Consider the following 64,441-nt stretch of genomic DNA (forward strand, 5'->3'; position numbering starts at 1 on the left):
TCAGTCTACTGACCCTGACTTTAGTTTAAATGTATTTTCTTTGTTTTTTGTTTTTTCTTAATACAGAAGGCTTCTTTTCTCTCTCTCTCTCTCTCTCTCTCTCTCTCTCTCTCTCTCTCTCTCTCTCGTTTTTTACAATTTATTTTTTGGTCATGTAGCATGTGGGATCTTAGTCCCCTGATCCAGGATCAAACTCATGCCCCTGCAGTGGAAGCATGGAGTCTTAACCACTGGACCACCAGCGAAGTCCCTCTTTTTTTTTTTTTTGAAACAAAAACAGGATCAGTCATAGTGCTGTAATGAGCCAAAGGAAAAATCAGTAATTCTGATTCTATTTAAAATGTTGACCTTTTTGTTCATCATGGATTTTTTTCAGCATTATTTTTAGTTTTTGAAAACTATTATATTAAAATATTCTCTATTTTTCTCTATCCTTAAAGTTTGCTCCTCAGTAGAGGTCACCCTCATAGCAAGCATAAGAGGTGGGTAATGTTACTATACCTACTTTACAGAGGGGGAAACTGAGGCCCAGAGAGGTCAAGTCACTTGGGCAAGGTCACACACTGAGACTGCTGGGATATGAACCCACATGCTTCCCACAGTCCCACAGCATCTTCCCCATGTTTTAGACAGCCAAGCTCCAATTTCCTTATTTGCCAAGTTAGGACTAAAGAGGGTGAAGCCCCTGGCATGGATTCAGTGATGCTAATAGGTGAGGCTCAGCATAAAACCAGGAGCACCTTTAGCATTCAATAAATGGCTGTTACCCTGCCTGATACCAGCAGCCACCCCAAGACAGGATTGAGGGAGGAGCAGAACCTGGGTAAGGGATCCAGTGTCCTCCTAGAACACCCCACCCCTTGACCCTGCACCCCTGGTTCTCAGCTCAGCCTGGGGCTGAGCTGGTGGTGCTGGGCTGGAGACAGGCTCTGTCTCCATGGAGACAGGATGCTGAAGCCCTGTGGCCCTCTGATATGCTGGGAGAGTCATTTAAAAGAATAAAAATAAAACCCCACCAGCTCTCTTGTGAGTCAAAGAGGCATTTTCCTCAGCCTCTTTCTCCCACTGGGGATAAGGAGTGGGGAAGAGCCCAGTATAACTTGAGTCTGAACTCCATGATCTAAAATTCAGTAACTGTGTGTGATCAGTCGTGTCCAACTCTTAGTGACCCCCATGGACTGTAGCCCACCAGGTTCCTCTGTCCATGGAATTCTCCAGGCAACATTAGTGGAGTGGGTTGCCATTTCCTTTTCCAGGGGAATCTTCCTGATCCAGGGATCAAACGCTCATCTATTGCATCTCCCACACTGGCAGGAGAATTCTTTACCACTAGCATCCCACCTCCTGAGCAATCTTCACCCCTGGCGTTTATTCCCTGACACACATCAGCCATATCAGGGAACAGGTCATGGCAGAGAAAACCAAGACTGTGTAGCTGAGGGCACCTAGAACACTTGAGGCTGACTTTGATTTTATTATCAGCAGAGGAAAGCTGGTCACACCGGCTTCGTGGCAGGAGGTCCTTGGTCTGGGCTGTTACTTAAAAGACAGTGAGGGTGGGAACAGAGCCTGATGGGGAATCTGGGGCTGAGTTACTTCCCAGCCGGTTGACTGGCTCTCAGGATCTGCTGTCAAAAACCTGCCCGAGGACCTTTGCACAGTCTCCCAGAATAGAGTTTCTCAAAATAATTAAACAGACTTAATTTATCTTAAAGGAAAACTCCCTACAGTTGGGATCAGGTCATTCTCTGTGCAGGGGAGGTGGGGGGTGCTGTTGAGCAGCTTCCCTGCCCCACCCTCTTGGTGCCAAGGGCACCCCCAGTTGTGACAGTTGTCCCTAGATGTGGCCCAGGGTCCAAGGTGAGAACTGCTGATGTGAATGGGTAAGGTGCTTACTTTGGCTTACCTTGGCAGAGGGGCCAGACTGGGATCAGGGGGGCAGTGTCCAGGCGGCACTGCCCCTCAGATGTGCAGGAGACCACCTGGGCAGGCATTCCCTTGAAAACACAGAACCGCCCCCAACCCCATGGGTATGATGAGGGGCATGGGACTCTATTTCAAACCAGTCTCCAAGTGAGGGGCAGCAAAGGTGTGAGGAGACAGCCACTGTGTCCCCGTCTCGACGTTTACAGGCAAGACTCTCATTTCACGGGGTGTGGGTTCATTTCACAGGGCGTGGGTGTGATGACGACTGAGCCCATGAAGGGAAATGTCCTTTCTGGGTCCTGGTCTTGCCATCCTTGGTTTGGGGGTTCATCCGGTGGTGGTGGGAGGGTCAGCCAGTGGGACTGGGGGCCCAGCCTGGAGCACCAGTGCCAGTGGTCTCTGCACTGCCAGCCCAAGTGTCATCCTGGGTAAAGGTCAGCCATGCCCCGTCCCCTTGGACCCTGTGTCCTTCGGCCTCATCCCTTCAGTGCCCCCAAGACCCTCATTGTCCAGGCTGTGTACACCTCCTCTGGCACATCCCCAGAGATGTGCCCATCCGACAGGGCTTAGGGGCTCAGGGTTTGTCCCCCAGAAACACTGTACCACAGTCCCCACCCGCCCGAGATGCCTCCTGCCTTCACACATTTAAGGATACAAGGCACCCGGGGCTGTCCAGGGCTCAGTGCCCCCAGCCCCTCTGCCCTCCCTCTGCTGGGATGGAACTGCCCAGATCCTCTCTGACCCTCGCCATTTGGCTTCAGGGATGGGAAAAGGTTTTTCATCGAGCCAACCCCTTGCTGCCCCCTGTCTCAGCAAACCGCACTCCCTGGACACAGCCAGGGGGTGGGGGTGGGGGGAATCTGAAACACAACTCTGTCACCCCCTGAGCAAATCTCTCTCCCGTGCGGAGGTGGGGGAAGAAAAGGAGGGGCTGGAAATAGGAGTAGGGACCCAGCCATGCACCCCTCAGTGATCATGGTCTCTTCCCCCCATCCCTCCTCTGCTGTGGCTCTGCCCCTTTGGCCCTAGGAGTGGACACCTGCCCCTCAGGGCTTCTTCCTTCCTCTTCTGAGCCTGGGAACAAGAGGGCCTGGGTGTTGAACTAGGGAGTTTGTCAGAGGATCTTCCCCCTCCCCAAGTTAGAATGAGAAAGAGATGAATAAATGCTCTTTTCTGAATGAGCTAGCCTTACTGTGTTTCTGTAACTCGCCATCAAAACGGCATGAGAGTCTGTATTGCAGGATTCCATTTCTGTGAAATGTTCAGAACAGGCAGAATCCAGAGACATACAGTGCGTTTGTGGTTACCAGGGGCTGGGACAGAGGCTGGGGAGGTGACTGCTCATGAGAGCAGGGTTTCCTTTCAGGAGTGGGATAGGACGTTCTGGAATTAGATGGAGCTGACAGATACACAGCTCTGTGAATGGACTAAAACCCACTGAACTATACACATTGAAATGGCAAATGTTATGGTGTGTAAATGTATCTCAATAAGACTTAAAAAAAGAAAAATAAAAAAGGTGGGAGACTTCCCTGGTGGTCCAGGGGTTAAGATTCTGCACTCCCACCTGGGGGACACGGGTTCAATCCCCAGCTGGGGAACTAGGATCCCACATGCTGCAGGACGCAGCCAAATAATAAAAAAATATATATTTTTAAAAGTGACTGCCAGCAGCGTCCTGTTGCCAAGGGACCTTAAGGCAAGATACTTCTCCTGCCCAGAAACCCTTTTGTCCTCTGCAAACTGGACATAGATGCAAGTATGTGATCCTGACCCGTGCCTTTAGCAGAGGAATGGAAGGAGGGTCCCCGCTGGGCACCAGGTCCCGGTGGTTTCAAGCAGGAGCTGTCAGTGGTTGCCGACCCTTGGACTAAAGGATCAACCTTCAACTTGCTCATTAATCACAAAGGGGGAACAGTGACTCTCTTGTGGGACACCCAGCAGACACATCGCCCTGAGCTTGGCAATGACACCCCCACTTCATTCCTGGTTCCTGTACCAGCGCCCCCTGTACCCCTGCTCCTCCTCTCCCTTAATTTTTTTCTGGACCTTCTGTAGGTCAAATATGATTAAAATTATCAATAACTCTCAGAACTGAGGCTGAAATGTCAAAAGAAGCCAAGGATGTGTGTGTGTGTGTGTGTGTGTGTGTGTGTGTTAGTCACTCAGTTGTGTCCAACTCTTTGCAGCCCCATGGACTGTAGCCCGCCAATGGAATTCTCCAGGCAAGACTACTGGAGTGGGTAGCCACTTCCATTCTCCAGGGGATCTTCCCGAACCAGGGATCGAACCTGGGTCTCCTACATTGCAGTCAGACTCTTTACTGTCTGAGCCACTTGGGAAGCTCCTGAACTGAGGCTGAAATGTCCAAAGCAGCCCAGGACGTGTGTCCCCTGCAAAAGGACTGTACCACCAGTCTGTTCTGGTAGCTGCCAGATGTGTCCTATGGTGAGAAAGGGGAGAAACCAGAGGGCAGTGGACCCCCCACAGTGGGGGCCTGTGGACTTCTGGGGGGCTGGAACAGTAAGCATTTGAGGGTTTGTGGCCCCTGCAGTGAGAAAACAGCTGAGGGTGATTCACAGCTGGGTGAGTCTGGTTGTGGCCATGTGCCAATAAAGCTTTATTTACAAAGATGGGCAGTGGGCCAGACACAGTCAAGGGCCACAGTTCTCTGGCATCTGGTTAAACACACTCCCTCCTGAGAAGCACCTATGAAGGCTTGTGATGGTATGAACATCAGCAGGGCGCCAGTAGATAAGCCATTGTCCCTTCTGAGTTCAGAATACTACACAGCAGGGAAAAGGAGCATGGAGTGTAAGTGAGAGATACCAAAACAAGAGTTAATGCAAGAGAAGGACAGTACAATGTGACTCACAGATGTGTAGGCCACACACAAGCAAAGCTGAATATTGTGTACATATCCATAAACAAGACGCTTGTTTCTTGTAAGGAAAGCTATGACAAACCTAGACAGCATATTAAAAAGCAGAGGCATCACTTTGCCAATAAAGGTCTGTCTAATCAAAGCTATGATTTTTCCAGTAGTCATGTACAGGTGTGAGAGCTGGACCATAAAGAAGGCTGAATGCCGAAGAATTGATGCTTTCAAACTGTGGTGCTGGAGAAGACTTTTGAGAGTCCTTTGGACTGCAAGGAGATCAAACCAGCCAATCCAAAAGGAAATCAACCCTGAATATTCATTGGAAGGACTGATGCTGAAGCTGAAGCTCCAATAGTTTAGCCACCTGATAAGAAGGGCCAACTCATTGGAAAAGACCCTGATACTGAGAAAGGTTAAAGGCAGAAGAAGGGGACAACAGAGGATGAGATGGTTAGATAGCATCATTGATTCAATTCAATGGACATGAGTTTGAGCAAACTCTGGGAGATAGTGGAGGACAGAGGAGGCTGGTGTGCTGCAGTCCACGGGATTGCAGACTTGGACATGACTGAGTGGCTGAACAACAACATAACCTTAAACACACACATAAACATTTTTAAGAGTGAGAAAGTTACAGTGGGAGATGCCTCTGTGCAGAAAGAGGAGAGACCAAGGTGGTTTCACCAGATGCTCTTCCTGCTTTATAGCCTTAAAACACAGACCCTGGAAAGAGATCGATGCCACTGGGGTCCCAGTAGGGGACTGCACTTTTGCCCAAATCATTTGCTGCTGCCCAGGGTTGATGGAGACCTGCGGTCATGTTCACTGATGCTCAGGGAGCCCACAGAACAGGGTCATCTTCCCAACTGTCCCCTGGGAGTCAGTGGCCTTGCCGCAGCCCTCCTCTCCTCTGCCCTTCCTTCCCCACAGCTTCCCATCACTCTCACAGCATGCAGCAAATGCCCACCAACTCCCCAGGGGCCTCTTGTGCCCCACCTCCTTCCTCTCTCCCCCTCCATCACTGCCCCACCCACACAGGCCCCCTCCTCACTGCTCCTGCAACTCGCCAGGCCTGGTCCTGCCCCAGGGCCTTTGCACGGGCTGTGCACTCTGCTTGGACCACTGTCCTGAATTTCCATATGGCTTAGTCCCTCCTGTCACCCTGATTTCACTCAAAAGCCCGCTCATATCCACCTGGGAGGTTTATTTTTACTCCAGTGGACCGCAGGCCCCAGGGTCTCTGCTTGGCAGCTGCATCTGTATGCCCAGCAGGGCACCTGGCACATGCTGGGGAAATACAGGCTGACTCCACAGTTGAATGAGACTGATCTGCAGTGGCGGGACCAGAGGGCACCTGGGGACAAGGAGGCCACAGGGAGGGGTCATGGATGGAAGCCAGGAGCGCTGAGGGCGATGCATACACCATGCCTTCCATGTGGCAATGGTTCCATGGGTGTAACATGTGTGCACCTCTCACCGCCTAACATGCCTACGGACAGAAATACTGTTTTCACACGTGGATCTCATTTCCAGAATGTGACTTGGTGTACACCCATGTACACACACCACATACCCAGGGTGGACATGACGGGGAAACACCAGCACATACATAACGGCAGCTGTGTCTGCCTGCCGGTGTTGTTGTGGTTTTCATGTTTTTGGTTATAATGGGCAGAGTTTCGTGGAAAAGGAAGAGGAAGTTAACAGCCTGTGTTGAAATAAGGGAAGGGGCTGGCTTTTCCCCTGAAACGTGGGGAGTTTTACCTGAGTTCGAGCTGGAGCCAGAGCCACCTTCCAGCCTCGGGGTAGTGGTGTGGGGGACATGAGGGTCTGAGAAGAGGCGGCAGTGACATTGACCCTGAAGATGGGAGTCACTATGAAGACTTGAGCAACTGTGGTCAGGCCCACAGAGGTCCAGCCCCTCCTCTGGGTCCAGGGAACCCAGCCCCCTTCTCCCCTCATGTGTTCCCCACCTGGACAAGCATAGCCCCCTGACCTGCTGGGGGTACCCACTCCCAGTCTGCCTTCCCCAAAGCTGCCACCAGAGGGCGCCCGTGAGCACCTGAGTCCAAGCCCTCCTCTGCCCACAGCTCCCCCGAGGCTCCCACCTCCTGGGGTCAAGGATCTCACAGCCCTCTTTCTTGGCTGAAGCCGTGGAGTTCAAGCCACACCCCCTGTACTGCCTACCTCCCCCCCCCCCACCGGCTTCCTCTCCCCGTTGCACACGTCTCTGTACTCTGCTCTCTGCTCCCCAAAACCAAAGCCCCTGAGGCAGGAACCCTGACACAAAGGCACAGAACGGTGTGGACAGGCAGAAGCCAACAGGGACAGGCCCCAGATCAGGGGTCCCCCCCAGTGGAGCTCAGGAAGCAGGCAGACCCCTCGGGAGCTCCCAGGCCCAGAGCACGGAGCCCGCTGCTGGAACCCCAGTGTGGAGCTGCACCAGGCACCCCGATGACTGGCCAGGGCCTCCCCAAAGCCTGGGCTGGGGCTGGGGCTGGCCAGTGGGCTTGACCTTCATACAGCCATCACCCTTCCCCCCATATCAGGTTGAATGGTGTCCTTCCAAATTCACAACCATGCAGAACTCCAGAACGTGTCCTTATGTGGAAATGGCATCTGCAGGTGGAGTGAGTTGGCACACTGGCTGGAGCAGGATGCGCCCTAAACCCAAAGACGGACGCGTGCTTATGAGACGTCAGAAGAGATGGCCACGCGACCCTGAGGCCAGGAGCCGGGGGACACACAGGACACACGCTGCCTCCAGGGCTGGGGGGTAATGGATCCCAGCTGTATTGTGGTACGCCACCCCCACCATGGTCTATCGGCTCTGAGCTGGCTGCCACCTTCATGTTGCCATGGGGCGGGTGACGGTCCCAGCTACGGGCAGGAGGCACACCGACTCTGCTCTTTATACAGACATGAGGCTCTGCCCCCAACCCTCCCCCAAGAAATGCATATGACCCTCAGGGGGTCTGTCCAGATCCTGAGGCCCCAGCCCCGACAGGACACGCGATGCTGTGGTTTGTTATGGCTTTATTTCTCATCGTCTGGCCGCATCCCACAAGCAGCCTGAGCTCCACCTAGTCAGTGGCCCTGACCATGCCCCCCGGGGAGGAAGGACACTCACTCGGCATCCCCAGCCGGTCCCTGGCTCACACATTCACACCCGTGGAAGGGTGGGCCACCAGCCCCGCATCGCCCTAGAGGGGGCCGGGCACTGGGTAAACAGTCGGGCAGACAGGCCACTGGACAAGGAGGGTCAAGGAACCTGCAGTCCCAACGGCTGCCCCTCCCAGGCCTGCCAAATAGTCACCTGTTCCCTCCAGTGGGTGGTAGGTGGCTTCGGGGGGGAGCCAGTCCCCAGCCCCTCGGAATCGGAAGGCTAGTGAGCGTTCCCTGGTGGCCAGTAGGCCCCTGGAGTCCCTCCTCCTGGACCCTGAGTCCCTCCTCCTGGACCCTGAGTCCCCAGCACTGGACAAGTCACTGATTATATTGCTAATGAATGGTTACACCTGGGTCTCCCTGAGGTCACTCCCAGCCCTGCTCGCCTCCCCCATCTCACCCCTTCCCAGGGGCTCAGGCCTGGACCTGGCCCCTACAGGTCCCAGGAAGAGCTCCCCTGTGGTCACGTCCCCTCCGGGGATATGGGGGAACATGCTTCCCCTGAATGCGACCTCCTCCTTGCAGATGAGGAAACCGAGGCCCCGGGACAGGGGCAGAGGGGCTGCCTCCGCCCCCAGGGCTCCTCAGGAGAACAGGCTGAGCAGGAGCTCCAAGGACTAGGAGAGGTGGGCGGGGCCGGGTGGGCGGGGCTCCCGGGCAGGGGACGGGGCAGAGGAACCCAGAGGCAGGGTGAGAGGGCCGACAGAGAGGGTGCCGGGTGTCCAGGGCGCCAGCTCCCCAGGGGCTTCAGGGAGTCCGGAGGCGGCCCCTTGAGCTGGCTCCCCTCAGCCAGGCTGGGGGGTGTGGAGGCGGTGCACAAGGCTGCGACGGAGGGGCTGGAACCGGAGACCCAGAGGCCCTGCGGCGCACTCTCCAGACAGGAAAGAAGGGAGAGCCCCGGGGGTGGGGTGGTTGGGAAATGCGAGGGCAGCCTCGAGGTCAGAACAGAGCCAGCATGGTGGAGGGCTAGGGGTTTGGGGGGTGGCCTGGCCCGACTTCCTTGGCCTGCAACTGCCAGGTCCAGGATCAGCGTTTTGGGCGGGGGTGATGCCCAAGGCCACACTGGGTGCGTTTCCTCTTTCCTGGCCATGGCTTATGCCCCAGGGTCATGGGGCCGACTCCAGGGTGGGGGGCTCATCCACACATTTGTCCCCGAGTCTGTGGCCTGGCCCCAGACCTCCACCGAGCTCCTCCAGGGGAGCGCAAAGGACAAAAAAGAGAAAGAAGCCCCCAAGTCCTCAAGAGCAACACAGAAAAGCTCTGTAATTCAGGGTTTCGGCCACCGAGGGGGAGGCCCTGCCCTCCAGGTGAGGCGGGGATGGCAGCCTGGTCACTGCGTCTTGGCCTTCAGCAGTCTCTGAACTGTTTTGTATAAGAGGTCGAAGTGCTGGGGGGCGGTGGGAGGACTCCAATGAGACCAGGGAAAAAGGGCCACCCGTTGGGCTCCCACAAGGACCCACCTCCCACCGCCCCCTGCTTACCTGGACTGCCGTGTAGGCCATCCCGAGGTAGGCACCAATGCAGACGGCTAGGAGCAGGTCGAAGATGGCTGGCTTGACCCTGGGGATGGGAGGGGGCGGTGGAGGCGGTCAGCCAGCTGCTCCCAGCTGTCCCGAGGACCCAGGCCCCTGGGCGGTGACAGGGCGCTCACCTGTAGGCATTCATCACCTGCTTCAGCTGGTCGTAGAAGACAAACTCGGGGTCCCTGGCAAGAGAGCACTTGCTCAGCGGGCTCACCCTGACATCAGAGCCACCCGAAGTCCCACTAGCCCAGGAACACAGCAGCGGGGAGGACCCTGGGTATGTGTCTACAGGGGGTTGCCACTGTCTGTCCTAGGGAAGGACGTCCTTTATTCTGAACTAACATCTTTTCTATGGTTTTCTGGGCCAACAATTCTCTAAGAACAAAGTGTGGTGACTGTGGAAATTCTCTGGTCTCGTTTCTATAGAGGGAGAATGATCACAGCTGAGGACTCGCAAGCCCCAGCTCCACAGCTGTGGGTCCACTGTGACCCTCAGTTTCTTCTTCTGTTCAAGAGCTCTGTCTCCCTGGAGTGCCACAAATTGGGAGCAAGATGGAAAGCCAGTGAGTGGCACTGACCTGTCTGTGGAGGAAGAGGGGTGTCTCCTGCTGAGGGTCCCCCAACACCCTTCCTCAGTCCTCATTCATCCCAACCAGGGTACATGGGAGCATCAAACAGAAAGACAAAACCCAGGAGGCCTGCAGTGGGCAGGAGCATTCTGAGGGCAGGAGGGGGCCAGGGGTATGAGTCGCCTGAGGCCCAGGGCACAAGAGGGTGGGCAGGGGTACAGGGCTGCCAGATAAAACACGGGGCTTCAGTTCTGTGAGGACTGAAGATAGAGACGACACGGGCTTTCAGGGTAAGTGTGTCCCAGACCACATGAGAGGTACTTATGCTGGGATAATTCGTCGTTCACCTGGAGCTCAGATTTAATAGGGCGCCTGCACTGCTCACTCATCCTGTTACATTTCGCCCTGAGTTTCCATTTGCTCCGTCTGGTTCCAGGGTGGGCAGGGAGACCCTGGAAGGGCCCTCTGCCAGCTGGGGGCAGGGGCTGCGCCTGGTCTCACCGCTTGTCAGCCTTGACGTGGTGCGGCTTGACCTCCTTCAGGTAGCGACTGAGGTAGTGCTCCAGCGTGCTGAGGAACGTGCCGTCCTTGTCCACTAGCTGGGCGGCCCGTGGCTGGGTGGTCAGCCAGTCCATCACTGAGTCCAGCTGCTCCTGCTGGATCTGCTGTGGGGACGCGGCGGTGGTCACAGGACCCCCCACACACTCCCACCAGGCGCCTGAGCCCACCCACCCGCCGGCCAGGCCATTACCATCTGCTCCGTGAAGACTGGCATGTCCGGGGGCGTTCCCTGCAGAGAGAGGCGGGGCGGGGCTGAGTTCAGACCCACTGGGGGACTCAGGGGGGCGGAGAGGGCGGCTAGCGGGTGGCCGGGGGCTCACCTTCTCTGTCAGGTTGTAGATGACACGGGTCAGGGCCTCAGCGATGAGCCTCGTGTTTCGGGTAAGGGTTTTCGAGTCAACCCGGGACCTTCGAGGACAGGTTTTTTTAATTTATTTTTACTTTATTTATTTAATTAGAGGCTAATTACTTTACAACAACATGAATCAGCCACAGCTGTACATGTGTCCCCTCCACCGCCCCATCCTGAACTCCCCTCCCACCTCCCTTAGAGGGCAGATTTTAAAAACATACATATTTGGAAGTGACATCAATCACCCAAAACTAAAAATGATCACATATGTATCTGATGATGAAAAGACAGAAAAAACAACAGCTTTCCCAGCGGATGGTCCCCCACCCCACACCTCGGTCAGGCCCACCCACCAAGGGGCTGCCCCGGGTGCCCAGCTGAGCCCTGAGGATGCTGTGGGCCTCAGTGACCAGACGGCTCTGGGCCCGTGTGCTCCTCCAGAACCTGGGGGTATGGGGGGACTGGTCAGGACATCTGCCTCCGCCGGCTGCTGAGGGCAGAGCTGAGGTAACGCCCCATGGAGGGGCTACGGTGTCCCCCACACCCACGGCCACCCAAACCCCGGGACGGGACCCGAGCTGGCAGCAGGCTGTCCGCAGACATGACTGGTTAACACGCGGTCACAGTGGAGCAGGGGGTCCCGAAGTCCACGGCTCTGTCCTCATAAGGAAGGAAGCCTGGACACAGGCATGGGGAGGGGACCCATGACAAGGGAGACAAGGGCAGCAGCTCAGCCACAAGCCCAGGGTCAGCAAGGGCTGAGGCCACACAGGACCGGGAGCCTCAGAGGCGACACATCCTGACCTGAGTGGGCGTGGGGTGCAGGCTGCCATGGAGGCAGGGTGAGGTGGCGGCCGCTGGCTCTCCCAGCACCCTGCCCAATCAATTCTTCCCTCTCTTCTGCTGGCTCATGCCCTCGGTTCTGGTGCCCCCTCCTCCAGGAAGCCTGACGGGCCCCGGCTGGCTCAGTCTGATGGGGGGGGGGCTCACCTCACGTCCATAATGCTGCTGCGCTGGCCGTCGCGGTGGCTCTGCAGGTGGGACAGGGTGAAGGCGGGCAGCCGGCGGACGGCAAAGCGCTCGTGTTCCCAGGCCAGCATGTCCTCGGCCAGGTTAATCTTCTTGTGCACCATGGAGAACCGCACCTCGGGGAACTGGTGGGCGGCCACCTGCGAGCGGAGCCATGAGGCTCTGCCCGGTGCCCGTGCGCCACACCCTGGCTTCACTGGCCTCTGCAGAGGTGGCCCCTGCCGCCCCACGGATCCCCAGTCCCTCCCCAACCTCCTGCTTCTGGAGCCTGAGGATAAGCCCACCTGCCCGCTGGAAACCCAACTGAGGCCCCAGGGCTCACACAGTTTGGGGGGCGCAGCCCTCACGGGGCGCCTACCGTTTCGAGCTCCCGCAGGAAGGCATGCTGCAGCGTCCCCTCCCTGGGCGGCTTGGACACATGCAGGTGGAGGCTGTCACCCCGGCCCACAGTGTCCAGGCAGAGGACGAAGGCCACGTTGTCCTGGAGCAGGCTGGAATCTGCAGACAGTGAGGGCTGGTGGGCAGGGGGTGTGGGGGAGTACCGGGGTCCCGAGGCCACCCTGGCCGCGGGGGACGCTCACCTGTGTGGTCCAGGTTGTCTTCCAGCCAGCGCTTGGTGCCCTGGTAGTTAAACTTTCCTCCTCCGGAAGCAAAGAACAGGAGGTTGTACCTGGCAGGGAGGAGTGGGGCCAAAGAGTTGACAGGTGGGAGTCCAGGCTCCCAAAAAGGAGGGGTGGTCTCCCCGCTGAGTACCCAATTCCACCCTGTCCTGGCACTGATGACATCGGGGCATCCTGAGTGCTGCAGGCGCTGGACACATCCCTGGCCCCCACAAGTGAGTGCCAGGAGCCCCCTAGTCCTGACAACCACAGACATCCCAACTTCACCCAGTGTCTCCAGGGTGAGAAGGGAGGCTCCAGAGACCTCTCAGAGTAGAGAGGTGGGCTACTCAGAGTGGTCCACCCACTCAGACTGGGTGGACCAACCAGGAAACAGAAGTGATGGGAACTCAGCACCACCTCCCTGAGCAGGAGTGAAGCCAGCGGGGTGGTGAAGGACCAGGTAACTGGGCCCCGCCCCAGCTGTATCCACCTCACCACAACCACAGCAGTCCTTATAAAAGAGGCACAGCAAGTGTGGCCCTGCCAACACCTTGATCTCAATGCCCACCGCGCCCCCCCCCCCCCCCCCCCCCCCCCGCCACCCACTGGACTGTGAGCACAGTGCTTCTCAAGCCATCTGCCTGACAGCAGGCGTGGGGCCTGGAGTGTGAAGTTTGGGGAGACCCGCTGGCTACTAGGGCCCTGCTCTCCCAGGGCACCGTGCTGTGTGGACAAGTGCCCCTGCGAGAGACCGCAGTGTCCGGCACTAAGATGGGGAGATGCTCGTCTAAGTGATGACGATTTTGCAGGGGTTTCTGTTTCTTGCATCTGGAAGCAGCCCCCTGGTGGGATTTCCGGGGAGGGGGTAGGTGAATGGACCTGGAGGGGCGGGGCCTGACTGAACCAACTCTGAGATCACGGGTCGGGCCCGCCCCCAGCCCCGGGCCCTGTCACTCACGCTGCGTGCGTGCGCTTGTAGGTGTACAGCCTGGAGAAGAGGCGGGCGAGCTCCAACAGCACCGAGATACCACTCCCGTTGGAGTCCGCACCGTGCGACAGCCACTGCAGGCAGGGACAAAGGGCACGCTCACCCCACCTCAGCATGCACCACCACCCACCTCCACCCCGGCCTGTGGCCCACTCTGAACCCCACCCCCACAATCTTACCTTAGGTCCTCGTTTCCAGTCCAGCTGGGATTGCTTCCTCTCCCCGCTAACCCCCAGCTCTGCCCAAACCTGACTGATGCACCCTTGGCGTGGCCCAATCCCTGCACACGTGGGAAGCTCCCCCAACCCTGCTACCCTGCAGCCTGAAGCCAGACTCCCCAGCTGGGCAGGAGGGGCATGGACATACCGGGGCCACCCCGAAGGCATCGTAGTGGGCCACGATGACAATGGTGGGCAGGTCCTCTCCACCCAGCCCAGTCAGCCGCCCCTGTAGAGACATGGATGTGAAGGGCCCCCCCATAGGAAGCAACAGCCACCCTCACCTCAGGGGGCAGGGTTCTAGGCTCTGCCGGCTACACCGTGGGCACCAGTGGACCAGTGGGCATGGTCACTTTCCAGTAAAACTTTATTTACAGAAACAGGCTGGCCAGACTCTGCTGGGGGCCAAGGTGCCAGCTGTTTCTCCACCTGGAAACCAGGCCTACCCTTTACAGGCTGAGCTCCACTGATGGAGACCCCACCCGTCCGTAAGACCCTGGCCGTAAGGACAGCACAGGAAGAGCCCAAGAGTCAGGGTCCTCTTGTGTAAACCGGCCCTCCGTCAAATCCAACGAGGAGCAGTTGGGAAGACAGCCTGTCCAGAGCACTGCCTAAGGGCATCAGGTGCTAAGGCCCTGCAGCCTTTACTCTCTGGATGGAGAGCTGCCCTGCAAGGAGACAGCGGAGGCCTCCTGGTGCGGGGAGTGGGAACAAAACTGCTCAGAGCTTTTTGCTGGGGGGAGCAGTGATAAAACCCCATGTTTGCCCGTGGAGAGAATGGAAGTGGGGGAGGACTTGGGAGCTTGCTCTGGCCTGGACGCCTCCTGATGGGAGATGGGTGTCTGGATTTTTCTGCACTCTGCTTTAATTGCTGCCCTGAGCTCTCCTCTCTACCAGCTTAGTGAATGTTCCATGAAGGGAAAGGGGTGGCCATTCCAGGAGGCAGGGGTCGGGGAAGCAGGAGGAGCTGGAGGAGCCCCACCTCCTCAGAGGCAGGGACTTGATCCCCTCACCCAAGAAGCAGCCCCTCCAGTGGGGACAGGCAGGTGCCAGGCACTTACCTCCACGCTGGTGATGAGCCAGTCGCTCACGGCCTTGCTCTGGACCCCGCTGGTGACCATCTGGAAGCCGTTGGCAGTGGCAGTGTGGAGCAGCACTGGATACAGGGCCAGGGAGGGTCAGCCTGAGCCCCGTGACTGCCCTGCAGCAGCTGGGGGGGTAAGGGGGGGGTCCCAGACCAGAACCTGGGTCCTCGTCACCCCAGACTCTAAGCATTCAGTCTGAGTAAAAACGGGACTGTTCATATGGACAGAACACAATGTGATAACTGGACATGGGAGCAAACCTGGGCATCCAGGACAAGGGCTGGTGAAGGTCTCTGGTTCCGACACGGAGCCCATGTGCGCCCTCGCTCTGCTCTGTAGGGCCATCAGGGCCCCTTCCTAAATCACAGAGGGGTGCACACTGCCTCTGACCCAGCTTCCCAAGGATCACTTGAGCAGGGATGCCAAAACATGAGTTTCCCATCAGACAGCTCATGACCCTCCAGCCCATCCCCCAAAGTGGAGATGGTATGAGAACCCAGAGATTCATAAAAATTAAAGTTTTGTTCTCTCCAGAATCAGGAGAGGGTGTGCCCACCTCCCACAGTGTGAGCTAATGGTCCACTTCACCTGGGGGCAGGGGCTGCCTTAAAACGCCCAGGAACTCACCCTGCCTCAAATCCTTCTGTTCTTTACACATCTAAAAACACAACTGTAGGGATTCCCTGGTGGCTCACTGGTAATGAATACACCCGCCAGTGCAAAGGACGAGGGTTCAATCCCTGGTCCGTGAAGATTCCTCCCTGCGGGTGGCGGCTGCAAGATGTGATCTGTGATGCCCGGTGCCCCCACGGTTAAGCATATGTTGGCTTGGAAAGGGAAGCCCCTGAAACAGCACAGCGCAGCCCATCCACGCACCCTCCGCCCTGCAGCAACCCTCACCAGCCCACCTTCGGCGGCGGAGGCGGAGCCCTGGGAGGCGGAGGCAGCCTGTGTCTGCTCATAGATGGACAGCAAGGCATCGTCCTCTACGGCAAAGTACACGGGAACGATGGTCTCCATGGCCAGCATCTCAGGCTCAATCTCCATGAATTGCTGCGAGAGAGGCACGCGTTCGGTTTGCGGTGTGTGTGGGCGAAGGGGACCCGGAGGGAGAGAGGGGACCCCGGGGCGAGGCAGAGCTCACCCGGATGACGTCCTGCGGCACAGCGGCCATGGTCCGCGGCAGGATGATGACCACAGCGCCGGCAGACTGGCGCAGGGCGCGCTGGTAGCGCTCATACGAGAAGTCCAGCAGCCGCACGAGCACGCAGCGCCGGCTCAGCACGTCCGCGTCGATGGTGCGCGCCTCTGTGTTGAGCACCGCGTTCCGCGTGCCTGTGGGGACGGGATCCTGAGTGGGGTTCCGGACCCCCACCGGCCTCCAGCCCGCCGCACACCCACCCCAACCCCGGGGACTCGCGGGGCCTTCCAAGAACCGTCTCCCTGGGCCAACCTCCCCTCCACACCCACATTCCTAGACCACGGCCCTAGCGGCCTTCGCTGCTCTCGCACTCGCCTCTCCGAACTACACCCCTGCTGCAGTCATCCCCCAGAAAGCGATGTCCCTGTCCACTCAGCCACCCTGTGACCACGTGCGGGCTGCCCGCTGGGCCGGGCAACGTGTCCCCACCCCACCCCGTGTCCCTGAAGCAGCTCAGGGGGCTGGTGCCCTCAACCCACCCGACAGAGGCAGCCACCCCCGCCCCCACCCCCAGGCAAGACCCCCAGCCAGAGCACTAGGACCGGAACTCAGTGGTCTTGCTCCCCGAGTCCTTCACCACTGGCTTCCCCAGGGCTCCAGGACCCGCAGGGCTGACAGGCGCCAGCTGAGCAAACCCAACCCCTAGCCCCCTGCCCTGCCCAGATTGTTCTGAGATGCCCAGCAGTTTCCCCAGCCCCCACACCACTCCAGGGTCCAGACACCAGCAGAGGGAGCCCCCAAGCTAGGAGGCTGCACCTCCCCACCTCCAGGTTGCCAATGTCCTGGGGAAAACCCAAACCCTGCCCTCTTCAGGCCAACCCCCCGCCCCAGCCCCCAGGCAACTAGCCTGGGGTTCCAGGGGCACAAACCTTGTTCATTGCAGTGTGAACCCAGCATCACCTAGCAACTACCAGCGTAGTGCGCTCAGGACATGGAATGAATGAACAAATGTTTGGTCTCCCCAAGGCCCCTCAGGAGGGCAAGCACCAGGGTTTGTGCACCTTCTTCCACAGTCAGGGCCACACTGTAGCCTGTGGGCCATCCTGAGCGCTGTAGGGTATAGGGCAGCCTCCCTGGCCCCCACACCCTTGTTGCCAGGACCCCCCTAGACGTGGTAATCACAGACGACCCCAGACATGGCCCTGTGTCCCCTGGGAGCAGGGCCACCCAGATTTTTCTCAAGAAAGATCCAGAGAATCAGGTAGGAAGTGAGAAGCTGCTTCCTGGAGTGGACCCTGCCTTGCTCATAAGCTTATTCCAGGCAACTGACTCCTTCCCACCAGAGTGGAAGGGGCAGGTTGTAACCAGGATTGTGCAGCCAAAGTGAAAGTCGCTCAGTTGTATTTGACTCTTTTGCGACCCCATGGACTGTAGCCCACCAGGCTCCTCTGTCCATGGGATTTCCCAGGCAAGAATACTGGAGTGGGTTGCCATTTTCTCCTCCAGGGGATCTTCCCAAACCAGGGATTGAACCCAGGTCTCCTGCATCACAGGGAGATTCTTTACTGTCTGAGCCACCAGGGAAGCCCACTGTTCTAAGGCTGGTGGGTCCCCACACACACAGAGCACCGCTGCCCTGAGAGCTGAAGGGGCAAGAAGCAGTGCAGACATTTGATGCAGCACGTGGACTCCCGTGGTTGCACTGCCTGGGTGCACGGCCCCCAGCAGCCAGCCCTCGGGGCCCTCTATCCTCCCTGGACAGAGTGGGTGGGGAGGTGGGGCTCAGGCAGGCCTCCTCAACTGCCAGGGCCACTAGCACTCAGCAGGATGCTGCCGAAACTCCAGATTCTTAGGTCAGACCTCCCAGATGACAAAGGCACACAGTCCCCAAAACGTCTCAGGCCCCGGCTGAGCTGGGATGAACAAAGCAAGCACACGAATCCTCCTACTCTGGGGGCAGATGTGGCCCCAGGGCCTCCACCCTGAGCCCCTCACAGCAAATGTCAAGACAACAATGCAGACAAACAGGTCTGTTTCCACACAGGAGCTGGACCATGCTGCCCGGAGGATGAGGCGGCCGGGCGAGGGGACACTGGTGTCCTTGAGGGACATACCAAGCCCCATGAAGCCTCAGGCTCAGACCGGGGGCAGGGTCCCCCCCACTGCTCTGCAGGAATGCACTGGCCAGCAGGAGAAGGGTCGCTTCCTACAGCCTGTCCTGAGGGCCCGTCCGGGGGAGGGGACCAGCAGGTCACAGAAGGGACAGTGTCCCAGGTGAGAAAGGGCAGGGCCGTCTTGGGGCAGGGGCCAGTGACCAAGGGGGCCGGGCAGTGCACCCCAGGCAGGGGCCTCCATGCCTCTCCCCACCCCTCTGGGCCCCCACTTCTGCTTTAGGGTGACAGGGGAGCCCCCAAGGGCCTGGTAGGAGAGGGCAGCAGAGACCTTCAGGAGCCCTTGAAACCCTGAAAAGGCGGGTGGGCCCTTCCCCTGTGCCCCACCTGTCCCAGCTGCAGCCTCCCGGGGGTGGCTCAGATGTCACCTCGGGGTGGGGACACACAGGGCCACCTGTGGAGCCTACTGTGACCCACTTTCCAGAAGGAGGACGGCCAGAGAGAGGAAGGAGGGGGTAAGAGCAGAGTCAGGCTAACGCCAGACCCCCAAGTGCCCCCTCAGAGGCTAAGCACCCCAAGAGCAGAGACTGCCTTGGTTGGTGCGAGGCTGAAGTCTGCAAGGCCTGTTGCCCCTGCGTCATGACGGGCTCTGGACACCTGGACAGCAAGTTGCAGGTCCCCACGGCGGGACCAGATCTGAACGGAGGTCGCAGACTTTTCAATCGAAGGCCAGTCCTCTCTCCCTGCAGTGGCACTAGTCTTTACGCAGTGCAAAGCCACTGACTAGGTGTGGCAGAGTGCCAATAAAACTTTATTTACAACCAGGGGTGGAGAGCCCGTCCCGGTGCCCGGCATTGGTGCCCACATCCCCGCCTGCCAGAGCTGTTTCTGCAGGGGACCAAGTGGGATGGGCATGAGCGGCCCAGCCCAGGGAGGCCGGAGTCCGTTGTGGGAGGGCAGGGAGGCAGGCCACACCCAGGGCCCAGCTCACACCCCAGCTCAAAGAGCACACGCCTCTCCTGCCGATTTCTCAAGAGGTGTGGAGAGAGGACAGGAAGTTGGGAAATGAGGCTCAAAGCAAGGGCATGTGCGATGCTGGGGACACTGCAATCAGCGATGACCCAGCAGAGCAGCTCTCAGATGCTCCACCACTGGGAGGGAGCTGGGGTTCCCTGCTCCACCAAACTATCCCACAGCATCTCCCCAGGCAGTGGCAGGCACCCCACATCCCTGCCAATGTGGACACTAACAGGTGGGACCAGGGTGGGGGTGCAGATGTGTAAGTCGAGATGGGTGGGTGCCCCGCCAGGCCCCTCTGTTCATCCCTGAGCCCACTCAGTGTCTGGCAAAGATGGGGGCCGGGAAGGAGGGCGTGTGGGGTGAGGGAGTCACGGGGTCAGAAAAAAGAATAGGAAGGAATCAAGGACTGGGGGCAAAGGACTCAGAGAGAGGAGGTGGGGAGGACAGGGAGAAAGTATTGAAGGTTCCGAGGGCCCACGTGGAGGACGAGGCAGACATGGCTCTGTGATCAGGGTCGGAGTGTCAAGAAGCGCCCGTCTGGGCAAGGACAGGGGGCCATATCAGCAAGCAGGCCAGCGCTGAGCAGGCAGCAGGAGACACGGGACATCCAGATTACAGCTGCCCAAGGGGCTGGGGCAGAGCTGGGTGTGCTAGGAGAGCTCGCAGCAAGGCTCCCAGTGTGAGACAGGACAAGGGCGTGAATCCCATCCCAACGGGATGGCGGAATCCTCCAGACCAGGACAGAGCCGCCAGTCACACATGGCTATTCAAAATTATGATGATGAAATGCCAAAAGTCATCCCAAAGGGCCACCTGCGACACCCCTGGCATAGACCCTCTTCCCAGGAGGATGCCAACAATACATATAAACTGCCCACTCCTTAGGGGCTCCTGGCCCACCACCCCACTGGTGAGAAGCCTGGGGTCTGCAGCCAACACTGTAACCCTGAGTTCTCCCCCTTGGCACTGCTGACAATCTGGCCCAGATAATTTTCGGAGTGAGGTTGTCCCGGGCACAGTGAGGTGTGGGGCAGCACCCCTGGCTGGGCCCCACTGAATGCCAGGAGCCTGTCAATCATGACGACCCAAAGTCATCACTCAGGGACCCGTGAACTGGCAACCACTGCACTAAACAGTAATGCTACAACTCTGGGGTGAGAGGGGCCTGAGGGGGATGTCTCCAGACCCCGGGGCTCCCCAAGGACCTGGCAGCGGCAAGGGGTCCGGGGGACTCAGGTTGGCCCTAATGTTCCAACAAGAGAGGCCAGTCCAAGAGAACCAGGGCTCAGATATGAGGGGACAGGGGCACTGGGGAGGGGAAGCCCTCATGGCATGGACGGGCCTTGCTTGCCAGGGGCCTAAGACACCAAGTTGGGAGCGCAACCAGAGGCCAGAAGGTTCTGGAACACAAGATACAGCAAGGCCGGGAAGAGAGGACACTTTCGAAAGACTTTAACAGATGAGAGGGCGGGGCTGAGGAACAGAAGCTAGGCAGGATCCAGGCCTGGAGGCCTGCAATCCTGGGGAGAAGGAGCAGCAGGGGGGCTTCCAGGAAGCTGAGGGGTGGGTGCGCTCCCAAGCAGGGAGCAGGACATGGGGTCCAACGGATTTCAGGAGCCCAAAGGCAGGAGAATTTCTGAGGAACCGAATTCATTAACTGGGACCAGGGAGTAGGGAGGGCCTCCACATAGTGACAGGCTGGGGTGAGCGATCAGAGCTCTGAGCCCTAAAGCAGAGCAGAATGTGAGCACTAGATAAAGCGCACCCGGGTGCTGAAGGGCTGTGCAGGGTTGGCCAGCTTAGCCTGGAAAAACGGCGCTGAGAGGCTCCACTCCAAATCAAGGAGGCCCAAGGCGGGCGTTCTATTCCAGCTGGGGACTGGAGAGAGAGAGGGGACCCAGGAGGTCTGGAGAAGCGACAGTATGGCCTGAGGCTGGGAGGGAGTTCTGCGTTCTGGAGCAGGTAGCCCTTGTCGGGGACGGGGCCAGAGGGCTGTGGGAGCCAGGCGGTGGGTCCCCGGGACACTGGACAGAGAGAGCTAGGGGCCCAGCAGCGGTCCAGGTATCCAGGCTCGGACTTGCCTGGAGCTCCGGTAAAGGGGCTGGCAGCCCAAGTGAGGTCTGCAAGCTGGACTCCTGCTGGACGTGTGGGAGAGGCAGGTCCTGAAGCCCAGGAAGCAGAGACCGAACCGCGGGAAGGGGCATCCTGGCCGGCAAAGGCCGGGGCCCTAGGGAGGCGGGAGGCTGGGCGGGAGGTCAGGGCCCCAGCGGGGAGGCTGAGCTGGGGGAGACCAAGAGCCCAGGAGAAGAGCTGGGCCCACGGGGGAGGCCAGGGGCCCGGGTCCACGCACCGTAGGGTTGCCCCTGTAGGTCGTACTGCTGCATGCGGTACACGGTGAACTCGTGCGCCGCATCGGCGGCGGGCAGCGGCGGTGCGACGAGCAGCAGCACAGCGGGCAGGAAGACGATGAAGCCGAGAGGCAGGCACGACGCCTTCAGCATATTCTCCAGCACCTCGCCCGCTTCCTCCAGCATCCTGGCCGGCAGCTGGGCCGCGCGGGGCGGCGGCGGGGTCGGAACGGCGGTGGCGGTGGCTCCCGCGGACTCACCTCGGCATGGGTAGGCGCCGGGGTCCTGCGGGCGCCGCGCGGGACAGCCCGCGCCCGCCCCGGGGTCCTGCCGGCACAGCCGAGGGCCGCCTGTCCGCCGCGCTGCCTACTGGGAGTTGTAGTCTTCCCGGCGCGCGGAGCCACATGGGAGTTGAGGGCCCATTCTGTTACTCCCTAATAGAGAAAGCTGTGGTGGACTGTCTGGCTAAAGTTTCGCTTAAACTCCAAGTCAGAAAATACAGAGACTTTAAAACAAACTATTAGCAGTGTAACTTACTGAAACCCTGCCTTTGCTGTGGGAGAAAGGCGAGGGACGGAAGGAAGAGAGGTTGTACAGGAGGTGACCTTGCGACCCGGAAGAAAGTTAGAAATAAGGAAGAGAGGGGCGGATCTGTTGCGCTAGGACTCCTGGGAATTGTGGTCTCGAGCAAGCACAAGGGATCATGGGAGCTGAAGTCTTCCTGGCAGATGTCTGGGAAAAATCACTTAAAACTCCCAAAGAATATAGATGTTAAATTGCCTGAGGGCAAAGACTTGTGTTTGCTTTGTGCACCGATGTATTCCTCAGAACTTGACCCAAGGCCTGGCACACAAGGGGTGGGTTATATAATTTTTGGATAAATGAATGAAAGAAGAATCAAAAAATGACAGGTTCCTAAAAGGGAATGTCGCAATGGATTATGGGACTTGTAGTCTGCAACCTGGTGTTGTGCTGCGGTTGAGGATATATTATTTATACTTAGGCTTAACTATATTTGGAGCATACTCATAGTAAAAAAGTTACTCGTTGATAATGAGAAATTCAAACTCTACTGAGTGTCTTAAATTAATATTTTCTAATCTGCCCACCCTAAGAACCCAATTGTCCCTGGGTCAGAGGCCTTAAGGGTCATCAGTAACTCATATCCTCTGTACGGATGAGAAGTCTGAGGCCACAGGGTGCAGAACATAATGGCCCTGGCCCCTAGGCTCTGGTACTGTTGCCTAAAGAGTTGAGCTCCACCTCTGTCCCAAGTGAGAGGAGGCAGTTGTGTTGATTAATAACATGAGTTCAAGTCCCAGCTCCTCCACTTCCCAGCTGTGTGACCTTGGGCAAGTCTCTTCACCTCTCTGAGCCTCTATTTCCTCAACTGCCTGCCGAATACGATAATAAATAATCTAACACTCTTCCCAGGCTCCTCAGGGGTGTTTGAGGATTCAGTAAGATAATTCATGTGAATGCACTTTGAAAGGATGAGGCATACATGAAGCGCTCAATAACTGCGGGTATTACGAGAATGCACCAAGCTCCCGCAGCCTTGGAGCTGCTGCATCTGCTCTTCCTGTAGAATCCTCATGGACCCCTCCTGCTTTCTCATGGGTAGTTCCTCACCGAAAATGATGTTGGACTTTTAGTTTGGTGTTTGTCACCCACGCCAAACTGTGACCTTTGTGCAAGCAGGTGCCAGATTGTTCATAGCTGCAACCCCAGTGCCCAGAATAGAGCCTGACACACAGTGTTAAGTGAATGAGTGAGTGAATAAATGAGTCATGAAAACCCTAACACACCAGCCCATCCCTCCCAGCTATGTTACCTGCTTCTGGCCATCCCCAGGTCTCTCGGGGCAGGGGGGCTGGTCCCAGGCTGGAGAAGTCAGGAGTGGCTTGGCAGGGCAGGGAGAGGGGTAAGAACTCATTCTGGCCCATGTGATCTTCATCAGCAAATATTTATTATCTGCTTTTCCATCTACCCCTGCTCCTCCCAGCCAGGCTATGAACAGGCAACACACACACACACGTACACTCACCCAGAGATAGAGCAAGAAAGGGGCCTGAACCTGGCTCAGATAACGAGGCTTGGATCTTAGGGCTGCCTGTGCCACCTCCTCCCCTGAGCCTTGGTTTTTCTGTCTGTAAAATGGGGAGTTTCAACTAATCCTGCTTTGTGGAGGTGAAACCTTGGGGCAGCCCAAAGAATAACTTGGAACATTCATTCTTAGTTTTTCAAAGAGGGAAGGGACTGGTATTCATTCATTCATTCATTCAAGAGGCAGTAACGAACAGGGATCAAGAAGTCACCTGTCTGAGTCTGAATCCCAATTCTGCCTCTTCCCAGCTGTGTGAACTTGTGTGTTACCTAACCTCTCTGGGTCTCAGTTTCTCCATCTGTAACATGAAGTTAATGACAGTATCTGCCTCCTGGAGGTTTTGCAAGGATTAAATAAATTAACACACAGGTGATTAGAACAACACTGAGTGGTCTTTAAGGCTCCGTTGTTATTATTCATTTAACTATGTTACCAAAAGCAAGTTTATTCACAACCAGGACAAACCAAAACCTTGGGAGTTGGAGTAGAGAAAGGTTTGTTGCAGGCCATGCAAGTAAACCAGTGGCTTATGCCTTATAAACTCATACTCCCCAAAGGGTTTCAGCAAATCAAGCTAAGAGAGGGATGTGGTTGATTGTTGCAGACTTCTTAGTGTTGGAATCCTTTGTTCTTGCAGCTGGCCACGAAGGACAGGATGTTCCTGTAAACCTCCAATGAGACAAATGTTATTCTCTGTTCTGCAACTTTTTACCTCTGTATGAATAGATTCAAGTGTCAGAGCCTTGAGGACAGGCTCTCCTGTATATTTCAGGCTCTAATGCAACATTCTTGTACAAAAGGTGCAGAATCAGCATGACAGGCAACAGGGCACAAAGGTGAAAGAGGAACAGATCTAATACGGAGTCAGATTTGTTCTTCCCTGTTACAAAACCACGCTTCCCAAGTGGTGCAGTGGTAAAGAATCCGCCTGCCGATGCAGGAGACATAGAAGACACAGGTTCAATCCTGGGGTCTGGAAGATCCCCTAGAGGAGGAAATGACAACCCACTCTAGTATTCTTGCCTGGAAAATTCCATGGATAGAGGAGCCTGACGGGCTGCAGTCCATGGGATCACAAAGAGTCAGACACGACTGAGAAACTGAGCACAGCGCATTACACAAACATACCTAGTTTGAGAGCCTTTATATTCCTTGCCTTATCAACATCCCAGGAGGGCAGGAGACATCAATATCTCCATTTTACAGATGAGGAAACTGAAGCCCGTGGTGCATGGCAGAGCTGGGGAACAGCAATGGGTTACAGACACCTGAGCCACCTAAGAGCAGAGGACCGCATTCATGACGGCTCCACCTCAGTTAGGGAGGTGGGGAATAAGGAGGTGAAGAGGTTTCCCTGGAAGGCATGCTGCTGGGACCAGTTACACCAGAGCTCTAGTTCATGGAGCATCTCCTATCTGCTGGGCCCTGTGCTGTGTTTGGGACACAGCAGTGACCCTAACACTGTCACTAACTCCACTCTCATGGAGCTCCAAGTCCAGGGGAGAAGGTGGATGTGTGACCAGGTGTGACTGAAGCTGTGATAGAGATGCACAGGCAGATGTGTGAGCCTGGAAGAGGGCTAAGGAAGAGGAGAAATCAGGGAGATTTCCTGGAGGAGGTGATGCTGAAGCTGAGACCTGAAGGATGCGCAGGCCACTCTAGTGGGGTTAACAAAGACAGGTGCAAAGGTCCCAGATAGGAAGGAGCAGCAAATGGTCCAGTTCAGTCAAAGCAAAGTGTGACACTCACAGGGTGGAGGGGGCCACGGGGCCAACAGGCCCAACTCACACAGGCCTGGGGTTGCAGGTCAAGAGCTTTAAGGCAGCCCGGGCTTCACTCACCCCAAATTCCACCAAGACCCCACCCACCCTGTGACTGTTCCAGATAAACACATGTGGTCAGGAATCTGGAAAATGTAAGTATCCCAGGTTATGAGTTACCCAGGGGGTGCTCTGGGAAGGGAGAACCCCCCCCCCCTGCCAATGTCCAATGCAGGAGACACAGGAGACATGGGTTCATTCCCTGGGTCAGGAAGATTCCCTGGAGAAGGGAATGGCAACCCACTGCAGTATTCTTGACTGAGAATCCCCTGGACAGAGGAACCTGGTGAGCTCTACAGTCCATGGGGTCACAAAGAGTCGGACATGACTGAGTGACTGAGCACGCAAGCACACAATCCTAGCTTATACATGCTTAGAACTTTCCCCTCCCTGTCCCATAGCACTTTCTGTGATGATGGATAGATTCTGTGTCTACATTATCCAAAATAGTAGCCACAAGCCCTCAAAATGGGGTTAGCGTGACCAAATGTCATGGGCTGAATTGTGTCTCCTCCAAAATTCATGTCTCGAAATCCTAATTCCCAACACCTCAGAAGAGGCCCTTATTTGGAAATAGGATTTTTATAGGTATAATTAGTTAACCTGAGTCACACTGGAATAGGGTGGCCCTAATCCAATAGGACTGGTGTCCTTATGAAAAGGGGAGGGATTGCCCTGATGGCCCAGTGGTTAAGAATCCTCCTTCCAGAGAGAGGTCGTATGTCATCGCTTACATGTGGACTCTAAAGAGAAATGATACAAATGAATTTACAAAACAGAAAGAGACTCATAAAGGACAAACTTATGGTTGCTGGTTGGGAAGAATAGGGGGAAGGGATAGTTAGGGAGTTTGGGATTGACATGTACTCACTGCTACACTTAAAATGGATAACAAACAAGGACCTACTGTATAGCACATGGAATCCTGTTCAACCTTATGTGGCAACCTGGATGGGAGGGGAGTTTGGGAGAGAATGGATACATGTAATGGATGGATACATATATGCATGGCTGAGTCTCTTCCTTGTTCAGCTGAAGCTATTGCAAAGTTGCTTGTTATTTGGTTATACCCCAATACAAAATAAAAAGTTGAAAGAATCCACCTTCCAATGCAGGGGACCTGTATTTGATCCCTGGTCAGAGAACTAAGATCTCACATGTTGCAGGACAACTAAGCCAGAAAACTAGAGAAAAGCCCTTGTGCCACAGTGAAGACCCAGAACAGCCAAGAAAAAAAAAAAAAAAAAAAAAGACTTGAGAATTTGGACACAGACGTGCAGGCAAACAGAACCCATGTGAAGATGGAGGCAGAGATGCGGCTGATGTGTCTACAAGCTGAGGGATGCAAGACTGCCAGCAAACCCCCAGGATCCACGAGAGAGGCCTCAGGGGAACTAAGCCTGCTGGCACCTTGACCTCAGACTTGCAGCCTCCAGAGTTGTGAGCAAATACATTTCTGTTATTCAAGCACCCCCTCCCCAGTCTGTGATACTTGGCCACCGAAGCTCTGAGAAATGCACCGAGAAACTGAATTTTTAAAATTCATTTTAATTTTAAGTAGCCACATGTGGCTAATGGCTACTTTATTGGACAGCACAGTCAACATGTCCATTATGCCATCTCCTATCCGGCAGGGGAGAAATGGAGGCTCAGAACACAGCTGTCCCTTCTGGAGTGGCAGACAGGATGCTGCCCCAAGGACTTGGCAAGACATAGGCAGAAAGACCTGTGGGCGCTGTCTCAGCTGGGCGGATGGAAACAGAGAACTTCCCACTAGCCAAAAGTGTCTACATTCAGAAGGTGTCCCCCTGTAGCACTGTCTGGTACCATTGCTGAGAGTCCTGTGGAGTGCTTAAATTCTAATGCATTCAAAGTTGATTTCTTCAGTCCCATTGACCTCTTATTGAGGGCTCAGTAGCCATGTGGTAGGGAGGGTTCCCATACTGGGAAACACAGATGTAGAACATTTCCACTATCGCCGGATGTTTCTTTGACACACTGATGCCTGCTCGCCACAGCAAAAGCACTGAGCAATCACCGACAGCTCCTGCGGTGAGTTTCGTCTGCCATCAGCCCATTTTACAGATGGGGAAGGGAGAGGCAGTTAGTACTAAAGCATCTCCCTCTCTGTTGGACTCCAGGCTGAGTCCCAAAAGATGCAGAAGCCAGAGGTGGGGGGAGGAGGCTGCCCAGAACCCAAGATGAGAGATAGGGCAGGCAAAGGGGAAGTGAATGGGAAGGGGTGGGTGTCAGTGTCACCGCCCCCACTCCCCCTTCTGGTAGCCTCCCAAAGCTTACACACACCTTCAACAGAGTGGATCGGTCACACACATGTGTGTACAAGCACACACCCTCAGACAAGAGGCCTGCTACACGCAAGGATATCTGCACACCAGCGCACTCTGCTCACCGGCACAGCTTTCTCTGCCCTCAACCTCTCTATCCCTCTCTGTCTAACACACACAGATAGTCTCACCCGCACCAAACCCCTTGCCATCACAACCACACCCCCCAGCACACAGACCCATGTCGCTCCCTGGACACTGGCCCAGCTCCAGCAGACCCACAACCCTCATGCATTCACCCTGACACCCCCTGTGAATAAAGGACCGCACCATCTCATCCCACCACTGAATTTCCCTGTTCCCAGGGCATCCACCCACTCCCCCCCAGCCCACCCCCACCGAGGCCCAGAGAGGGGCTGGGACTTCCTCTGAGTCACACAGGAGCGGGGTGCACACAGCAAACCCATTGATCTCCAGTCCAGCGTGCTCTCGGTTCCAACCAGCTGTTGCCTCCCACTCCACAACAACCATAGGAAACCCACTTGGTGACAGCAGCCCCAGGAGGCTTCCGGGAGCATGGCGGGGCCCTGGGATGCAGGCCCCTGGTGGCTAACTGGCTCCTTCCTCTTCTTCAGGCCCGACTGCAGCATCCCTGCACGGGGATCGAGGCTGCTGAGCCTCCACCCCGACTGTGCCTTCAGACACTCCGCACGCTAGAGACACTGGTCAGGGGCTCCCGCATCCGGAAGCTGTGCGATCGAGAACCCCGAAAGCTGTCCCTCGGCCTCAGTGAGCTGTCGGTGTTGGAGGCTGCAGAGTGGGCCTCGACGGCCTGAGCCAGGCAGTCCCCAGGCCCTCGAAGCCCTAGCCGGAGACATGCACCGCACAGGAAGCCCACCACGGCCCGGCACACCTCCCGGCTTTGGAAGGAGTAGATGATAGGGTTGACCGCCGAGTTGAGCACGGCCAGTGCCAGGATCCAGTCCATGCCCCTCAGGTACTCCTGCGCCCAGACGTTGGAGCCGAAGATATCGGCCAGCAGCAGGCCGAAAAGCGGGCCCCAGCACACCACGAAGGCCACCAGAATCATAAGTACCGTCTTGAGCAGCCGTTGGGCCTTGCGGCGCGCCGGGATGCTGGGCGCCTTCTGCCCATTGGCGCGCACCACTCGGAAGATGGCCCCGTAGAGCACCATGATGGTGGCCAGGATGCAAGCGAAGACCACTACGCAGAAGAGGATGTAGTCCTTGGAGTAGAGCGGGAGGAGACTGGAGCAACGTTGGAAGGCGCACACGCAGTTCCAGCCGAGCAGGGGCAGCAGGCCGAGGAGCGCCGCCAGCAGCCAGCACAGCCCGATGAAGCTGCACACGCGGCCCCGCTTGGTGGCCCCGCTCTCGGCCACCGGCCGCACCATGGTGGCGAAACGCTCGCCGGCCGTGAAGAGCAGGCTGAAGGTGGAGGCGGCCAGCGCCATGAAGAGCAGGCCCTCGCGCAGGAACCACTGGGACGGCGCCAGGCGGAAGGTGTGCGCCCCCGACAGCAGCACGTTAGCCAGGTACGCGGCGCCGGTGAGCAGGTCGCTGAGCGTGATGTTCACGAGGCAGTAGTAGACCCAGCGCCGGGAGCGCATGCGGCTGGCAATGGCCACCAGCACCAGCATGTTTTCCAGCACCACCAGGCAGCTCACGGCCACGAACAGCCCTCGAAGCACCCCCAGGCCGACCTCCTCCGCCCCGGCGCGCCCCGCCAGCCGCCCCGAGTGGTTGTAGTGCAGGACGATGAGCCGGCTGTGCCCACCGGCCGCCAGCAGCTGGCAGGACTCGGGGTCCCCCGTCGGGGTCCCCGTGGCGTTCATTGCGGTCCCCCTCCCCGAGGGCAACTGAGGCCCCGGGGTGGGGTGGTTCGTTCGCCCCAGGCAGGGTGGAGCCGCGAGCCTTGCCCGGCCTTGGTTTCCTGTTGTTTGAAATTTCCTGTTATGTATAAGGTACCCCCCTGGGTGGGGGTGAGGCTGAGACGGGGAAGGGCATCCAACGGTCGGCTCCCATCCTTACTCCCAGAGGGCAGGGCGCTGCGGTCACCCCCTGTCGCCCCCTTCCGGTCCTTGAAAGCCCATTGAGGGTGGGGTCCCCGCCCCCACCCCCTCACTCCCTCTAGAGGGTGGGTAACCGGTTCCTTTGTGGCACCCAGGCTGGACGACTCTCCCGCCCCCACCAACAACTCCTTGCAGGCCGGACCCACTGTTCCATCACCTGCTCCTCAATCTATCCAGGCCCGCCTGGCACATAGTAGGTGCTTAATAAGTGTGTACCGAGTGGCCGCACACACAGAAGCACTGCCAGCTCCCTCATTGGTGCAGTTGTACCCCCATTTTATCCTCACAATAGGGCCAGGACCAAACAGTTCTGAGGGGAAACTGAGGCCTGGAGAGGGGCAGTCCCTGGGAAACCCTGCAGAAGACAACACAGTGGGGAAGTGAACCCCACGCACCCACGCGGGTCTGGATGGGAGGACCCTCCTTACCCGGGTCTTCTGTTGCTTTCCAGCCCCTGAGCTGACCTTGCTAGCAGCAAAGCCGCAGGGAACCCCCACCCAGGGCGGCGCCTCACCTCTGGAGGGAGAAGGGGCTCACAGAAGTGGGGAGCTCACACCCCAACTGCTCGACCTCCCTCAGACTGACTCAGCCTGAGAAGGTGGAGGACCGAGGTGTGTGGGGACTAGGTGGGGGAGAGGAAGTGGGGGGTGACATGTGAAGTGATGCTGGGGGAGCCTGAGGGGGGAGGCACAGCCCTGGCCAGTGTCTGAGGGGAGTGGCACAGGCATCTGCGGGGCTCCCTAGCCCCCGTGAGTGGAGGATGGGCAGGACGTGGGGCTGGAGGGCAGCCCTGCAGCCCTCCCCTGAGTTCACTGTTCAGCCTGGAGCAGGACAGTTACAGGGAGGGAGGGGGGCTGCACTGAGAGGCAGCCACATATAATCACTGGAGGTGACCAAGCAGAAACAGATCTGAGGTGGGAAGGGGATGGGAGGAGGGGCTATGCAGGCAGGTCGGGAGAGCGAGGAGGGCAAGAGCAGCGAAGTCTTTGCTCAGGTACTACCCTGTGCAGTAGGACCACCGAGCCCCAGTCCCAGCCTCACAAGGGACCCCTGACCCAGGCACACTCAGAGAGAGACACATGTATAGTCTGAGCCTGGACCCTGGACTGAACCTTGACCCCAGGCTGAATCCTGTCCTTGGTTGAGCCCATGACCATAGGCTGATTCCAACCCTGACCCCTGACCCTTGCTGAGACTTGACCCTGAACTGAGCCCTGATTGCAAGCTAAGCCCTGATCCTATTGAACCCCAACCCTGACTAAACCCTATCCCCAGGTGATCCCTGACCCAGCCTGGAAGAGCAAATTGAGAACTAGACTGAAATGTTATGAGAGAGCAGGATTTGACTAAATTGAGGCCAAGCTGTCCAACTGTGGTGACCTTATGACATGGATTACCTGCTGCTTAGGTGAAAAGCCATATGTGCATTATAACTTATTTAACCTTACAATTATCCTTATGTTACAGAAGAGCAGTCCTCCTTCAGAAATTAATCCTTAAGACACAGCTCTAACAATACCCAAGTGAATATGGAGACAATTATTAATTGTCATTTGTAAATGCAAAATATTGGAAGCAACCCACATGTCTGTATACAGGAGAGAGACTGATGTACTACACTGCACTTCAGAGTGGAGTACTACACAGCCATGAAAAAGAATAAGGTCTATTTCTGTGATGGAATGGGGTGATTTCCAGGACATATTGTTAAGTTGAGGGGGAAGTACAAGAGTATAGGTAATATGTTACCTTTTGTATAATAAAGAAGAGGGAATAAAATATCCACATATCTGCTTGTTTTTGCAAAATGAAAGGTAAAGCAAAGAGCAATCAAATTGGTTACCTACAAGTGTGGCTGGGACTGAAATTTAAGAAAGGAGGGGATACCATCGTTTGTATTTTCCTTTTTGTATAATTTTTAAACTGTTATTGCTTTCTATATTCAACAAAAATTTATATCAACAACAATGGAGGACAAAAACTTTAAGATGGAATATAGAGACATCCCTGGTGATCCAGTGGTTAAGGCTCTGTACTTCCACCGCAGGGAGCATGGGTTTGATCCCTTGTTGGAGAACAAAGATCCCACAGTCATGCAGTGCAGCCAAAAAAAAAAGGGGGGGGATATAAGTAGAAAACAAATGAACCGAATGATATTTCAAATGAAAACCATAACCCCCAGAAATAGAAAAGAACCAGCTTATGCAACTTGTGGACACGGTACTGATTCTAAAGACAAAAGGAACTGCAAAAAATATTTTAAACTTGGTTCAGTACATTGGTGTGTTCCGGAGTGGCACAGGCATAGTGATTCTGAAACTCTCATGTATATTATGGGACTGAGCAAACTAGCAAGTGTGTTGATATTATTAAGAATCAGGTCTTTCCTGGGGGAGAAAGAAAGTGCAAAGATGAAATGGAAGAATCCCATGGGAACAGAACGAGATTAAAGTATCTGTGTGGACTTGATAGTTAAACAAAAATCTACTTCCTAACTCTGTCCACTGAGACAACCCAATAGGAATGAGTGCACCTAGCATCTAATCTTGGCTTCTAAATATCATCCTCTCAGAAAGGTGGGAAGGGGAATGCAGGACTCTTGGGAGAAATGGCAGAATCCAGGATACAAGCTATATACAAGGTGAGGCTGGAATGTCTTGGTGCATCAAAGAGTAAGGAAGGGCTCCCAGAAGGATGGGACCCATCAGAGAGATACAGGCTGGACAAATCTGGGACAATTGATTGTGAACAAATGTTCAGTCACTAGATCGTGTCACCGTGAACTGAAGCATGCCAGGCTTCCCTGTCCTTCACTATCTCCCAGAATTTGCTCAAATTCGTGTCAATGGAGTCAGTGATGCTATCTAACCATCTTATCCTCTGTTGCCCCCTTCTCCTCCTGCCTTCAATCTTTGCCAGCATTGGGGTCTTTTCCAATGAGCCAGCTCTTTGCATCAGGTGGCCAGAGTACTGGAGCTTCAGTTTCAGCATCAGTCCTTCCAACGAATATTCAGGGTTGATTTCCTTTCGGATGGACTGGTTTGTCCTCTGTGCAGTCCAAGGGACATTCAAGAGGCTTCTCTAGCATCACAATGGGAAAGCATCAGTGAATGATCTTAAAATCATATAGACAGAAAATAGGATGGTGGATGCAGGGGAAGGGGAGGGAGAATTCAGATTTAGTGTTTAATGAGAAGAGAGTTTCAGTTTTATAAGGTGAAAAGAAAGAGTTCTGCAGATAGAATGTGGTTGTGACATTTGCAAACATTAAGAATGTGTTCATTCAGTCCTATCTCTGAAATGGATGCTCAGCATGGTTCATTTATGTTATGTTTATTTTACCACAATAAAAAACAGTTTTGAAGGGACTTCCCTGGTAGTCTAGTAGCTAGGACCCCACGCTCCCAATGCAGAGGGCCCAGGCTAGATCCTACATGCCACAACTAAGACCCAGTGCAACCAAATAAATAAATATTTTTTAAAAATTAGAAAAAATAAATGATCTTTCCATATGATCCAGCAATTCCACTCCCAGGCGTTTACTCAAAAAGAGTTAGAAAAAAATCACCATTCGATAATTATCCCAGCAGTAATGGACCCAAACAAGATTGACCAGTGGAGGGCTTCCCTGGTGGCTCAGTGGTAAAGAATCTGCCTGCTAGTACAGGAGACACCAGTTTGATCCCTGGTCCGGGAGGATCCCATATACTGAGGAGCAACTAAGCCCGGGCACCACTACTATTGAATTTGGGCTCCAGAGCCAGGGAGCCACAGCTACTGAAGCCCAAGTACCCCAGATCCTGTGCTCCACAATAAGAGAAGTCACTGCAATGAGAAGCCCAGGCACTGCAAGTAGAGAGTACCCCCACTCGCTGCAACTAGAGAAAGCCTGTGCTCAGCAACAAAGACCCAGCACAGTGAAAAATAAATTCATCAGTGGATGTTAAAATGATTGGGTGGAAGTTTGAAGGGGAGAAGTAATCTCAAAGTATGTTCCTACAGATGACTTAGCAATTACAAATGCCTTACTTAGAACCCTAGTGAATAGCTTCTTAACCAAGCCATGCAGGTAAACACACTGGGAATGAGGACAAATGGTCTTTGTGGGCCTCCTGATAGGAGGCGCCAAGGAGGACACATTGCTTCCTGGATATTCCTGCCAAACACAGACCACCTGCATTTGATCATGGGAGCCATCAGACAAACCCACACTGAGGGACAAGGTCGGAACAGCTATTAAGTGTGTGTGTGTGTGTGTGTATGCGCGCGCTAAGTCACTTCAGTCCTGTCTGACTCTTTTGCGACCCCATGGATCATAGCCCACCAGGCTCCTCTCTCCCTGGGATTTCTCAGGCAAGAATACTGGAGTGGGTTGCCATGTCCTCCTCCAGGGGATTTTCCCCACCCAGGAGTCAAACTCACATCTCCTGCGTCTCCTGCATTGGAGGTAGATTCTTGACCACTGAGCCACCTGGGAAGCCTGAAAGGTATTAAGAGACAATAACAGCAACAACAAAAAGCCTGAAGCTGACTCAGAAGAAAGGAGATCACAGATACATGAAATTATGTGCAATAAGTGATCCCCAAGTGAATATACCACCGGTGGAGAGTGAGGGGTGGGGAGGGGAGCATTGCTATATAAGACAATATTAAAACAACTTGTGACACTTTCATACAGGCTGTATATTAGCTACTATTATTGTATCAGTGCTAGATTTCCTGAATTTGACCATCCTGATTACTTAACAAGACGTGTTTTTTTGTTTTGTGGGTGGGTCTTTGTTTTGTTTTTCCAGTGCATGAAAGTGAAAAGTGAAAGTGAAGTTGCTCAGTCGTGTCTGACTCCTAGCGACCCCATGGACTGCAGCCTACCAGGCTCCTCCATCTATGGGATTTTCTAGACAAGAGTACTGGAGTGGCTTGCCATTGCCTTCTCCGTCCTTTAGGATTAACTGGCTTGATTTCATGCATTATTTGTTTTGTTTTTGAGTCAAAGTGCATGATGTCTCCAGCTCACTGTCAAATTATTTAGAAAAGATTAAGAAAAAGAACAAAATTATTTTGTGCATATTCTTTAGGGAATAGATTATATACTTTTAGATTATGATTATAGAGAAATGTAAAGCAAAAGATGAACTGTGGGAAGCTCTAGCTCAGGGATGGGCAGACTTCTTCTGCAAAGAGCCAAACAGTAACTGTCTTTGGTGTTGAGGGCCAGTCTCTGTCACAGTGATTCTGCTGTCATGGAGAAAGCTGCCCCCCATGATGTGTAAATGAATGGGTGTGGTTATGTGCCAATAAAAATTTATTTACAAAGCAGGCTTAGAGCAGGTAGGGAGCCCTGCTGACCTAGAGGAAGCCTTTATGGGGGTTCATTATCATCATCTTGCAACTTCTGTTGGCCTGAAATATTTTCAAAGTCAAAAGATAAGTGAAGAAAATGTGGATTTCCTAACTTGCGGTCAAGTGATGGTCTCTAAATATCAAGAAGAAGCAGGGGGACTTCCCGGGTGGTCCAGTGGATAAGACTCCATGCTTATCTCAGGGAGCCCAGGCTCAATCCTTGGTCAGGGAACTGGATCCCACGTGCTGCAACTAACTAAGACCCAGTGTAGTCAAATGAACAAAATTAATATGTTAATTTAAAAAAAAAGGAAACAGGGCTCCTTGGGGAAACAACCGGATCCAAGGCTGGGGCTGTGAAGTATGAGATGATCAGAAAGCGTCTCACTATGCCAGAACTATGAGCTCTTAAGACCACTGCGTCACATCACAAGGACTTAGGGGCCAACTTGAAGAGGCTTCCATTGGCCGGAGAAGGAAAATAGCAGAGACACCACCTTGCAGAAAAATGTCCATATTGTCAAAAATATAGATTTTCCAGTAGTTATGTATGGATGTGAGAGCTGGACCATAAAGAAGGCTGAGCACCGAAGAATTGATGCTTTAGAACTGTGGTGCTTTAGAAGACTCTTGAGCGTCTTGGACAGCAAGGAAATCAAACCAGTTAATCCTAAAGGACGGAGAAGGCAATGGCAAGCCACTTCAGTACTCTTGCCCAGAAAATCCCATGATGGAGGAGCCTGGTAGGCTGCAATCCATGGGGTCGCTAGGAGTCGGACACGACTGAGCAACTTTACTTTCACTTTTCACTTTCATGCATTGGAAAAGGAAATGGCAACCCACTCCAGTGTTCTTGCCTGGAGAATCCCAGGGACCGGGGAGCCTGGTGGGCTGCCGTCTATGGGGTTGCACAGAGTCGGACACGACTGAAGTGACTTAACAGCAGCAGTAGCAGCAATCCTAAAGGAAATCAACTCTGAATATTCTTTGGAAGGACTGAAGCTGAATCTAAAGCTACAATCCTTTAGCCACCTGATGTGAGGAGCCGACTCATTGGAAAAGACCCTGATACTGGAAAAGATTGAGGGCAGGAGAAGGGGGCAACAGAGGATGAGATGGTTGGATGGCATCACTGACTCAGTAGACATGAGTTTGAGCAAACTCTGGGAGATAGTGAAGGACAGGGAAGCCTGGTGTGTTACAGTCCATGGGGTTGCAAAGAGTCAGACATGACTGAGCGACTGAACAACAAAGGGAAGAATAAGATGTACACTGTGTAGAAAAACATCTAATGTTACATCCATGAGTTCATAGTGACACAAAGGAGAAAATAAAACCCTTTGGTGATCTTTTGTGGCTATTAAGGAACTAACTCATTATTATGAAAACTGCTAAAGAAAATCAAGAATCAAGCATTAAACTTTTCTTTCCTGCACAGCTTTTATTTCTGGGTAACCAATTACTTGATAGGGGAAAGATATTTTGATCATACTACATTAAAAATTTTTAATTGTGGTAAAACACATGTGGCATTAATTATCACTAACCATTTTTAAGTGCCCAGAGTGGCTTTAAGCACATTCACATTGTCTTGCAGCCACCACCACCATCACCTCCAGAGCTTTCTCATCTTCCCAAATAGAAACTCTGTCCCCATGAAATATTGATTCCCCCTCCTGCTCCCCCAGTCTCTGGCCCCACCATCTCCTTCTGTGGATCTGACTCCTCTAGGGTCCTCCTGTGAGTGGAATCAGTGTGTGTCCTTCTGTGTCTGGATTACTTCACTGAGCATAGCATCCCCAAGGTTCATGCATGTTGTAGTGTGTGCAGGGTCTCCTTCCTCATTGGGGATGAATCACATTTCATTGTATGGATGGACCGTATTTGTTTAACCATCCGTCTCTCAAGGGACATTTGGATTGCTTCCTCCTCTTGGCTACTAGAAATAATGCTGCTGTGAAGATGGGTGTACAAATATCTCTTCAAGACCCTGCTTTCAGTTCTTTTGAGTGAGCTGGGTTGTTGAAAAATTCAAGGCAATAAATGCAGAAGGAATGCAAGTATTCGAAGTCACCATTTTTGCAACCCCGATTGATGTATGTAAGTGATGATCATCAGTGGCCACTAAGATTATTAGTAGAGAGAAATTTCTCATTGGGAAGTTCACAATGGATGAGTCAGACCGATGCCCCCTGAACCCACTGGTCCATTTTAATGAGAAGAGAGAGAGACATACACACACACACACAGAACCAACTGGCTGTTGTGTTGTTACATGTTTCATGGAGAGAGACACACGGATACACAGAGAGAGAACCAACTGGATGTTATGTGTCATCTGCTGGAGCTCACACCACCTAGAAAGTCTGTTCATGTATCTAGGCAGATCATTCGCAGGGGTTACAGGGCACAGAGGAGCCCATTGAGCCACAGCTGGAAAGCAATCCACCAGTTAGGAAGCTGAGAAACTACCAGACAAGTGATCTCGTTTATTCAATAAATAAATGGCACACACAAAAAAGGTTGGGTGATAGTTATTGGTGAAAAGCTGCTTAAGAGATAGAAAAACCAAGGGGATTCCCAAGTGTTGCAGTGGTAAAGAACCCACCTGCCAGTGCAGGAGATGCAAGAGACATGGGCTCGATCCCTGAGTCAGGAAGATCCCCTGAAGAAGGAAATGGCAACCCACTCCAGTGTTCTTGCCTAGAAAATTTCAAGGACAGAGGAGCCTGGCAGGCTACAGTCCATGGGGTCCCAATGAGTCGTACGTGACTGAGCGACTGAACTGAACAGCAACCAAATGCCACATGTGGGCTTTGTTTGGGTCGTGACTCAAATGAACCAACTGTGGAAAAAAAACACAGGTAGCATTTCATCATCTGTGATGAGGCATTTCCCCACCAGGGCCCCAACTGTCTGAGAGGAACCCTACAGGACTCTTGCCCAAAATGCATGGTGTTAATCACATTGTGAGCAAACCTCAGACAAACCCAAATTGTGGGACTGTTCTACAAAATAACCAGGTAGAATTCTTTAAACAGGCCATGACAAAGGCTAAGGAACCATCAGCCAGGAAGAAGACGAAGATCAGGAGGTGCAGTGTGGAATCCTGGCCCAGACAGAGGACAGAAGAGGAAAAAACTGGCCAAATTCTATCAAGTCTAGAGGTTAGGTAATAGCAGGATGGTTGATGTGAATTCCCCGGCTTCTATAACCTGGTTTGTAGCATGTTACCTAAGAGGTTCACGTCAGAGGAAGCTGGGTGAAGGGTGTTCTGGAACTCTGCACTATTGCTGCAACTTTTCTGTAAAACTAAAATGATTACAAAATGAAAAGCTTTAGGGAATCCCTTGGTGGTCCAGTGGTTAGAACTCCGAGCTTTCACTACCAAGGGCCCTCATTCAATCCCTGGTGGGGAAACTAAGATCCCACAAGCCATACAGTGGGGCCAAAAAAAAAAAACAACCTTTAGAAAAGATATTTACAAGACACATGGGGAAATGTGAGTACCCAGTGGATATTAAATACACAGGGATCATTGCTAACTTTTTTAGACGTGTTCACGTTGCATTATACTTTTTCTTTTTAGAAGTGAGTTTTGTCTTTTGCTTTTTACAATTCTGATGTGCTTTTAAGCTTTATTGGTATTGTCTTTTTGCTTGTTTTTGGCAGTGCCATGAGAGGCATGTGCGATCTTACTTCCCCTGCAGGGGCTGGAACCTGAGCCCTCTGCATTGGAAGCTGGGAGTCCCTAGAAAAGTCTTTATATTCTAAAAAGATGTGAATGAAATGGTACTATATCAGGGAAAATGAAAGTAACCAAGAGGCAGATTTCTCTGGTGACTCAGACAGTAAAGAATTTGCCTGCAATGCAGGAGATGCAGGACATGAGGGTTCGATCCCTGGGTCAGGAAGATCCCTTGGAGAAGGGAATGGCAACCCACTCGGACTTTCACTTTCAAGAGGCAGAAGGGGCAGGAAGGGAGGATGGAGAGATATGCATGGAACAGGCGTGACGAACTGTCACTCGTGGGATGACAGGGTTTGTGTACTAGGTTCAAGGTCAACTTAGCCTTCAAGCTTAGGGCTCGCAGCACTTTCAGGGGTCCATGGAATGTGTTAATTTTCATTCCCTTTTAAGATCTAAAGAGGAAAATGAATAGGCTAATCATGAATACATAACAACAAACCCAGTCTGGATTTCATCCTTCTGTCTACCTTCTTCTACTTCTACTACTGTCTACCTTCTTCTACTTCTACCTACTTCTACTGAAGATTTCCTTCAGTCTACCAACAGGGTTGTAAAAAATAATTTTAAATATTGTTTTATCAAGGAAGAAGCCTATGAAAACAAAAGTGCCTCAGACTCATGAGAGTCTTAATGGCTAGTCTCCCTGCTTTGGGAGCTTTGATATTTTCCATCTTACAAAGGTTTTATTTTATTTTTAAAAAATTTATTTACTTACTTGTTTACTTATTTGGCTGGACCAGGTCTTAGTTGTGACATGTGGGATTTAGTTCCCTGACCAGGGATTGAACCCAGGCCCCATGCGTTGGAATGCAGAGTCAACCACTGAGAAGTCCCTCCATCTTAGAGAGGTTCTAAAAAGAGTTGGGTGCCTGACTCAGACAGGGAACCAAGGTCATGCTGACAGCAGGTACTCTCACTATAGGGGCTTCCCAGGTGGCGTTAGTGGTAAATAACCTGCCTGCCAATGCAGGAGATGTAAGAGATGAGGGTTCAATCCCTGGGTCAGGAAGATCTCCTGGAGGAGGGCATGGCAGCCCACTCCAGTATTCTTGCCTGGAAAATCCCATGGACAGAGAAGCCTGCAGTCTACAAAGAGTCAGACACAACAGAAGTGCCTTAGCACACATGCCTGCACTCTTGCTATAATGGGCCAAAATTTTCTTCACCTCTCTGCTCTCCTGGTCAAAAAATTAAACTTCAGTCTAATCACAAGAAAAAACATTAGACAAAACAACTAAAGGACGTCTGGCCAAACACCTGCTGGGAGACGGCTGAGGTCCTAACCCAGGTATGGTATCTGGGAATACGACCTTCTTTGGAAATAGGATCATTGCAGATACAATCAAGTTAGAATGAGGTCAGGTTCATCTAATTCAGTATGACTGGTGTCTCTGTTGTTGTTCAGTCAATCAGTTGTGTCTGACTCTTTGTGACCCCATGGACTGTAGCCCACCAGGCTCCTCTGTCCATGGAATTCTCCAGGCAAGAATACTGCATTGGGTTGCCATTTCCTTCTCCGGACATCTCTGTAAGAAGAGCAAAATTGGACACAGACACACACAAGAAGAAACGGCCATGTAGGGACAGAGGCAGAGACTGGAGGGATACTGCCACAAGCCAAGGGACACACAGAGCCACCAGAAGCGGGAAGAGACAGGAAGGACCTTCCCCTGGAGCCTCAGTCTCAGATGCTGCCTCCAGAACTCTGAGAGATTACATTTCTGTGGTTTTAAGTCCCTCTGTCTGGGGTACTTCATTACTGGAGCCCTGGACAAGCCACAGAGCTGACCAGCACTCTTCAAAATGGTCAAGGTCATCAAAGACAAGGAGAGTCTGAGAAACCATCCCAGCACAGAGGACCTTAAAGAGATGCGATGACAAAATGTCATGAGGGATCCTGGATGGTGTCCCAGGACAGAAAAAGGGCATTAGGGGAAAACAGGAAATCAGAATATAGAGTAGACTTCAGTTAATAATGTTTCAATGTTTGTGTGTGTTAATCACTCGTGACCCCATGGACTGTAGCCTGCCAGGCTCCTCTGTCCATGGGATTCTCCAGGTAAGAATACTGGAGTGGCTTGCCATTCTCTTCTCTAGGGGATCTTCCTGACCGGGAGATTGAACCCATGTCTCCGGCATTGCAGGTAGATTCTTTACCATCTAAGCCACCATACCATATTAATATATTAATAATATGGGAAATCAGATGTGGTTTTATAAGGCAACTCTGTATTCACAATTTTTCTATAAACCTAAGACTATTTTTTAAAAAATAGTTAATTAAAAAAAATTAAAAAACAACAGACTTCCTTGGTGGTCCATTGGTTAAGATTCTGGGCATTCACTGCAGAGAGCACGGGTTCAATCCCTGGTTGGGGACCTAAGATCACCCACACTGCACGATGCAGGAAAAAATTTTTAAAAAGAAACCACAAAACTGTTGAATGAATAATAGAGTCTTGGCTCAGCCATCTTCAGGTGTGTAGCCTTAGTCAAATTATTCAGTTTCTCATGTGCCTCAGTTTCCTCATCTGTAAAATGGGGGCAATGAGATTTGTGCCACATGGGGCTGCCCTGAGACCAGGATATGGTGAGTAGAGTCATCATTGTCTCCATCAGAGATGGCTGGTGGCTGCTGCTGGAATTTTGGGTGAGTAGCAACAGAGGGCCCGCTAATACGACCCCATGGTCACAGAGAGAGGCTGGACTTCACTTCCTGGCTTAAAGTGCACACAGTCCCGCACAGCTCTGTGTTCCGTGCCCTGCACAGCGGATGGACAAGTAGAACTTTTTCCTTCCTTTGCCATGTTGCTACCCTGTCCGGAACAGGAGACTTGCGATAGGACAGTGGGGGCCAGGGCTTGGGGGTGGGGTGTTAAACAGGACGCCCCTAAGAAACCAAAGGTCTCCAGAATGTCATTTCTTTAATGTCCACCCTGCAAGGGGCCATGCAGAAGGTGAGGGAATAAATACAGAAGGTTGTAAGATGCAGTGCTCCCGGCTTCCAGCCTGGGAAGGAAGGCGGATGCCTGTGGACCTCGGTTTCCTTCATCTGCAAACCGAGGCAAGACACACTTTGAGCCAAGAGGCTCTGAAAGGGTGTCTCTTTCTCCTAAGAAAACGGAAGTCCCTGAGTTCCCCAGACCTCAGGCTGGGATATCGGTTCCTGTCCGCTAGGGGGAGCCAGATCCCGCGTCCCCGGCATGAAGGACCACTCCCCTCATCCCGGGACTGGCACAGAAGCCCCAAAGGGTCTCTGCCTGAGAGGACATGCCTATAGGTGGGGGTCCTGAGAGAGCCCCACCCACCCAAGTCCTGGATCCCTTGCTCTTTTCACCCTTTCCTGCACCTTGTCCTCCTAAACGGCCACTGTGTTTTCTCTCCGAGGAGGTAAACTGAGTCAAGGGACAGGGGATCCAGAGGCTGTCCTGACGAGGGGCGGAGAAGGAAGGGGATAGCGACCGGCCTTCCACGCCGGCTCACTCGTGGTCCTTCCTCTACCTGGGTCTGGGGCTGGAGCGACATGGGGCATCTGGGCTAGCTGAGCGCCGGCCCACCCCGCGCCCACTGCCCGCAGGTTCCACCTGCCCCTCGCGGGTCCGAGTTCGGAGCGGCGGGCCTGGGTCAGAGCAGGTTGATCTCGTCCAGGTAGCGGGCCAGGACCGAGTCCCGTACGTCCTTGAAAACCTTGCGGATGTTCTGGGTGTCCGTGGCGCACGTGTAGTGGCTGAAGAGGCGGCGGGAGCGCGGGCCCTTCCTTCCCCCGTCGGCACCGTCCACGCAGCCGGCATACATGCGGGTGTACATGTCCAGAATGAACTTCTTGGCTGCCTCCGCGTCCTGCTTGGGGCCTGGGGACAAGGGTGAGCAGTCAGAGCACGCGGCTCGTGTGGCAGGTGAGAGTCCCTCCCTCCTGGGACCAAGGTAGACTCTGGACAACATCGGGGCTGCAGGAACCATCCGGCAGGGTGCCTGCCAGCCTCCACCATCTTTTGTGTTTCTAGCCATTCACAAGACTGAGGCCCAGCCAGTAGGATCCTCAGGGGTAGGCTCATTTGGGTCACATGGCCTGGAATGGACCAATGAGGCTGGTGTCTGAGACTGCACAGAACCGTGTTAAAGACCCTCTCTCTTAGCTGGGCTTGGAGCCTGGAGGTCCAGAGAAAGACATCCTGGGGAGATGAAAGAGAAGGGCAGGGATGGCTGCCCTGGTGAGGCACACATGGGATTTCCACCCCCTCTCCATCTCATTCATATACGTATGTGTATAAATATACGTATAAGTATGTGTATAAAGCTGATAAGAGGCTTCAGTCGTGTCGGACTCTGTGTGTGTGTATACATATATACATATACACACGGACACACATATATATGAAATACATATATATGTAGAGAGAGAGAGAGAGAGTGAGTCAAGGGCTTCTGGAACCCCCCAAGACCCGCCTCCACGACTTACAAGATGGGTTACCTTATCTGTTAATCCACCTAATCTCTGAGAGTCTGTTTCCTCATTTGTTTAAAACAGGGATCATAACTGTCCTAGGCCTCCCTAAAGTGTTGTGAAGACTCAACACAATCATGTCGAAGGCTCAGTGTTCAATCAGAGAAGCTTTCAGGAGTCTGTACTATCATCATTCTGTCCTAAAGGCAGGTCCCATAGTGGTTACGACCTGCCAGCTTTGGATCCAGGAAACTTGGGTGGGAATCCTGCCTCTGCCAGTCACTAGCTGTGTGACTTTTGGCAAATAACTATATCTCTCTGTGTGCTTCAGTTTCCCCATCTCTATAGTGGTGAGAGACATGAGTGCTCCTGAACAGCGATTTTTAATAAGCATTTTTAACAAGTCAGTACACGAGGGTGCTTCCATCAGTGTTAGATGTATTAGCTGTTATTGGCTTATTATTATTGTCATGAATATTATTTAGTAGAGAGGAGAGAAGACCGTGAGTCAGAAGTTAGCAAAGGGTGCTCCAGCCTCTGTGGCTGGCAGAAAGGATGAGTTATGGGGGTTCCCTGCGACATGAAGGAAAACAAACCATCCTCAAAACGATCTACTTTATCCCTGTATCCAAACTCTCCAAGCCATGGTCCCACTTCCGAACTGCCCAGGGGATGCTCGGGGAAGAGGGAGAAGAGTGTCCAGGCCACCTTCCTGGAACAAGCTGACATCTGTCACCCAGACCTCAAGTCTTGTGGGTAAGATTGGGTGAGACTGGCCACACAGGCTCTGACAGACCAGTGGTCACACCTGTGGCTGCTGCTGCTGCTGCTGCTGCTAAGACGCTTCAGTCGTGTCCGACTCTGTGCGACCCCATAGACGGCAGCCCACCAGGCTCCCCTGTCCCTGGGATTCTCCAGGCAAGAACAGTGGAGTGGGTTGCCATTTCCTTCTCCAATGCATAAAAGTGAAAAGTGAAAGTGAAGTCATGTTCGACTCTTAGCCACCCCATGGACTGCAGCCTACCAGGTTCCTCCATCCATGGGATTTTCCAGGCAAGAGTACTGGAGTGGGGTGCCATTGCCTTCCCTGCACACCTGTGGTGACATCATCAAGACTTACACACCAAGCTCATGCTAAGGGTTTCACTTACTGTGGTTGATTGTGTATTAGGATGAATACACAAAACTCACAATTTGGTGATACACCAAATCCATGTCCACTCAGAATCTCAGAATATGACCTTATTTACACATAGTGGGTTTTGGACGTGCGTTTTAAGCTAAAATGAGATCACACTAGGTTAGGTCATGTCCTAAACCCAATGACTGGTGTCCTTGTAAGAAGAGAAGAAATGGGGACTTCTTTGGTGGCACAGTGAATAAGAATCCGCCTGCCGGTGCAGGGGGACATGGGTTTGATCCCTGGTCTGGGAAGATTCCACTTGCCGCAGGGCATCTAAGCCTGAGCTCTAGGGCCCATAAGCCACAACTACTGAAGCCCATGCACCTATAGCCTATGCTTCACAACGAGAGAAGCCACCACAATAAGAAGCCTGTGCACCACAACGAAGAATAGCCCCCACTCCCCACAACGAGAGAAAGCCTACATGCAGCGACAAAGACCCAGCACAGCCAAGAACAAAGAAAGAAGAGAAGAGACAACCAGAGACAGAGAGTCACGTGGTAACAGAGGTAGAGATTGGAGACATGCAACTACAAGTCACGGAATGCTAAGGATTACAGGTGACCGCCAGAAATTAGGAGGGAGGCCTGATTCAGACTTCTGGCCTCCTAAACGATGAGGGGGAAATTTCTGCTGCTTTCAGCACCCAGTATTAAGGCTTCTGTTACCGTCTCCCCATTCAACGGAGGTGGAAGCTGAGACTCAGAGGTCTCCGGCAGAGATCAGAGATGGGTCTGGAACTCAGGTCTGTCTGACTGCACTTGGAACCCCAGTGACTCCAGGCTGAGGTGTGGCCTGAACCACTGTCTCTCTTGGGAGCTGCTTTTGGAAAGTGAAGGGTATAGAAAGTTCTAGAACCACTCACCCCGGAAACTGGGGAAGTACGTAGCCAGGTGAGATGTGGGGATCTTCTCCTCCAGGATGTCGGTTTTGTTGAGGAAGAGGATGACGGAAGTGCTTTTGAACCAGGGCAGTTCCAGGATGGTCCCAAACAGGGCCAGACTCTCCTTCATTCGGTTCTGGGTTGGGAGGCACAGGCTGGTCATGGATCCAGATGGATGCTCGTCCTGAACAGGAGCCCTCCCCGCAGGTGGAGATGGGGCTGGCAGCCCACCATCCAGCAGCTTGAGGCTCCCCAGTTCCCGCCAGGCTGGGACTCAGGGCAGTGGGACCGGCTGCCTGTGTATGCCCAAGATTGTTTTGTGCCTGTACGTTGGGCTAGTGTACCCCACCCCCAAACTCATGTCCACCTGGAAATTCAGAATGAGACCTGATTTGGAAATAGGGTCTTTGAAGATGTAATTAGTTAAGAATCGGTCACACTGGAGTAGGGTGGGCTCTGACTCCAATGTCCTTATAAAAAGGGGAAATCAAAGGACTTCCCTGGTGGCCCAGTGGTTAAGACTCTGTGTTTACAATGCAGGGGGCAAGGGTTCCATCCCTGGTTGGGGAACTAAGATCTCACATGCCATGCAGCATAGCCAAAAAAGTTTTAAAATTATTTTTTAAAATAGGACTCAGGGAGATGGCCATGTGAAGATGGAGGCATAAATGGTGTGGTGTCTTCTCCAGTCAAGGGATCCCAAAGATTGTCAGCACACCAGAAGTTGGGAGAGCCTGGAACAGATTCTCTTTCACAGGGTCAGAAGGAAACAGCCCCACTGACACCTTGACCTCAGATTTCTGGCCTCCAGGACCATGAGACAATAAATTTCTGTTGTTTCAGCTCCACCACCCACTCCCCATGTACCAGCCCTACCTCCCAGTTTGTGGGACTTCATCACAGCAGCCCAAGCAAAGTGGGACATCATGTGTGGCTCAGTTCAAGCAAGATCTGTGTCAGAATGACCTCAAATTGATTCTATCTGACTCAGTTTGATTCTATCTGACTTAACCCGAAAGTACAAATTATAACACCTGACCCTTGGATCCTGAAACTGTCTATGTGAAACTTTAACTCTGAAAAGTGCACATGTCAGAGATAATAGTGTGCCCAACCTTCACCGTGCTCAGTCGCTTTGGTCGTGTCTGACTCTTTGTGACCCCATGGACTGTAGCCCGCCAGGCTCTTCTGTCCATGGGATCTCCCAGGCAAGGATACTGGAGTGGGTTGCCATTTCCTCCTCCAGGGGATCTTCCCGAACCAGGAATTCAACCCGCATCTCCTGCATCTCTTGCATTGCAAGTGGATTCTTTACCGCTGAGCCACTAGGGAAGCTGAATTAGGAGAAGAATTCATGAAAAGGAGAAGAATCCTGAATAAAAACAGGACATAGCCCCATTCCCACAGCATGACCCATACTCCCAGGACACACACACTGTGCTGCAGGGTGTGGGAATAGGGTGGTGTGCCTTGAAGCTTGAGTATCCAACTGTGTGTGTGTGTGTGTGTGTGTGTGTGTGTGTGTGTGTGTCCCCAGGGTCCTTGTCTCACAAATACTTGTGGATCTGTGCATTGGGGTTCAACGGTCTGGCCACAAAAGAGTGGACGGTGAAGCTCAAAGCCACGCCAGACACACAAAGACTCCCTCAAGAGTGGCGGTAGGCTTTCCTGCTCAGTTGAGGGTCCCTGGGCCAAGGAGTGAGTAAGAGGGTAGGGGAGACAGCACCCCCACATCCCCAGTGGCAGCTCACCTCCTGGTTGTTTTCCTCCAAACACTGGTCATATTCACTCAGTGAGGCCAGGTAGATGAGGGCAATCACGTTCTCAAAGCAGTGGATCCACTTCTTGCGTTCTGACTTCTGGCCCCCGACGTCCACGATCCTGCGGGGAAACCATCTCCTGTCAGAGCTCAGACCCAATCAGGGACCCTGAGACATGGCGCCCCAGACCCCAGTCATGGCTGGGACATGCCACAATCAACATTAATAGCAGCAAGAATAGATGCTAGCCACCTGTGTGTGACTGCCTTTCACCCCATGGGGTAGGCATCACTATTATACCCATTTTACAGATGAGAAAACTGTAAGTACAGAGAGGAGAGGGGACTATCCTGAACTTGTGTTGCGCTGGGCTGCCTTCTACCCCACAGTAGAGGACAGCTGATTGGACACATCCTCAGCCTGCCCTGTTGACTGATGACCCAGGGGAAGTTGCAAAATGTCTCCAGAACTCAGTTTTCCCTTGGCTGTGTTCTGGGTGACCATGGGAGCTTCCAGCAGCCACACTGATGGACAAGAGCCATCCCCTTTGTTTGCGTCCCAGGACGAGTGTTCGCCTCCACCCCCAGACACACCACAACAAAAACCTGAGCCCTCCCGCCTTCCTGTTGTCTCTTCTAAGAAATATGGGTCGCTGATAACAAACCCTGCGTCATTTACCCGGGGATACGACCATTACTCAGGCAGCAGGCAGGAAATGCCAGAAGCCTCAGAGCAAGAAAAGACTTGCCCTGATGTACAGGAGGAAAATCCAGACTGGTGCCTGAGGCTCCTGAGTCCCAAAACTGGCCTTTCTGGTGATCCCCAGATTCCCTCAGACCCTGTGTCCAGGGTCATATGGGGGAGGCAGTGGCTTCAAATGGGGCTCCAGGGGCTGAGACAGCTGTGGGGTTCACTTACTCTCCAGCCTCCCAGCTCAGAGTCTCCCTTTCCTCTGAGCCCTCACCTTTGCCTTGAGAATGGACTTAAGTTTCCCCTTCTGAAAATTCCCCTCCTCCACCCAGTCTTTCCTCTGAACTTCCCCAACCACTACTTCTACTCCCAAACTTTCACCAACTCACCCATCCACCTGTTCATCCATCCACCCACCTCCTCGTTTATCCATCTTTCCACCCACCCATCTAGTCACCCATCTGTCCACATATTCACCCAATCATTCATGCATTCATCCATCTATCTATCCATCTATCCACTCATACAGCCACCCATTGATCCATCTATCCACCTACCTATCCATCTATCCATTCACCAACCCAACAATCCACTCATCCATTCACTCATCCCTTCATCCATCCAACCTTCCATCCATCTATCCACCCATCTATCTACCCATCCATCCACCCATCCATTCTTCTATCTTTCCAACCATACACTCATATATACAAACTTGCACTCTGACATTCAGTTGATTATCACTAGAGAAGCGATGGCTTCCCCAATGGCTCAATAGTCAAGAATACACCTGCAATGCAGGAGACAAAGGAGATGTGGATTGAATCCCTGGATTGGAAAGATCACCTAGAGGAGGGCATGGCAACACACTCCTGTATTCTTGTCAGAAAAATCCCATGTACAGAGGAGCCTGAAGGTCTACAGTTCAGGGAGTCGCAAAGAGTTGGACACAACTGAAGCGACTGAGCACACACACTCACTCAATATCACATAATATATCAATCAGAGAAGCAGTAGAATCAGTCTCAAGCTGTAACTTCAAGGGGCTCTCCATCTAGTGGAGAAGACCCAAATGCAAACAGTAAATTATGAACCTTCTTGTTTCAAAAGCATGGAGCCAAGAGGGAGGGCCATTCAAGGAAACAAGAGGTCAACATGAGTGGGTTGAACACTGGAGGTTTTCAGGCACACCTGCACAGCTCTCTGTCACCATCTTGCTAAGGTCGTTGAAGATTCTCTAAAGGCCAATTCCAGAAGTTGCTCGTCTCTCTGACCTTTTCTTGGTCTTTGACACTGGTCATGGCTCTGCATGGACCATTCTTGGCTGCACGGGACCCCCACACCTCTCTGTCTTCCAGCTCAGGCCTGTTTGCGCCCAGCCATCTCCCAGATGTCCCAGACTCCTCAGACCCAACCTGCCCCCAAATAACTCCATCGGCTTTTCTAACACCTCCCTCTCTACCACCACCACAGTGGTTTTTACCATCTACACCATCATCTTGATGGGAAACTCACAGCAAGTCATTTTTGACTGCCTGCTCTAATTCCCACACTCACCCATTCTACATCAGAAACATTTCTTGCACCATTCCATCATTTCCATGCTCGTGGCCACTGCCCAGACCTTTCCCAACCCTGTCTGCCTGAACCATGGCTCCTGCCTCCTCCTGGGTCTCCTGACGCCCAGCCTGAACCCCTCATTGATCACTAGAGGGATCACCCCCTGAGCTTCCCCAGCTCCAAATCAATCCCTCTGATCTAGCCCTGACCGCACAGTCTCTGTCTCCTCCTTCCCATCACCCCATAGCTCTAGTGAACTCCTAATCATTCTTCAATGCCCTAAGACCAATGCCTCCTCCTCCAGAAAGACTTCCCCTCCCAGAACTCTGGGGGCTATGTGTGGGCCCTTCCAGGTCCCAGTCCTGACTCCATGCGGGGATGGAGATGTCTATACCCAGCTTTGCCTCCTCCAGCCTGACAGGCCCTTTGTGGGCTGGGACAGACAACTCCTACTCAGCCCTCAGCGCTGCAGTTCCTTTGGCCCTCCTACAAGAGCTTCCAAGCTCTGTGCTCACCTCAGGTTGGTTTTCTGCACGGAGAAGCAGTACTCGTTGATCCCGGTGGTAGGCATGCGGCTGCGGAGCACGTCCTGTGCGGTAGGTATGTAGCCCTCTTCCGTGATACGGTCCAGATTCGACAAGTAGCTGTGGAACCGGAAGACCTGAGTGATGGCCTTGCAACCTCCCTTTACTTCTCAGATTTCCCCTGACCCAGGGCCCCATGAGGACCCTGCTGGGGGAGGAGAGCCCCCAGAGAGAGGCCAGCATTTCTGTGGGTCCCAGGTGGCTGAGGAGCACAGCCTGAGGCCACAGGAGCCTCAGGGAGAAGCAGCTTCACCCTCAGGGCAGTGTGTCTCTCTGGGGAGGGTGTCACCCCAGGTGTGTCACTGCCACAAGAGCAGTGATACCCTTGAGGACTAGAAGCCAGCGTTGAGCCCAGGACACCATCACCCCAGAAATGGTCTCACGCCAGAAACGGTGTCACCCCAGGGCAATGTCATCCTAGAATAGTCACCTTCGAGGTGCCATCACCCCAGAAACGGTGTCACCCCAGGAGCTGTGTCACCCTAGTAACAGTGCACCCCAGGAACTGAGTCACCTGTGAGCAACGTCACCCCAGGAACACCCTTACCTGGGAGTCAAGACCACCCACAGCACCCCCGCAGTGGAAGCCGACCAGCCTTGGGGCCGCTCTGCCTGCTTGGCTCCCTGGGAATGGGTCTCCTCAGACTGTCCAGGCACAGCCTCCCGCCCCAGACTTTGGTCCTTTACCCAGCCCGCGGACCCCAGACTCACTACACAGCCGAGTCAAGCAGGTGGAACTCTCGCCGGCGCTCATAGCAGGCGCGGATGCCGGTGTCCTCCCACAGCCACTGCATGGCCACAGCGTGGCGCTTCTCGAATTTGGTCACCTTGTAGGGGTCCTGGCTCATGATCACACTGGCGTGGTGCTGGGAAGGGACGGACGGGGCGGGTCAGAGCAGCAGGACAGGGCGGCGGGGGGCGGGGCTGCCCTCCTGCCGTCTCTGCCCCCTTGGCGCGCGTGTCTGCAGGCCGCAGGGGCAGCAGGGGCGCACGCGCAAGGAGCGCCAGTTCGGGTGACCCTGCACGGGACAGCAACCTCTGCTCCATCTGTCCGCTTTTCTTTGCACCGGAAGCAGGCGCTCTTGTTTATGTTTGAATTATCTTTTTATAGAGGTAATTAAGCTACCAGGAGGTCATGAAGGTGGCCCTAGTCCGGAGTGCCCTTATACGAAGAGATTGGGACACAAACACAACCGAAGGATGGCCATGTGAGGATACAGAGGACAGCCGTCTGCAAGCTAAGGAGAGAAGACTCATAGTGAACCAACCCTGAGGCCTTAGGGGTCAGGAGCTGTGTACGCTGCTGGGGAGAACGTAAACTGGTACAGCCACTGTGGAAAACAGTTTGGAAGTTCCCCCCAAATTAAAAATAGAGCCACCAGGAATTCCCTGGCAGCCCAGTGGTTAATATTCCACACTTTTACTGCCGAGGGTCCAGATTCAATTTCTGGTCAGGGAACTAAGATCTCACAGGCTGTGTGCAGCAGCCAAAAAAATAAATAAGCAAATAATTTGTTTTTTAAACATAGAGCTACCATATGATCCAGCAATTCCACTCCTGGGTATGAAATCAGGATCTTGAAAAGATATCTGCACTTTCAGGCTCATCCCAGCGTTACTGACAGTAGCCAAGATGTGGAAAGAACCTAAATGCCCATCGATGGATGAATGAATAAGGATGTAGATATAGGGACTCCTATGCAGCCTTTAAAGAGAAGTAAATTCTGCAACAGAGGACAAGGCGGATAAACCTTGAGAACATTATTTTAAGTGAGATAAGCCAGTCAGAGGACAGATCCTGCCTGATTCTACTTACACAAAGAATCTGGAAGCAGCAAGTGCACGGACACAGGGAATGGAATGGGCTGAGGGGACGGGTTGGGGGTTGATATAAATAAAGTTTCTCTTAGTCAAGGGGAACGCCTTCTAGAATTCTTTCTTTATGACATTGTATCTGCAGTTACTGATACTGTATTGTGCACTTAAAATTTGCTAAGAGAGTAGATTTCATGTGGAATGTTCTTCATACAATAAAATCTTTAAAAAGAAGAGTGGAGACTTCCCTGGTGTTCCAGTGGTTAAGACTCCTTGCTTCCAATGCAGGAGGTGCAAGTTTGATCCCTGGTCAGGGAACTAAGATCCCACACGCGGTCTGGTACAGCCAAAAATAAAATAAAATGAAATATAAAAAGAGGGGTGATGTGACACATGGTCTGCATAGCACTGTTCCCTCAGCAGGGTGGGGCAGGGCTCAGGAACCAGTCCACCATAATAATACTTCTAGAACAAAACATATGCCCACTCAGGACTCCTACCAGGCATCATAAGGTCCGAGGGAGAGATGATTGAGCCTTGGGGGTCCACGGGGGAACCCTTGAGGTGGGGGCACATGCTGGTGCTGAAATTGAAACTGTTTAGCCTCTCAGCCCTGTCCAGCTCTTTGCAACCCCATGGACTGTAACTCACCAGGCGCCTTTGGCTGTGGGATTTCCCAGGCAAGAATACTGGAGTGGGTTGCCATGCCCTTCTCCGGGGGAATCTTCGTGACCAAGGGATCGAACCCAGGTCTCCTGCATTGCAGGCGGATTCTTTACCTACTGAGCCACCAGCTGGTGCTAAGCTGCCTTACATGCACACCAGGATCCCAAGAAACCTTGGAGGAGGCGGTTCTTAAGAACTTAGGCGATATGAGGGGATGCGGTCCCACCTGGACGCCCTAAGGGAGCCCCCTCCCCACAGGGCTCACCTTGCTCTCGGGCCAGCTGAAGGGGATCTGTAGCCGTTCCATAGCTTCGATCATGCTCCTCATGGATATGAAGATGTTCTGGTAGACTAGGGGCCGGAAGTTCTTGCGGTCCTCCTCCGAGTAGCCCGCCCCATGGATGATACGCATCTGTTTGATAAACGTGCTCTTTCCACTCTCCCCGGGACCTGGGGAAACGGCCACCATGGTCAGCTCAGCCCCCGGGGGGCTCCCGCCACCTGGCACCCGCCACCCCCGGGCAATGGGGCTCACATCCCGGCTCCATGACCCTGGGTGAGCACCTTCACGGCCCTGGTGTTTGTGTCTCCACCTGTAAAACGTGGTTTGCTGGGTGGCGTGAGGGTTAAACTGGTTCATGAAAACGTAGTCCTGGAGGGTCAACAAACCACTGGCCCTCGGACAAACCTTGTCAGTGCCTGTTTTTGTTTCATTTTTGTTTGATTTGATTTGATTTTCTGTTTCATGATTATTATTTATTTGGCTATGCTGGGTCTTCTTGGCAGCATGGCGGATCTAGTTCCCCGACCAGAAGTCAAACCGAGGTCCCCTACATTGTGAGGTTGATGTCTTACCCACTAGACTCCCCTGGGGAAGTCCCTGTTTTTGGTGTTGTTTGCATTTTGTTTTTGGCTGAGCTGCATGGCTTGTGGGATCTCAGTTCCCCAACCAAGGATTGAACCAGGCCCTCGACAGTCAAAGTGTGGAGTCCTAACCACTGGACATCCAGGGAATTCCTGACAGCCACCTGTTTTTGCGTGGCCAGCAAATTTTTACAGTGTGCATGGTTTTTACATTTCTAATTATTTTCACGATTACAATTTTTACAGTTTTTAAATGGTTAGTTTTTGCATTTTTGCATGGCTGAGAGGAATCTAGACGCTGTTTGATGACACCTGAAAATTACATGAAATTCAGGTTTCAGAGTCAGTAAATAAAGTTCTGGGCTTCCCTGGTAGCTCAGCTGGTAAAGAATCCACTTGAAATTCAGGAGACCCCGTTTGACTTCTGGGTAGGGAAGATCCCCTGGAGAAGGGATAGGCTACCCATTCCAGTATTCATGAGCTTTCCTGGTGGCTCAGATGGTAAGGAATCCTCCTGCATTACGGGAGACCTGGGTTTGATCCCTGGGTCAGGAAGATTCCCCCGGAGAAGGGCATGGCAACCCACTCCAGTATTCTTGCCTGGAGAATCCCCATGGACAGAGAAGCCTGGTGCGTTACGGTCCATGGGGTCTCAAAGAGTTGGACACGACTAAGCACAGCAAATAAAGTTTTAATTGGCACATGGCCACACCTGGTTGTATATAAATTATCTAGAGCTGGTTTCTTGGGACAGCAGCACAGTTGAGCAGTCAGAGACCCTCCAGCTTGCAAAGCTGGAAAGATTTACTGTGCCGTGCTGTTTAGTCACTAAGTCTTGTCTCTTTAGAGACCCCATGGACTGTGGCTCATCACGTTCCTCTGTCCATGGGATTCTCCCAGCAAGAATACTGGAGTCGGTTGCCATTTCCTTCTCTAAAGGATCCTCCTGACCCAGGGATTGAAGCCAAGTCTCCCACATGGCAGGAAGATTCTTTACCACTGAGCCACCTGGGAAGCCCAAAACGATTTTATATCTGGCCCTTTACAGAAAAAGTCTGTGGACCCCTGGCTTAGAATGCACTTTGATATAGTAAGAGTTACATTCCTGTTCACTACTATTAGCAGTAGTAGTCTTTACCATAATTATAATTACTGTTATCATTATTTGCTATAATTATTTCAGGTAGAGAAAGTTTTATGAAGGAAAAACAACAGGATAAATAGAGTGATTAAGTGACTACTGCTAAGTGCATGGAACACTTCTCAGTGGAGGTAACATTGGGGTTGAGATCTGAAGGCTGAGAAGGTTGCTCCCGTGTCAAGGTGTGGGGAAAGGGAGCACCAGGCAGCGGACAGAGCATGTGCAAAGACCCTGGGGCAGGACGGTGCCTGATGTGTTTGACAAACAGATGGGAGACCCGTGTGGCTGGAGCAGAGTGAGCAAGGGGGAGGGAGGAGGGGAGGGCAGGGAGGGGATGGGGCTGGTCATGCAGAGGCTTGTGGGCTACAGGAGAACTTGGGCTTTTACCCTCAGGGAGGTGGAAGCCTGGAAGGCTGTGGGCAGAGGAGGGGCAGGGCCTGACGCAGGTGCTCACAGGTGCTCTCTGGTTACTACAGGGAGGGTTTCCCACCAGCCAGATGGTTCAGGCTGACCCAGGTGGCCAAGTGGAGTGAGACCGAAGGGGACATTCACATGAGATACTTGGGAGACAGAACCCACACAACCTCACAGTGAAACAGAGTGGGATGAGGCTCCTTGCAGGCTCATCTACAGAATTTCCAGGGCCAAGTGCAGGATGAACCCTCAGGGCCCTTCTGAGTGCAGGGTTGCATGGCCCAAAAGCCAGGAGTGGGTCTGTGATATTAACACTAGAACCTTCCAGAGCCCAGGACCAGGAGCTCAAAGAGAAAGGCCTGGCTCGCTGCTCTCTGAGCCCCAATATCTCCCTCTTGGAGCCTCTGTTTTCTCATCTGTGAAATGGGCTTGACAGCCAGGTGAGAGGTACATGGCCAGGAGGCCTCCTCCCACACCTCCATCACCCTGCCAGCCCCTGGGGGACCCTGGCGTGGGGTCCCTCCAAGGGCGGGGGACACTCGTGCAGGAGGAACTGAGACCAGCTGCAGAAAGGGAAGGGGTAGCCTGGCTGGAGCCAGAAAGAGGAACCGGGAGCAGTGGGAACATAGTGGGGAGGAGGCAGGGAGTGTGGGAAGTGGCGGAAGAGAGAGTGATCCCCCATATCACCCATGGCGGGGCCCAGTCCCTCCCTGCCCCCGCACATTTGAGTGCAGTGAGGGCTGGGCTGGTGACACTACTGCACTTGAGATCCAAGAAAAAGAGTCACTTTTCTGTTACCCCAAAGGACATTCATGGGGAGACTGGAAACACTGGTGGGACGTGATGGAGACAAGACTGTATCACATGCGTCAGCCGCTCATCATCGTCCTGGGGGTCTTTGCCTTTTAGTGGGACCCAAACCCACAGAAGTATTTGGAGGATAAACAGGTGAAAAGTAATTATCCTCCAATTAAAAATAAATAAAATTTTAAAAAACGATCAGGGCTGAAACTGTACTCACAAATGGATCAAAAAACAATGAATATATCCGTATTAAATATATAAATGTATAGCAAGGTGGGACTTCTCTGGTGGTCCAGTGGCTAAGACTCTGCACTCATAATGCAGGGGTCCTGGGTTCAATCCCTGGTCAGGGAACTAGATCCCACGTGCCAAAACTAAATAATCTGATACTGCAACTAAAGATTCTATATGCTGCAACTAAGACCCAGAGCAGCCAAATAAATAAATATTTTTAAATGCAATTGCATTTTAAAAAATAAATATATAGCAAGTAAGCTATAGACATACATCATGTAAATTACAAATATATACACACACATATATATAGTGTATATGTGTATGTGTATGGAGAGGGAATAAAGGGCATGAGATAAAATATTAACATTTTCAGGAGAATCCAGTACAACTTTTCTGAAACTCTGAAAGCATTTCAAAATGTAAAGTTAAGAAAGTGGGGGGAAAACCCCTCAAACGCCAGGTGAGATACTGCATTGGAGGCTGAAATGAGAAAAGGGTATTTGTGGAAAAACCAGTGATATCTAAAGTTTGGAGTTGAGTTCACAGAAACTTAAGGGTACAGTTCCCACGTTAATATCTCAGCTATGACAGCCCAGGGCACTTATGTAAGAAGTCATCATAGAGGAAGCTGTTCAGAAGTTGGGAATTCTCTGTGCAGTCTTTGCCACGTTTTTGTCCATTGAAAGTGATTCCAAAATAAAAAGTTTCCAGGACTTTCCTGGTGGTCCGGTGGTTAAGATTCTGTGCTTCCAATGCAGGGGGCATGGGTTCGATCCCTGGATGAAGAACTAAGATCCCGCATGCCATGCAGCATGGCCAACGATTAAATAAGTTAAATGTTTACTATAAACAAATTAACAACAAACAGACACCACCCCTTCAGTCAGGAGCCACCTGTCTCAGATTCTGAAATTCCTTGGGTTTCAGGACAGAGATACATCAAACTCACTAAATATTCCTGCAGTGGGATATCTGACTATCACAGTCGGTGAGATAAACCCACAACCTCACCTCCCACTGGGAAACCTGGAGAGGTGGGCTGGTCTCTGCTTTTTAACAGCTCTATTTATTTGGCATATCACGTGGCATGTGGGACCTTAGTTCTCCAACCAGGCATTGACCCTACTTCCCCTGCAATGGAAGCGAGGAGTCCTAACCACTGTACTACCTGGGTAGTCTGGTGGGGGGGTCCATGCCCCAGCTCCCCCAAGCCCACAAGAACAATGGCCCTTGGCTCCACTTTTCAGGTGGAAGAACTGAGTCCCAGATTGGTGGGGTCCTGCAGTTGGTGAGTGGCCAGATTGGGACTAAAACACAGTTTTGAGTCCAGAGTTCTTGGGCTCTTTCATGATCATTCTGGGAAATTCCCCAGGTGCTGCATGAATCATTGTCATCATTCGTGTCTTCCCAGCAACAAAGATTTAAGTCTTAGCATCTGCCAAGCCCTGAGCCCAGGTCCTCTCTGACTGACCTTGGTGGATCCTCACAAACATTCCTGCTGTGTTCCCATTCACAGTGGAGACATGGGGGCTCAGAGAGGTGCAGTGACTTTCCCAAGGTCACACAGCTAATGGAGAAGCAGAGGAGTAAAAACAAACCCTTGTGGATCCTTCACCAACAAAACAGGATGTGGATGGTAGGCTGAGTCAGGCATCATCAAAATATCAGTTAATAGGATTTTTCTCCACACACTCCGAAGCTCATCGGCTTCTCTGGGTGCTGCCAAAATGGCAGTGAGACCTACGGCCGGGAACTACATTCTTTGACCTTCCTCTGGGCTGCTCCTCTGCGAGCACAAACAGAGATCTCACCAAGCAACAGTTAATTTTGTTGGGATGCACTGTTTCGTTAAAGAAAAAAAAAAAAGCCTGGTTGCCACCCAGAACTTGGGTTTCATGACTCACGTGTGAGTCCCAACCTGAAGTCTGAAACACTTCACCTTTGCAGCCATTACTCCTAGAATCACTGAGGATTCAGGAGCCTCTCGTGGTATGGTTCAGGAAGCTCCCCAAATGACGCCGAAAGACGTAGGAGAGCTGTCTCCACCTGGCACAGCCTCGAAGCCCAGACGGGAAGTGTCCGCTTCCTCCTGGGCACGGGGGAGGAAGTGGAAATGCAGAGGCCAGGAGCTGCGCCAAGTCCCAGGCATCACAAGACACTGGGTGGCTCCTTCCATGGGAAACTGCAGCCCCCACCCCACCATCCACTCCTGGAAGACGGGGCTCCTGGGGCCAAGGGGGTCAGGCCCGGGCAGCTGGAGACCACACAGCTCAGCTTCCATGCCCAGCTCTGCCTCCAAACCGGCTGCAGACTCCAGACCCAATCCTGCCACCTCCCTGGGCCTCAGTTTCCCCATCTGACAGGGCAGTCAACAGCGTGGACTTTGGAACTGGAATTCTAGGCTCCAGTCCTGGCTCTGTGACTTTGGACAAGTTGCTTCACCTCTCTGGGCCTTGGTTTCCCCATCTGGGGATAGGAATGGTTCCCACCTCACATAGGACAGACATAGCTGGCTTCTTTATTATTATTATTATTATTATTATTATTATTGGAGGGGACACACTGCATGGCATGTAAGATCTTAGTTCCACAAAAAGGGATCAAACCTGCACTCCCTGCCATGGAAGCTTGGAGTCTTAACCACTGGACCACCGGGGAAGTCCCAGAGATGGCTACTTTAATTGTTTGCTTCAGACTCCTCCCCCTTCTCAATGTGGTGACTACTTCCTGCCAGGGACAGACCCCTGGTCCCTTGGGCTTCTTCCTCAAAAGGATCAACTATCGCCCAGAAAAAAATCAAAAACTTTTAAATTCAATTCCTGTTTTTAAGAAGGAGGGCAGGTGTGGAGGCAGCCCTTGGGGCTTGGATGGGGGTGGTTGAAACCACAGTCCAGCAGGCTGTCCACAGGGCTACATCAGTGCTTGGACATGTGAACAATCTCCCTTCTCCCCTCCCCCTGACCACGAGCAGAAGTGGCTTCCTGATTTGGGGCTGGCTGTCCAGTAGTCAGTGGAGCAAAGGACTCTACCAGCTCTAGGAAGATACAGTATAACTCTGGGGAAAATCACCCCGGAAACTGGATTCATTCATTCATTCACTCATTTATAAAGCATGCCCTCATGACCAGGCCACTGTACTCCTGAAAAATGCTGAGGACAAAGGAGTGAATAAGATGGACATGGTCTCTACCTCTGTGTTGTTTGCTGTGTCACTGGAGAGACAGATGGTGAAAAAGGAAACAGGAAAATACCAGAGAGAGTGTCACGAAGTGAGTGCTATGAAGAAAAACTGGGCAGAGGAAGAAGGATGGGTCTGACTTTGAAGCCAGGGAAATCAGGGAAGACGTCTCTGAGGAGGTGGCACTTGAGCTGAGACCCACTGGCCAGGCAAAGGCTTGTAGGGATGCTGAGAGCCCTTGGCAGGGAGAACAGCAAGTGCAGAGGTCCTGAGGCACGGTTAGAGAAACCTGAGATGTGCAAGGAAGGATCGCTAACACTGACAAACCCCTAGCCCAACTGAGCTCCTGCTGCTGCTGCTGCTGCTGCTAAGTCACTTCAGTCGTGTCCAACTCTGTGTGACCCCATAGACGGCAGTCCACCAGGCTCCCCCGTCCCTGGGATTCTCCAGGCAAGAACTCTGGAGTGGGTTGTCATTTCCTTCTCCAATGCATGAAAGTTAAAAGTGAAAGTGAAGTCGCTCAGTCGTGTCCAACTCCTAGCGACCCCCATGGACTGCAGCCCACCAGGCCCCTCCGTCCATGGGATTTTCCAGGCAAGAGTACTGGAGTGGGGTGCCATTGCCTTCTCCAAACTGAGCTCTTAGCTTCCCCAAAAGGAAGAGAAGACAAAGAATGGAAAAAGAGACATCACTACAAATCCTACAGACATGAAAGGATAACAAAGGAGTGTTAGAAAAAATTGTACACCTGTATACTTGAAAACTTCAAGGAAACAGACAAATTATTTGGAAGATACCAATAACCAGAGCTCACAAAAGAATAGCCAATGTAGCTCTATTTATTAAAAAATAGTAAATACCATATAATATATAAAAGCCTAGTTATTTCAGAAAGTGAATAGAGATAGCTATTAAAGTCTTAATTAAAACTTTCCTGTGACTTCCAAAGGAAGACTCAAAGGAATACCCTAAGATTCCACATCAGGGACCATGGGTTCGATCCCTGGCCAGAGAACTAAGAGCCCATATACCATATAGGGCGAGGTCAAAAAACCAAAACAAAATAAAAACCCCTTCCAGGCTCAGATGGCTTCACTGGGGGGCTGTGCCCCACTTTCTCCTCTCTTTCCATCGCTGAGGGCTGCCCCTTCCCACTGAGCAGGAGAAGAGACAGGGCGGCTATCCAGATGACCAAGCCCTGCCCTTTGTCCCAGGGCAGGCAGGTGGGAATTTGGGACCTCAGGGCCTTCCCCAGCCCTCGTCCAGGGCTCAGGCATTCCCAGGAGACCCTCCAAGGTTGGGGTCCCTGGGCTTAGGCCTGTGGGGCCACACACAGGGCAAAGTGGCTGGGGGAGTGGACACATGTGGACCATAAGACGTGAGGTCTCAGAGGTCACAACTTCAGAGCCTTCCAATCCGTCACACCCGAATCACCCCAGCTCCCTCACAGAGGGTTTTGTTTACCTCCTCTTCTTGCTGCCGGAAATTATTTTATCTACTTGTTAGTTTATAGGCTCACAGTCTGGCTCTGTCACCAGAAGCTGAGGTCCCTAAAGTCAGGGACACACAACGCTCCATCTCCCCTTCTATTGTACCCCACCTCTAGGAATTATGCAGTACATCTTGAATGAATGAACCGATCCATCAATTAATCAATCCATTAAAGGTGCTTGGCCATGCTTTGACCATGGGACTTGTCCTAATGAACCACCAGAACAAACCTAGGTCAAGCCCTCAGGGGGATGGAAGGGTCCTGGACTCTCCACGGTCACAGGGCTAGGCTGGAGGTCCCGGCGCTGGGCAGCTCATTCCCTTCTCATGACTCAGGAGCCCGTAGGGCAGGCTGGGCCAGCCAGGCCAGAGTCGGGCCACCCAACTGAGCCACCTCCATCCCTGCAGATGCCCAGGAGGTGGCTGGGCCAAGGGAACGGGCCCACAGCTCCCTCCCTGGGAGGAGGAACCGAGCCTCAGTTGATTCATCCTGAAAGTGGGCTCCCAGGCTGCCCCGCCCTGGGTGGCCTCCGACTCACCCAGAAGCAGCAGTTTCAGCTCCCCTCGGTCGCGCTTCTTCTGCTCCAGGAGGATCTTGTTGATTTCCTGGTCGATCCGGGCCGCCGACTTCTCGTCCTCGGTCAGACACCAGGGGCAGCAGCGCCAGGTGAGCGAGCGAGCCATGACAGGGCCTCAGCGGGCACGAGGCGGCATCGCCCCCGCCCCCGCCCTGGGAGGAACCCCAGCCCGGCCGCTCTGGGGAGGGCTCCTGGCACCGGTGGGAAGGGCCTCCCTTGTCGTGGGGGTCGCCCCCCCAGGGACCCCCTGGCTTCCCGGCCTGGGTTACCGGCCGGCCCAGCTTCTCTAGGCCTGTGTGCCAGCCCCGGGGTGGAGGAGGAGAAAAGATGCTGGCTCAGGGCTCCCCGCCCATCCTCAGACCTGCCTGGCCCGGCCCGACAGGTTGACGGCAGAAGAGCTCAGAGATGAGGTGGGCGCCTCGGGGGAGGGCGGGCCGGGGAGGAAAGGCCAGCCGCCTGGGTGCACGCTGGGCCTCCTTCCTCATTCTGGAGAAGGGGTGGACCCGGTTCTCCGTCCTCCCTGAGCCTCTGACGCCCTCCCTGGCCCACGCCCCTCTTCCCTTCCTCTGGGCCAATTAGACGCAATCCTCAGAATACCTGCCACCATCTTTAATATTTATTTTTTTTTATAACTTTTTGGCCATCCTGAGAAACATGTGGAATTTTAGTTCCCCCACCAAGGATCAAACCAGCGCCCCCTGCATTAGAAGCCTGGCATCTTAACCACTGGACTGCTAAGGGAAGTCCCCCATCCTGATATTTTTTTTAAAAGAACATCCAAGGCCCAGGGGCACATACTGCTTTAAGCACTTCTGTGTATTACGGGAGGTGGGTTTCATGCAGACAGCGCCCCAAGTTCATTCCAGCCCCCTGCACAGATGGGGACATGGAGGCACAACCAGGCCTGACTCCTGGGGGAGGCTGTCCCACCCGTGGGGCCCCAGGGTTTCAATGCAGAATCGGCAGCTTTAGAGCCAGGGCCATTCATTCTCCCTGCAAACTTGTATGTGGTGCCTCCTACGTGGCAGGCAGTCTACGCAAAGATGGGACTGAAACGTCAAACGCCCCCCTACCTCCCTGTGGGATACCCTTGACAGACAAAGAAATATCCTAAATATATGTATATCCAAGCCTATCAGATGGTGATAAAGTGTGTGTGAGAGGAAAATAAAGCCCAGGGAGGGGATGGGAGATGTAGCAGGGCTCATCTGTGGCTTGAAACGTGGGGCAGGGGGAGCCAAAGAAGGTTACTCTGACGAGAGGACCTTTGGGACCAGGACGAGAAACTGGACAGGAGCCTGGCCATAGAATCTCAGGAGTGGAAGCTGCTCCCAAAAAAGCCAAGAAGTCACCATGCCCAGGTCTCCAGAAGTAGAGGGGGACCAGAGGGTGAATTTTGGCTGGTCCCCCACTGATTGCCTCCAATCCAGTAAGAACTTTGCTGTGTTTGGGAGCAGAACGCTCTGGGAGAGGTTCTAGACACTTCTAGAAAGTTCCCAAACACCCCTCTCCCCAGAGAAACACAGAATCCTGCAGCCTCCGGGCCCCTCCCAAAGGTGCTGGTGAGACCCAGAGAGGGTGTGTGTTGCACTTGGGACACACAGCCGCAACCGTCTCCCTCTACCACGCCCTAGCCGCGACCGGTGTGGTTTTCTTGCTGTTGATTCATAACGACTGGCAGATGGGAAGTTCGATAGGGGCCCCCTTGGGTCACTGGGGCCCGGCAGGCGCTGCCCTGCCCACCCCTGTCCCCGCCCCCAGACCGGATGGCCGTGGGGAGGGGATGCTCCCCCGGGGCCCCGAGGTCTGGGTAACTTCCCGCTCCCAGGCAGGTGAAGAAAAACAGAAATAAGTCTGGGCCGTGCAGAGCTGGGTGGAGAGAACAGAGATGACCAGCTTGGCAAAATTGAGAAGCCAGGCTGAGTCACGGGATGGAGAGCAGATGGTGGGGCGAGGCGGGGAGTCCCTGGGGCCACCCGGCTGACTATTTCCCAAAGGATACCGGGCCTTCAGCACGTGACATGGGGCTAGCGCGGTAGGCACTGATCTGATGCCTTCCTTGGCTCCCGCTGACCTGAGAAAAAACAAGCAGTGCCTTGGTTCCTTTTGCTCCAGGGCCCAGACTCTGTGAATTTCTCTAGCCTCACAGCAAATCTTCTCAGTTCCCCAAACAGGAAAGGGTTGCTTCCTCCCTTCCAGCCGGTACGCCTGTCACCTATTAGTTGATGCAGGAAAAACAGGGTGAGCTCTATGCATACACACAAATATGGACTTCCCTGGTGGTTCAGTGGTTAAGACTCCACATTTCCAAAGCAGAGGATGGTGGGTTTTGGACCCCAGTTAGGGAACTAAGATACCACGGGGCTGCCAAATAATATTAATATAAATAATAATAATTCTTTAAATGCAAACACACATGGAAAACACAGAAAACATCAACATATATTAATCTAATTATTTCTTGTGAAACCAACACCCACGTGATCCCCACCCCGGCCAAGATTCAGGGTGTCATCAGCCCCACGAGGGCCCCCACATGCTCTTTCAAACATGAACAACCTCCCACCCCCTCCTCTGGCCAGGTAATCAGCACTACAGCGATTTCTATGGTACTTCTGTGTTTGGGGGGTACCTTTTGGTTACAAGATTTATTTTGTTTTTCATTTTTTCAATTTATGTGGCTTGGTAGGCACTTTCTTTGGTGCAGGGTTCTAAGTTTTAACAAATGTACAGTTGACAGAACATGGTTCTGCTACCTGAAGAACCTCCTCCAGATACTGCTTTGTAGCCAGACCCTCACCCAAGCCCTCACCCCTGGAAACCGTGGATCTGCTTTTTTGTTGCTATGGTTTTTTGAACCTTTCAATTTATTTTTATTTATTTGGCTGTACCAGGGTCATAGTTACAGAATGTGGGATCTACTCCCCTGACCAGGGATCAAACCCAGGCCCCCTGCATTGGGAGCGCATCTTAGCCATTGGACCACCAGGGAAGTCCCCGTTTTTGTAAAAATCTTTTTGAGAATGTCATACAAACAGAAACATACATTGTGTAGCTTTTGAGATTAGCTTCTTTCACTTAGCATCTGAGACCTGTCCATGCCTTTGGCTGTGTCAGGAGCCCCTCCCTTTGGACTGTCCAGTACTGTTCCTTTGCGTGGGCTCATCACCCTTTATCCGTTCACCTGTACAGGGCCATCTGAGTTGCTCCCAGTTCAGGGCGATAATGAGCA

At 53.1% G+C, this 64,441-nt stretch overlaps 3 protein-coding genes and 1 non-coding gene across 5 annotated transcripts; 1 reads left to right on the forward strand and 3 right to left on the reverse strand.

Moving 5' to 3' along the window:
- Positions 1–7,826: 7,826 nt before the first annotated feature.
- On the reverse strand, positions 7,827–21,822 carry NCLN (nicalin). 2 transcript variants are annotated; one of them, XM_019964504.2, is made up of 15 exons: positions 21,522–21,822; positions 16,044–16,234; positions 15,808–15,952; positions 14,876–14,970; positions 13,963–14,043; positions 13,567–13,670; positions 12,588–12,676; positions 12,365–12,504; positions 11,968–12,146; positions 10,946–11,033; positions 10,816–10,854; positions 10,566–10,726; positions 9,624–9,677; positions 9,454–9,532; positions 7,827–9,359 (listed from the first exon to the last, which is right to left on the reverse strand). In XM_019964504.2, the coding sequence occupies exons 1-15, from the start codon at positions 21,703–21,705 to the stop codon at positions 9,303–9,305; spliced, it is 1,686 nt and encodes a 561-aa protein (XP_019820063.1). In that variant the 5' UTR covers positions 21,706–21,822; the 3' UTR covers positions 7,827–9,302. The 2 variants fall into 2 exon arrangements, with proteins under 2 accessions (XP_019820063.1, XP_019820062.1); XM_019964503.2 differs by having other exon boundaries at positions 10,566–10,729; positions 21,522–21,820.
- A 1,642-nt stretch (positions 21,823–23,464) lies between these two features.
- On the reverse strand, positions 23,465–30,404 carry S1PR4 (sphingosine-1-phosphate receptor 4). Its single transcript, XM_019964505.2, has one exon. It carries the CDS (start codon positions 29,584–29,586, stop codon positions 28,429–28,431), a length of 1,158 nt encoding a protein of 385 aa, XP_019820064.1. The 5' UTR covers positions 29,587–30,404; the 3' UTR covers positions 23,465–28,428.
- Positions 30,405–41,822: 11,418 nt separating this feature from the next.
- Positions 41,823–61,700, reverse strand: GNA15 (G protein subunit alpha 15). Its single transcript, XM_019964506.2, has 7 exons — positions 61,171–61,700; positions 52,768–52,952; positions 50,733–50,887; positions 49,953–50,081; positions 47,179–47,308; positions 45,410–45,563; positions 41,823–42,768 (listed from the first exon to the last, which is right to left on the reverse strand). The coding sequence occupies exons 1-7, from the start codon at positions 61,313–61,315 to the stop codon at positions 42,542–42,544; spliced, it is 1,125 nt and encodes a 374-aa protein (XP_019820065.1). The 5' UTR covers positions 61,316–61,700; the 3' UTR covers positions 41,823–42,541.
- Positions 56,007–56,079, forward strand: TRNAM-CAU (transfer RNA methionine (anticodon CAU)). The gene has a single exon. It is a non-coding gene; the product is annotated as a tRNA-Met (tRNA).
- Positions 61,701–64,441: the final 2,741 nt, after the last annotated feature.

This window comes from Bos indicus, chromosome 7, assembly GCF_029378745.1.
Source record: "Bos indicus isolate NIAB-ARS_2022 breed Sahiwal x Tharparkar chromosome 7, NIAB-ARS_B.indTharparkar_mat_pri_1.0, whole genome shotgun sequence".
NCBI classification, from domain to species: Eukaryota; Metazoa; Chordata; class Mammalia; order Artiodactyla; family Bovidae; genus Bos; species Bos indicus.

Bases quoted from the DNA above. Each gene is read 5' to 3' on its own strand.
- NCLN (XM_019964503.2), bottom strand. From the start codon at position 21,705: ATGCTGGAGGAAGCGGGCGAGGTGCTGGAGAATATGCTGAAGGCGTCG. The intron at 15,953-16,043 runs GTGAGCTCTGCC...CCTCTCTCGCAG, and splicing joins TGCCGCAGGACGTCATCCGG to CAATTCATGGAGATTGAGCC. The intron at 10,855-10,945 runs GTGAGCCCCCGG...CTCTCTCTGCAG, and splicing joins TCTACAACCTGACAGAGAAG to GGAACGCCCCCGGACATGCC.
- S1PR4 (XM_019964505.2), bottom strand. From the start codon at position 29,586: ATGAACGCCACGGGGACCCCGACGGGGGACCCCGAGTCCTGCCAGCTG.
- GNA15 (XM_019964506.2), bottom strand. From the start codon at position 61,315: ATGGCTCGCTCGCTCACCTGGCGCTGCTGCCCCTGGTGTCTGACCGAG. The intron at 50,888-52,767 runs GTGAGCCCTGTG...GTCCCTTCCCAG, and splicing joins TCAGCTGGCCCGAGAGCAAG to CACCACGCCAGTGTGATCAT. The intron at 42,769-45,409 runs GTGAGTGGTTCT...CCTTGTCCCCAG, and splicing joins GTACTTCCCCAGTTTCCGGG to GCCCCAAGCAGGACGCGGAG.